The 70,012-nt window shown below is 42.5% G+C and overlaps 4 protein-coding genes, 2 long non-coding RNA genes and 1 pseudogene across 12 annotated transcripts; 1 reads left to right on the forward strand and 6 right to left on the reverse strand.

The window, feature by feature from the left end:
• Window positions 1-8,001: 8,001 nt before the first annotated feature.
• On the reverse strand, window positions 8,002-13,285 carry LOC106676364 (leukocyte elastase inhibitor). Of its 4 annotated transcripts, none has more exons than XM_023154974.3 (7): window positions 13,194-13,285; window positions 10,724-10,907; window positions 10,055-10,192; window positions 9,854-9,971; window positions 9,612-9,754; window positions 9,311-9,478; window positions 8,002-8,482 (listed from the first exon to the last, which is right to left on the reverse strand). In XM_023154974.3, exons 2-7 carry the CDS (start codon window positions 10,889-10,891, stop codon window positions 8,072-8,074), a joined length of 1,146 nt encoding a protein of 381 aa, XP_023010742.3. In that variant the 5' UTR covers window positions 10,892-10,907; window positions 13,194-13,285; the 3' UTR covers window positions 8,002-8,071. The 4 variants fall into 4 exon arrangements, with proteins under 4 accessions (XP_023010742.3, XP_076731630.1, XP_076731628.1 ...); XM_076875515.1 differs by having other exon boundaries at window positions 13,189-13,220; XM_076875513.1 differs by having other exon boundaries at window positions 13,178-13,200.
• Window positions 13,286-18,435: 5,150 nt separating this feature from the next.
• LOC101472627 (leukocyte elastase inhibitor-like) lies at window positions 18,436-21,488 on the reverse strand. 2 transcript variants are annotated; one of them, XM_024805667.2, is made up of 7 exons: window positions 21,380-21,488; window positions 20,934-21,117; window positions 20,050-20,187; window positions 19,849-19,966; window positions 19,607-19,749; window positions 19,306-19,473; window positions 18,436-19,172 (listed from the first exon to the last, which is right to left on the reverse strand). In XM_024805667.2, the coding sequence occupies exons 2-7, from the start codon at window positions 21,099-21,101 to the stop codon at window positions 18,762-18,764; spliced, it is 1,146 nt and encodes a 381-aa protein (XP_024661435.2). In that variant the 5' UTR covers window positions 21,102-21,117; window positions 21,380-21,488; the 3' UTR covers window positions 18,436-18,761. The 2 variants fall into 2 exon arrangements, with proteins under 2 accessions (XP_024661435.2, XP_023010744.3); XM_023154976.3 differs by having other exon boundaries at window positions 21,256-21,488.
• A 1,442-nt stretch (window positions 21,489-22,930) lies between these two features.
• LOC143412302 (leukocyte elastase inhibitor-like) lies at window positions 22,931-25,396 on the reverse strand. The gene is made up of 6 exons (XM_024805666.2): window positions 25,214-25,396; window positions 24,330-24,467; window positions 24,129-24,246; window positions 23,887-24,029; window positions 23,586-23,753; window positions 22,931-23,416 (listed from the first exon to the last, which is right to left on the reverse strand). Exons 1-6 carry the CDS (start codon window positions 25,379-25,381, stop codon window positions 23,006-23,008), a joined length of 1,146 nt encoding a protein of 381 aa, XP_024661434.2. The 5' UTR covers window positions 25,382-25,396; the 3' UTR covers window positions 22,931-23,005.
• LOC112429781 (leukocyte elastase inhibitor-like) lies at window positions 25,397-35,025 on the reverse strand (annotated as a pseudogene). Its single transcript, XR_013093741.1, has 7 exons — window positions 34,849-35,025; window positions 29,785-29,922; window positions 27,034-27,151; window positions 26,790-26,932; window positions 26,487-26,654; window positions 26,011-26,305; window positions 25,397-25,416 (listed from the first exon to the last, which is right to left on the reverse strand). The product of XR_013093741.1 is annotated as a leukocyte elastase inhibitor-like (transcript).
• LOC143413150 (uncharacterized) lies at window positions 35,021-38,558 on the forward strand. The gene is made up of 2 exons (XR_013093742.1): window positions 35,021-35,724; window positions 37,583-38,558. It is a non-coding gene; the product is annotated as an uncharacterized LOC143413150 (long non-coding RNA).
• Window positions 38,559-38,618: 60 nt separating this feature from the next.
• Window positions 38,619-44,008, reverse strand: LOC106676366 (leukocyte elastase inhibitor). Of its 2 annotated transcripts, none has more exons than XM_024805678.2 (7): window positions 43,825-44,008; window positions 43,344-43,532; window positions 40,008-40,145; window positions 39,807-39,924; window positions 39,563-39,705; window positions 39,289-39,456; window positions 38,619-39,137 (listed from the first exon to the last, which is right to left on the reverse strand). In XM_024805678.2, the coding sequence occupies exons 1-7, from the start codon at window positions 43,957-43,959 to the stop codon at window positions 38,730-38,732; spliced, it is 1,299 nt and encodes a 432-aa protein (XP_024661446.2). In that variant the 5' UTR covers window positions 43,960-44,008; the 3' UTR covers window positions 38,619-38,729. The 2 variants fall into 2 exon arrangements, with proteins under 2 accessions (XP_024661446.2, XP_024661447.2); XM_024805679.2 differs by having other exon boundaries at window positions 43,715-43,855.
• Window positions 44,009-54,799: 10,791 nt separating this feature from the next.
• Window positions 54,800-56,613, reverse strand: LOC143413363 (uncharacterized). The gene is made up of 3 exons (XR_013093995.1): window positions 56,494-56,613; window positions 55,793-55,902; window positions 54,800-55,474 (listed from the first exon to the last, which is right to left on the reverse strand). It is a non-coding gene; the product is annotated as an uncharacterized LOC143413363 (long non-coding RNA).
• Window positions 56,614-70,012: the final 13,399 nt, after the last annotated feature.

Below are 70,012 nucleotides of genomic sequence, written 5' to 3' on the forward strand. Positions count from 1 at the left end.
ATTGCTTCTTGGATGGTATGGAGTGGTTCTTATTTTGTGGATCCCAGCCATTTCACAAAGCTCTCGGATGATTCTGGATTCAAAGTCAGGGCCTTGGTCACTGTGCAACCGTTCTGGGATACCATAATGAACAACAAATTTCCATTGCTGCCAAAAGGGCTTGTGGGGACCAAAAGCACAGGACAAATTCAAATCAAGGGCAACCATTTCAACTGTCTTCTTGATACTGGCTCTCAGGTTACTACCATTCCTTATGCCTTCTATAATACTTATCTTTCAGACCACCCAATGAAACCACTAAATGATCTGTTGGAAGTAGAAGGAGCAAATGGACAAGCCGTACCTTACCTGGGATACATTGAGATTAACATGACGTTCCCAGCTGATTTTCTTGGTCCATCCATTGATGTAGATACACTTGTCCTTGTCGTGCCTGATGTCCAGCAATCATACCCAATGATACTTGTTGGCACCAACACTCTTGATGTTGCTTACAGCAAACACTGTGATACCCACCCTGAGCAGTCATTCCTGCCAACTGGTTCCGGTTACATTGCAGTTTATAAAATTCTCCGCCATGTCCAGAATTTAAATGACCAGTATGCTCCTGTAATCTTAAAGTCAGACCAACCACATACCATTACTCCCGGCCAAACCACTGTCCTTGAGGGATGCCTTGTCACAAGGCTATTCCAAGGTGAGATAGCAGTTATTCTGGAACACCCCACCTCCAGTTCTCTGCCTGGTGGACTCATGGTAAAAACCTGCCTTGTGGACTTACCTCAACGTTGGCCATGTTTTCTGACTGTTGTAGTGAGTAATGAGTCTGACCATGAAATCCACATTCCAGCTCAAGCTATCTTTGCAGAAATCAGTGCCTTCCAGGAAGTCACATCCATTATTCAGACCAGTCTACAGAGTCGTTACCTCCATCTCAACCACAATACAACTTTGGAGATTCCCCTTTAACTTCAGACTGGAGAAAACACATTGTTTAAAAGCTCAACAGTATTCCTGAAGTATTTGCCAAACACAATCTGGATTTTGGCAGGACCGACAAAGTTAAACACCAAATCAAATTGTCTGATCCAACCACTTTCAAGCAAAGACCACGACCAATTCATCCTCAAGATCTTGATGCTGTAAGGAAACACCTGCAAGAACTTCTTGACTCCGGAGTTATCAGAGAATCCGACTCACCATTTGCCTCTCCAATTGTGGTTGCGCACAAAAAGAACCGCAGTGTACGTCTTTGTATTGACTACCGCAAACTCAATCTGCAAACAATCAAAGATGCTTATGCTCTGCCTAAACTGGAAGACACCTTCTCCGCACTTGCAGGATCAAAGTGGTTCTCAGTGCTAGACCTCAAGTCAGGATACTACCAAATTGAAATGGAGGAGAAGGATAAAGCGAAGACTGCCTTTGTCTGCCCATTAGCATTCTGGGAGTTTAATTGGATGCCACAGAGGATTACCAATGCACCAAGCACATTCCAATGGCTGATGTAAATCATGGTTACACTTAGGTATGCATAAAAACCTTTCATTTAATTACAAAGCCCGGTCTTCAGTTAATTCAATACAAAATATTACATAGAGTACACTATACAGGTTATCGGATGTTCAAAATGGTCTCTTTGTCCTCCAACAACTGCTCACACTGTCAAGCCAATACACCGGACAATTACATCCACACTCTTTGATTCTGTCCACCAGCTCAGAATTGTTGGAGTGAGATATGTGAAGACTTATCAAAGTGTCTGAAATGTAACATTCCAACTTCCCCTTTAGTGTGTTTGTTGGGCAACTTAGATTAGAAAAGAATATAGCCCACATGGTTTTCACTGCACTATGCATTGCCAAAAAAAAAAAAGTCCTCATTAATTGGAAAAATTAAAATAATCTTAATTCTAAGCAATATAGAAATCAAGCCAACTCGGGGGCTCTTCAACTTAGGTCAGTGGCGAGAGGACACATCCCTGTGGTGCTCCTGTGTTGATGGTGATGCTGTTAGACGCATCCAGTTTGTCTTCCTCACAGCTGACGGTATGGAGGTACATAAATACCCACCGCTAGTATGTACGGAAGACTAGGTTGAGTTAGTTAGGTTTAATAGGCAGATAGAGGGGATATTGCTCCTGTTAATTGTGTGTGTCCAAGGTTTATTGAAGGGAATGTCATCAAGTTGATGTGTTGGAATGAGGCTGCGTGACATAGGTGCAGTTCAGCGTTTGGATTTTGTAATGTTTTGAAAAAAATGGAGACACACCAATTAATACAATGTGGTGATGTGGATGGAAAGAAAAGACAGCCAAAACCAACTGCTAATGCTTTGGAGAATCAGATTGAAAGGCTTCAAACAGAACATCACACTAAGATTAATAAAATTAAAAAGGTCATAAAGGTTATTAAAGAGTTAAAGCAATCTGAAGATAATGTTTCCACTGTTCAGGCTCAGTTAGAGAATTTGTCTGTGTTGCTTAATGAGGCAACTCATCTGCATGAAACCTTGCTTCCTTTGCTTCCTCAAGAAGAGCAAGAAAAAGTAAATTGCTTGGTTCATAAGTGTGCGAGCACATAATACCGAGTTTATGGAAGAGATAAAGAAATGGCTTCAAGATGCAAAGGGAAACCCTCAGAGCAAAAACCAGGTGTCTGAGCTTGATTTGCCACAGTTAAATCCACCTGGTGTTGATTCCTCTGATGTATTACCTGCTGGAAATGGTTCTGGTGCTTCTAGGCACGCAGGGAATGTTGGTAAAGGTACTGCGATAGATGATGTTAATCCAAGTGATAGCATCTCTAATGTTGCAAACAAAAGTTGTAGGAAAAGCAAATCATCACTCAGTGGCTCAATGGTTTCATCTGCCTTGTCAGCACGCATAATGGCAGAAGCTGACATGGCTGCCCTTCTTGTTCGACAGAGGTTGTTGAAAGAAAAGCATGCTTTTGAAGAACAAGAAATACAGCTTAAGAAAAGAAAAGAGCTGCTTGACTTAGAAACTGAAATAGCAGCCTCAGCAGCAAAGGTGAATGTTTTAAAAGCTTCTGAAATGTCCCGAGTCTCAAGTGCTGTTAATGGTGAATCTGATGGAATGAATTCGTATTTAGAACGAGAGCAGGGGCGTTTAGGTGTCTTAAATCCTAATGCTCCGACGTTCAAACCTGTGTTGCCAGAGCGACCATATCAGGGTGTTGATGCAAGTGATCATCAAGCGCATGTATTGGATGTAAGGCCCAAGGTTAAAAATATTTCTCAGCCTAAGGTCGTTTCATTGGAACAGTCAGAGACGAAGCCACTAGTATTTCCAGGTGCAGTTTCAACTACTCAGATGATGTCGCAGTCTCACGCACAATCAAAACCTCTTACACATACAGTGCAAGGTGGTGAGGGTCATGATCATCTAGTCACAGTTTTGAAGAAACAGAATGAAATTACAACTTTATTGGCTGAGCAGCAGTCTCTGCTTTTGTTACCAAGGCGTGACATTCAGTTCTTTGATGGTGATCCTTTACAATATCAAACATTTATGAGAGCTTTTGAGCACATGGTGGAGAGTCAAGCTCACAGTGCTAAGGATTGTTTATATTTTCTCGAGCAATACACTAGAGGCCATCCAAGAGAAATGGTCAGAAGCTGTCAGTATATGCCTGCTGAGTATGGATATGCTAAAGCTAAATCTTTGCTCCAGGAGAACTTTGGCAATTCGCTGAAAATTGCTGCTGCCTACATTGAAAGGGTCAGTAAATGGCCACCTATAAAATCTGATGATGTGAAGGCTTTGCAGGAATATGGGTTTTTATTAAGGCAATGTTGTAATGCAATGGGAGACGTTGAGTCCTTGCATGAGTTGGATGTCTCTGCTAATATGCAAGCAGTTATAAAAAAGTTGCCTTATAAGCTCAGGGATAAGTGGAGGAATGTTGTCTGCGATCTGCAGGAGAGGTTTCAACGTAAAGTGGTTTTTTGCGATGTTGTTGAGTTTGTCGAAAGGCAAGTTAAGATCGCAAGTGACCCATTGTTTGGAGATATACAGGATCCTCCGACAGCCATCAGAAAGGAGGCTAGGAATGGTAAGTCTCAGTTTTACCCTAAGGCTAAGCAGAGTAGTTTTGCTGCAGTGGCCAAGGTGGAAGGGAAGATTGGGCCAGTGTTGAGGCAAGAGAGTGGTTCAGTTGTGACCAAGGTTTTCTTGTTTTGTGGAGCAGGGCATATGTTGGATTTGTGTCCTTTGTTTGAAAGAAAGTTGCACTGTGAAAGATTATCTTTTTTGAAAGAGAATAAGATAAGATAACCTTTATTAGTCCCACACGTGGGAAATTTGTTTTGTCACAGCAGGAAGTGGACAGTGCAAAAGTTATGAGGCAAAAATTAGAATACAATAAGAATAAATACAGTACACAACTGTACAGAATAGAATAAAATAAAATACTATATACAGTAGAATAAAATAAAATAAATATACAATAAGATAAAAATAGAATACAAATACAAATACTATATACAACTGAGTAAAAATACAACGATGACAGAAAGGATTATTGCACTTAGTATTATTGCATATGTATGGATGTGTGTGCTTGATCAGTTAAAGTCTTTATTATGGAGTCTGACAGCAGTGGGGAGGAAAGACCTGCGAAATCTCTCAGTCCCACACCGTGGGTGCCGCAGTCTCCCACTGAAGGAGCTGCTCAGTGCTGTCACAGTCTGCTGCATGGGGTGGGAGATGCTGTCCATCAGGGATGACAGCTTAGCCGCCGTTCTCCTGTCACTCACCACCTCCACTGGGTCCAGAGGGCATCCTAGAACAGAGCTGGCCCTTTGGATCACCCTGTTCAGTCTCTTCCTGTCCCCAGCAGAGATGCTGCCGCCCCAGCAGACCACGCCATAAAAGATAGCAGAAGCCACAACAGAGTCATAGAAGGTCTTCAGGAGTGGGCCCTCCACTCCAAACGACCTGAGTCTCCGCAGCAGGTACAGCCTGCTCTGCCCTTTCCTGTAGAGGGCGTCGTGTCCATTCGTGTCCATTCAATAATGTCACCATATAAGATACACAGTATCTATAATATATGTGGCAAGGTCAAAGATCAACGAAACACATTCTCTATTAAAGTTCATTTCACACTTTATTTCAGATCAAAATCAGGAGGGGTCCAGCATAACAGACCCCTAGCACAGGCTGGTTAGGTATTAAGAAATTATGGCTCAGTCATCTCCATTTGGAGCTCAGGTGCACGGTCCGAGTGGCCGACTGGACCCTTATTCGCCTTATGATCTCCTAGTGTTACATATGTGCTTCTCCTCTGCTTTCCGTTGTATGTTAAGGCCTGGTAAACATCCCACATGATAGCATATAGAGAGGATGCAGACGTATAATCCCTGTTTTTATGCACTTATCAAGGGAAATGGCCACAAGTGCTCAGGTCAAAATAAAAGAATAAAAAATTATAACTCAACTAATCGCCAACGGGCGATCAGATCTTCCCGCACCTCCATAGGGGAAATCTCACCCCATTTTTTTTATTTTTTTTTTATTTTTTGATAACACTTTATTTGGTTTGTGTATGTAGTAAATGTGAGAGTCATGCAGCTGTTAGCAAACACAGCAAACACAATCAATTAGTTTTAAACTCTTTTATTTACACATCCATGTTAGTAAGTACTTGGAGGTCAAGGAAGATCTGCTGACCTGTCGGTGTCTCGTCAATCTCCCACTCCCTTATTCGGTTTGCCAATCCAGGGGTACTGCCCCTGATCTCCACACAGCATCGTAGAGGCGTGTCAACCAAGACAACCCTACAACATCCAGAGCCTTCAGGAACTCGGGGCAACCCTCATCCACCCCAGGGGGCCTGCCACCAAGGAGATGTTTATTAAAATGACCTCACCCCTGGTGATGGACGAGTCATCCTCCTCAACCCCAGACTCTGCTTCCTCTACAGAAGACGTGCCAATGGGATTAAGGAGGTCCTAGAAGTATTCCTTCCACTGCTCAACAATATCCTTAGCTGAAATGAGCAGCACTTCACCTGCACGATACACAAGGCAGGTAATACCCCCCGAGTTGCCTGACGATTTGACAGAATCTGTTCGAGGCAAACTGAAAGTCTTCTTCCATGGCCTTTCCGAACTGCTCCCACACTAGAGTTTTTGCTTCAGCCACTGTCCGAGCTGTGTTCCGCTTGGCCTGAAGGTACCCATCAGCTGCCGTCGAAGTACCACAGGCTGACTAAGCTCAATAGGACTTCTTCTAGAGCCCGATGGTTCCCTTCACCTCCGGTGTCCACCATCTGGTTCAGGGGTTGAAGCAGCTTCAGCAATGGAGATGCTGAACATGGTTCATTCAGACAGAATGACCCCAGTCTCCCTTGGAATGCTGTTAGAGCTCTGCCGGAGGTGGGAGCAGAAGATCTTGCAGATGGGGGTCTCTGCCAGGCACACCCTTACTTTACGTTTAGGCACTCCAGGTTTGTCCAGCATCCTCCCCCACCACCTGATTCAGCTCAAAGCCTGGTGGTGATCATTTGACAGCTCAACACCTGAGTTTGCCCAAGTGTCCAGAACATGTGGCCGCAGATCTGATGATACAATTACAAAACTGACCTGCAGCCTGGGGTGTCCTGGTGCCGCGTGCACTCATGGACACCCTTCTGTGCAAACCACAGTTTGTTCATAACTAACACCATGTTTGAACATCACTCCAGTTCAGATCTGGCAGGCCGTTCCTCCCAATCGCGCCTCTCCAGTTATCACTATCCGTGCCCACATGAGCTTTGAAGTCTCCCAGTAAGATGACCGAGTCCAAGAAGGCCCAGTACTCTGACCTATCATTTGGTATATAGCCGCAGACAACAGGGACTTCCCCACAGGTAGGCCCATGTCCCTTTTTTGGACTAAGGCCTGGCCTCGAGGTGCTTGCTCACGGACACCCCACCTGGACCTGGCTCCAGGGCAGGGCCCCAGTAACCCTATCCCAGGCAGGGTGAAATGTTCCCTGGATCCTCTACTGATAGGGGCTTTTGAACTGCTCTTTGTCTGGGCCGTCACCTAGGATCAATTTGCCATGGGCAAAAGCCCCCCACAACATAGCCCCTGGGGTCCTTGGGACACACAAACTCCATCAATATGGTAGCGATCCACAGAGGGGAATTATTATACATACATATTTCATACAATGACTCATAACATTCAATTTACAAAGTTTCAACATTGAACTTGTCAGTGGTAGCATTTCATTTTTGAAAACATTGTGTCATGTGAACTGTAAGATGTTTTAGAAGCATATGAAGCAAAAGAGATAAGTTGATGGCATTGGAAAATGCATCATTGCCTTTCAAAGCATGTCTTTAAGGACCGATCAGGTCCCATCACAGGTAACTGATGTCATTTATACCTGCGTCCATGCAGGCCTGAGTATCATTTGAGAAAAGTTGATACTGAAAAGCATAAGCAGTTCAGTTAATAAGATATCAGCGAAGTCTGTGGGGCTCTGTTGTGAAACAGATCAAGAGAAATGGTGTTAAAACCTGTGGTTAATTTAAAATGGCAAGTTCAAAAATAAATAAATCTTGAGCGACTATGTAAAGTGTAAACAACTGCAATGAGGTCACCATATTTTATTCTTAGTGAAACGAAAAACATACGAGATGTGTTAACTGAGAAAAATTGATTTAATTTTAAGCAAAAAGGGCCTTTTAAATATGATGGCAACATGTCTCAAAGCTGGCACAGAGTCGTGTTTGCCACTTTGTAGCATTCCCTCTTCTTTTAACAACAGTCTGTAAACATGTGATGAGAGCAGCTGTGAGATTTGTCTGATATTGGAATCTGGCTACTCATAATAGCTGCACAACACAGTATCCATGTTCTCAAAGCTGCTAGATCTCGTGCTTGTACAAATACCATCTATTTAAAACAAACAAAACCCCAACACCCCACCCCCATTTTTTTAAAATGAAAAATAAAGTTTTATAATTAGCAAAACATCACAACACTCCATTTACTTCATTTCAGAGATTTTTTTAATTTTCATTTATGTTGCAACATCATCTTCCTCTGCTGCTTCTGTCTACTCAGGAGATGAGAATCTGCCAAAGAACAGGATGGACTTGGTCTCATTATATCTGATGAAGAAGAGGAAGGGGTGATCTGCTGTGAAGTGTGTGTCCGGTATAAAACTCTCCAGCTTGATCACAGCACCTGTGGCTGCAGTGGCCTCTGTGCCCTCCTCGTTCACCTCCACAAAAGCCTTGTGGGCCATCGTAGACAGGAAGAGCCCAGGTTCACCGTTCATGCCAGACAGGTCAGCCCTTCCTGCACAGAACACGTTCTTCATACCCAGTTTAGCCAGAGGTTCATTCAGCTCGTAGTCTTCCTCCAGCTTGAACTTTGGCAGGTGAAGGAGAACTTCTGAATCAACTTCCATGTTTTTCCTGTCGGTCCATTCATTCAGCCTCTCCTGTGTTAGCTCCTTCTCCAGCTGGAACACAGTTAATACATTTTGTCATATTTCTTTTGCTCATATTTAAATTCATTTTATCCATGAAATCAGAAGCAGTCTGTTAAATGATCAAATTTAAGTAAACAGAAGCGAAGCATTTGTGTAAATGACCTAATTTGGCCAGACATAATTTGGTAATGTTGACATGTATATTTATATAGGCCAATTTCCTTCAGGATCAATAAAGTTTTACTGAATTGAATTGTTTTGGAACTACTTTGGTTTTATTTTGAAACAGGAAACTAGCGCAAAACACAAGATGAAGGTTTGTTAATAACGTGGGTTTTACAATATGGCCTTACGAAGACAGATCATCATTTTGTCTGTATTAATTAATACCCGGCTGACAGTGGCACGAGTTTTGATAATGTTACTTTTAATGTAATAGGTTATGTGCAATCAAGATGTTGTTTAGAGTTTTTGTAAGCTATTAAAGTAAGAGCAAAGCGGTTGAACTGAAGCAATGTCATAAGAGAATTTTAGTTTCTAGTGAAAGGACTTACCACCCTTTGATTATGTAGGATTGAGAGGTGAAAAATATGCATAAGATTGATGATATAAAGTGTAAATTTGAAGTTCATGTTATAGTTAGTGTGCAGGAGAAATGAGTGTTTCCTTAATATTTTAATTTTATGGTATTAATATGTTGGGTTTTTGACAGCATCTTTACCAAATGTTTCAGTGAACCACACCTCTAATAAAAATTCTGTGAAGCATCAGTATAAGAGACCATCATTCAATCAGGGATGGTACAAGAAGAGGTTTTCGTGGCTTTTCCTCACAGGAACTTGTTTCTAGGCTGTGTACCTTCAGCAGAGGGCCTGAGCCGTCTGAGGACTCCTTAGGCAGCAGAATGAACATGCTGAGCTCCTCACCCACATAGGGCAGCTCTAGGATCTGCAAATCATGGTCAGCAATGTAGTTGTAGGGAAGCTTCTTCCTCTGGTGCATCATCTGGACTGGTACGGTCTCATTCTGACACACAGGAAATCCAGGCGACCAGATCATGTTATCATAAAGCTTCTGATGGTGTTTACCTTAAACATTTTACAGTTTCCTGTATTCAGACTTTGTGTCCAGAATTTGTAACCTTCAGTTAAATTTCTACCTGTCTGATTTCAAAGGGCATCTCTTTGGTGTTTGCCTCTTTAAACGGGTTCCTCCAGTTGCCCTTGAAGTAGACAGCATTGACCAGAGCCAGTCTGGTATCTTTGTTGACTGTTCCTGGCTTCAGAAGGTCTTTTATCTTATCTGAAAGGAAATACAGAAACAACAATATTTCATTATAATCCACAGAGGATGCTAAAATGATTCCCTGCTGTTCAGGCTGTGGAAGATGCACATTCTCACTTTCTGTCTGCTGCTCGACCCAGCTGTTGATCGCTGCTCTGCACGCCTCTGGATCTCCGATGAAGTCAACAGTTATCGGGTCTGCCAGGTAGTTCCTATGTGTGACGTCAATGAAGTCCTGCAGAGAGCAGACATCAGTTTATTAATCCAGTCTTTGTAATGAAGAACTTTATGAAGAGAATCATTGATGTGGACACTCACTGGGAGGAAGTGGGCAATGTTTTCTCCATAAAGACGGTTGGCTAGTTTCAGGATGTAGGATGCAGATGGTGAGTTGATGTCAGCGTTCAGTTTCTGGAAGTTTGCATGGACGCCTTCACCTGAGCTGAATGAGAGGGCCTGTGTGGCATTGAAGACAAAGACTGAAAGGATGTGACACTGAGCCTGAGCGACCCTAATGTAACAATTTATGGTCCAAAGGCAGGAACTGGACAACTTTATTCTTTCAGCATCAGGTTTAATAATAACCCTTAACATACTGTCAGTCTCACTGAACATCATGCTCTCACTCACTACACTGTTTGTAGGTTTTATGGACTCTGATGCCATTTATAAACACAAATTGCTGATGTCAGACTGGGAACATCAGTGTTTTGGCCACATAAACAAACCTTTTCAAACACGTAACAAAACCCCAAAAGTTGAATTCTGTCCAATCATAAACCTACTGAAAAGAAAGTTTATAAGACAGCACTAGTCTCACAAGGTGTGAATTTTTTCTGAAAATATAAATATATATAAAAAGCAAAATAAAAAACAAAAATCAGAACAAAAAGCAGTCAGCCACATCTGACAAGACATTTAAAGTTTCACAGGCATGCTGGCTGATTAACTGATGGTGGTGCATGGAACAAGTGACAGTGAGCTGACCTGAGTAATCTGAGCTGCAGTGTCTCCTTTGGCTCCCTCGTAGACCGTGGCCAGGGCTGCGCCGATGCTCAGAGGAGAGACAAAGATGTTTCCAGCAGGGTTTGTCTGGCTCAGAGTGCGGAACAGCTCCAAGGCAAAGGCTGTGTTTGAGCTGCTGACGGCGGACATGGCTGATGTTGTTTTCCTGTAACATGCAAACAACAGTTTAAACTGCAACAACATTACATATCGGAAACAACAGAAGACTTTATATTAAAGCAATGAGGGGGAAAAAACAAAACACAACACACTTCAGGAAGTAACACCAGCACTGCTGGGAGAATATAGAAAATCACCCCAATCATCTGCCAGCTGTGCATTTATTTTAACAACCTGAGCTGTTTTCACAAAGCTGATTTCTGTGACCAAACTCAAAGATAAGAGAACGATAAGTGAAACTCGTAGACACATAAAACGAGGATGAGCACAGGAATGAGGAAAGCGTGTAAATAAGGTTGGTGGAATAAAGAAATGCGGTCCTACGGAAGACGATCAGGGCTTTAAAAACAAGAAGAAAAAAGTGGGGACTTTAATCTCAGAATTCTGTAAGAAAGCTCGTCCCCACTTCTTTCTGTTTCCAGTGGAATCCTCTTCTGGTGATGGCTTATTTTACAGAGAACAGCATGACTAGATCTCGTGTGTAAACCTGAACTCGATCGATCGCCTCTGACGGGAATGGCTGATGGGAATGTTTCAGAGAATGAAGTTCCTGTAATGCAGCTCATCGGTTATTCATTTAGTTCCTACGAGACATGGAGCCTGTTCTAAATAGCACATTTTACAGTCTGGCTCTAATCTCGGACTGTAAGTTGAACTCACAGAACAAAGTGCCTCCTCTCCGATCTGATTATTATTCTCCAAACCAACGGCCGCGGAAGGCTAAACATGGGGATACTGACGACATGCAACAACAACGCAGGAAATGCACTTCTGAGCTACTGTTCTCTTTATTCAACCATTATACTATTCAAACCACACATCAGTAGGGGAGACCGGGGATAGTTGTAACGTGGGTCAGTTGTAACACTTCCAGTTTCTCCAATCAGGGCTAAGTTTCAAATGATGTGACTCATCCTGTGCATGCCCAATTCAGTTCTGCTATCACATGTGAAAAATCAGCACATTTTGTCAAACACAGACAATTTAACATGAAAAAAAGTAATTTGTATGCCAAAAAGTAAGTTTTTCTACTTTATTTCAATGTTTAATAGCATTATCTGCTTTGCAGTTAAACTCATCAAACTTAAATTATGTTATTTGTATGTCTATGGGGATATATTCTGTGCAAGTCTTTAGAGCTAGTGTTTTAGCCGTTGGCTGTAATGTTAGCTAGTTCATGGCTATAGGAGTCTGGGTCAGTTGTAACAGCAACAGTCTGGGTCAGTTGTAACAGCAACAGTCTGGGTCAGTTGTAACAGCAACAGTCTGGGTCAGTTGTAACAATAATGCAGATGTTGCAACTTACCACACTATTACTTTAACTGATATTGAACAAGTTGGGGCAACGACATCAGCAGAGAGAGGTTCACTGGTCGCTTTTGTATATGCGGTTAATGCCATTGGCAACACAATTCCTCCACTGTTTGTGTTCCCACACATACATTATGCAGACCACTGTGTCAGAGATGGACCAGTAGGAAGTACTGGTAGTGGAAATAAATCAGGATGGATGCAAGAAACAGATTTCCTCATCTTTCTGAAGCACTCTGCAAACCACACCAAGGTAAGCCATGATAAAAAAAAAATAATGGGATTGCGATGCTGGTGAACAACTACATTTTTTCAGCTTCATTGTTATGTTTAAAATTGGTGCAAGAGTTGTAGGTTATAATGCCCACTGAGCCAATGAGGCCAAACTCAAGGAAGACCAACCAAAATTAATGAAATATTCAGTTGCAGGAAATTCCATAATTTGTCTTTTTTGGGGGGGTTGGAATATGTTCAAAAGCTAGATTTCTGCATTCTGACACACACACACACACACACACACTCTTTGTCAGTACCCTTATTTCATTGTGTTAGATTTCACCCCAGGATATGTTACAACTAACCCAGACTATGGGGTTAATTGTAACATTTCACTCTTTGTGTTTGAGGCCATACCTTGCAATGGGTAATTGTGCTGCAGAGAAAATAGCTGCACTATTTAATAGCCGACACATGTAAATACTTTGCATTACATTTTGAATCCACTACCTTAAACGAGCTCCAATTTACAGACAGAAATGTCAAAAATGTTACAACTATCCCCGGTCTCCCCTACATGGGACCCAATATAAAACAAATGCACAGACTCCACAAAGAAAGATGACTGGCACTCTCAAAGCTTTACACCAATTATTATGCCAAATTGCGATATCCACCCGCAGAATCAAACACACTGCGCATTCAGTTGCGGTCAACAGAAAGTTTTACCCCATGCTCACCATACCTCTCTGCTCATCAAACAGCAGGTGCGCTGAACAGGTGAGTGCAACAACATTTATTGCCCAATACACACCCATGAGTCACGCCCCACGACCGTGCACCAATGCAGTGTGTGCATTTTAAACCAACCCTCTTAACCCCAAAAAGGAAAAACTCACATAGGGGAGACCGGGGATAGTTGTAACATTTTTGACATTTCTGTCTGTAAATTGGAGCTCGTTTAAGGTGTGGTTTGCAAAGTGCTTCAGAAAGATGAGGAAATCTGTTTCTTGCATCCATCCTGATTTATTTCCACTACCAGTACTTCCTACTGGTCCATCTCTGACACAGTGGTCTGCATAATGTATGTGTGGGAACACAAACAGTGGAGGAATTGTGTTGCCAATGGCATTAACCACATATACAAAAGCGACCAGTGAACCTCTCTCTGCTGATGTCGTTTCCCCAACTTGTTCAATATCAGTTAAAGTAATAGTGTGGTAAGTTGCAACATCTGCATTATTGTTACAACTGACCCAGACTGTTGCTGTTACAACTGACCCAGACTCCTATAGCCATGAACTAGCTAACATTACAGCCAACGGCTAAAACACTAGCTCTAAAGACTTACACAGAATATATCCCCATAGACATACAAATAACATAATTTAAGTTTGATGAGTTTAACTGCAAAGCAGATAATGCTATTAGAAATTGAAATAAAGTAGAAAAACTTACTTTTTGGCATACAAATTACTTTTTTTCATGTTAAACTGTCTGTGTTTGACAAAATGTGCTGATTTTTCACATGTGATAGCAGAACTGAATTGGGCATGCACAGGATGAGTCACATCATTTGAAACTTAGCCCTGATTGGAGAAACTGGAAGTGTTACAACTGACCCACGTTACAACTATCCCCGGTCTCCCCTATTGCTCGTACAACATATGCACATACGTACATTCCTCTATAAAATACTCTTGTGTTCTGGCCGGAAATGTTTCCTCATTGCTAACTGCTGTTATTGTTTCTTCGTCTGTTACATCATCCAGGACCTGTATCTCATGATGCCCTCTTGTACCTCTGTTAGCCGGCTAACATCCTTCAAGGCTTTCCTGATTCTGGTATCCAGCTTTCTTCTTCTTCATGATGGGCATTCTTGATCTTCAGGGTGAGTTTGTTTTTCGAGCAATGAATATGTTAAATCTAAAAACAAAAAAACAAACACAAACAAAGAACAACACTAAAATAATTTTTTTTCTTCATTGCTGATAGGAAGCATATTGAAGTGATGGTTATTCTTAAAACTTTTAACTTTAACTGTTACAGATGAAAGTGTCATATATTAAAAAATAACTAAAATCATTCAATAACTGTAAAACAGCCAAAAGTTCTCCTTTCCATGAAAGAACAGCGGCACACACAGCTGCATACAGTGTGGGAGTGATGGAGGTTTTAGAGTGTCAGCAGATGGCGATAGAGAGCTTGTGAGAGGGCCCGGCCTCTCTGTGGAACCGTAATCTTTTTGGCCTCACAGTATTGTGTAGAAGTGAAACTTTTTGCAACCATAAGTAATGCTAACTGCTGCCCATTAAAAAGAATGCAGGTTTAAGGACATTGCAGTGCACTGGCTTTTCATTTCAGACCTCTGTATCCATGTCCATATTTTATCATGACTTAGTTCCAGCAAATACTTTATTGCCAGTTTGAGGTAATTAATGTGAGTCCGTTTCTTTCAACGGCAAAAACGACTTTACTTTTTTTTTTTTTTTTTTTTTTACATATTTGTGTCTCCCATGAGGAGTCAACTATTTAGTGCAGTGCCCATTGAAATTGATCATAAGACCAAAGTCATAATTTCCATTTTGTTGAGATGCCCTGCTCTCTCTATCAAAATTCCTCTCCTGATATTGCTGCACCTTTACCTCTCTCAGTGCACATGGATCTATTATCATATACAAACTGATTACCAGTTCTGTCTCTCCTTCATCTGCAGCTGATTCTTCTCATGTCAAGGCTGTATGTATAAAGCTTCTATCAGAATGTTAAAGTGGTGTGCTGTATGTTGCTGTCTACAGCCTGAGGAACATAAAAATAACAGCGGCTCCTTGTTGCTCATTTGGAATGCATAGTCCTTCCTGCTTGACTCATTGGAAAGTTTTCCAGTGTATTATCTAGACTGCACTGAGGATAATTACGGGGGAATAAACACAGAGGCGTTTGCCATTTTCTGGACTTGAACGCAGTCTGAGAGAGAGAAACTTTATTGACAGCCACTGATATATACACATGTACATCACTTGCCAAACACAATGCATGTTATAGGCTGTTTCCATTTTCCTTTATATACTCTGCATTCATTCAAACATTGAGCCTGTGTGTTGGCAATGCTATACAATTATGTGTTTTAATTGAGAGCATATTTGTTTTAAATGAATGTCAACACTGTCATCCCTAAGATGTGATTTTTTAGAGAAAAAAAAAGTTTGGAAATTCTCAGAGTTGTGTATTCTTGTGAACTTGCTTTATGTGGCCTTGGTGTTTCAGGTATTTTCATGCTCGGTTTACCCAAAGCAAATGCAATGGTCAGTCACTCTTTTAGCACCAATTAGTGATCAATTTAAATATGACTGCAATATTTTTCTAGCAAACCCGCACTCAACATAAGTCAGCTCAATACTGGCATCAATAGGCCAGTATGTTAACGAGCTCGCATTTTCAGCCTGGTCATTCCACAAGCTTCCCTTCATCCCACTCAGGTTGCGGCAGCTTCACGTTAATATAGAAGCATTTAGTGAAATGACTGCATTGTCTTACTGAGAGACTTCAACTCTCATGTGGGAAACTACAGTGAGACTTCCAGGGGCATGATTGGGAGGAACCGTCAGGGGCCGGCAGTCTTCCGTGGCCTACCTGCCCGTTGTGTCCATGTGCGCTGTTTTTGTTTGTGTCGTCGAAGCGACCTCTCAACCCAGAAGTGTTCCGGTGCTGGAGGTAGCTGCACCTGAGCTTCAGTCAATGCTGGATCATTGAGTTAACCCTCATCAGTATGGCCGTGATTGATAGTGTTTAGAACCTCGTGTCACGATGGGGTACGCTGGTGTGTTTATGGAGCGGACCTAAAATCAGACGAACAGTAACGAAAAGGGAATGGCTGCAATCACAGCATTGTAAGATGGTGAAAGATGTACCCTTAGGCCCCCTCCTCGATTCAGAGATGGTCTTTCCCTTTTCACCCAAATGGTCTCCTTGACTCCACGCTTAAACCAGCGTTCTTCCCTTTGCAGCCATTCCCCAACTGTCTGTGAATGGTACTCATGGCCATTGATCAGCGGTCCTTGATCAATGAGCTTTGATCAGTGGTTTTTGATCAATGTTCATGAGAATTTTCATACTAATGATCTAGAAACTGACCTCCCAGGCCATTGTTCATTCAGTGGTGCTAGTTTCAGTCATTATGCAAATGTACTGTTTATAAGATTGGGGAAACCTGCAGTCAGCTGAGACTGAGGAAGTCACTTGAAAGAGCGATGAAATGTTTCTCCCACTGAAAACGCTACGTTCAGATGAACAGAATCAACTTTTTGGGATTTACTTACCTGGATGATTGAGCGTGCATCAAGACGTTCCTTTTGATTTGGTTTAATAATATGCTGCAGCAGAGAGAGCACTCTGGTTAAACGCCAAAGGCAGCGCACAAGGCAGCGCCCGTCTGAAGATGGGCGCTGCCTTGTGCGCTGCCTTGTATGCAAAGTGACAAAACATACAGACAAAGACATTCCACAACACTTACACATTGCCACATCACATGGGCCTATACCTTTAGCTTATCCTCCCTGAGAGAGTTATGACCTTGTTTTTTACTTAACCGTCACCTAAAGATTAACTTCCTGAAGCCTCCTCCTTCCATGAGTAAAGGAGAAGGAGTTCCACTATCTGTCTAATCCCCACAACGCCTGGATGTCTCTAACTTACTCACAATGACCTAACTGTGTTTGTGTAATAAAGCATAAAACACATATGTGATGCTATCATATATGTATATAACTACATGACACAAAAAGTGATATTACTATTACTAAAGTGAAACATTTGATCATAATAAAATAAAGAAATTTGTATCACACCCACCTCCTCAGTCATGGTGGTTATCATGATTGCCACTGAAATAGTTTATCAGCATTCGGGTTTTTAGGTTTTTCATTTCAAAATTATGTCAATGTGTGTTGTGCAATTTCAGATTTCTGCTGAGGGGGCTCAGGGACTTATTTGCTGGACCTAGATGCCCGAGGCTCTTTCATAACCACGACACTGCTTCAGCGACAGGCAGGATTCATATGTTTGCATCATCCTTGCACACTACTGTGTCACTGTTTCCTGATAGGGAGGTACATTTAGCATTGCTTTCATATCCTCCTGAGAACCAGCTTATTCATTTATTTCCTGTGCAATGGACATTTGTTTTTAGTCTGTCTTTTGACTCATTTGAGATATCTTACTATGTCCTGATCTACTAAATAGAAGCCATCCTGGGCTTCCCATTGATATCTGATGTGTTTGGGTGGGTGACAAAAAAAAGTTCAATGGAAAGATTCTTTTGTACTCGGTTCTGAGGATGATATATCCACATGAGTCATTGTATGGAAGTTCATTCAATCCACCATATTGAGCCTTTTATATTAAAATCCATTGTGTAATCTCTCCTGCTGATTTTCTGCAAAGTGTAACTTCATAAGTCTATACAGGTTTTGCTTTGTGTAGCCACATGTGGAGTTTCTGTGCATGTTAATGATTAAATGCTGCACATCTTTCTTTGCTCACTGTCCATTAAATGTTGTCTGCGTCACCTGCTTGGCTGTCTGAATCCCACATGTCACATGTATTCAGTCTTGGCTGTCACTGTCACTTGTTACTGTCGTTACTGCAGTCCAATCATCTTCTTGCCTGCCTTCTCTGAACCATCAGCCTTTGTGCCGCATGGTTTAAATCTGTGCTCTCCATCATTTTCATGGATTGTATTTGCAGGGCTTCTCCTTCATCTACATAATCTGGACTGGACAGGTGACTAATGATGTCATGTATATCTGTAGTGTGTGCTACAGCCCTGCAGGCCTGAGCACCATTTGAGAAATGTTGATACTGAACAGCGTAAGCAGTGGAGTTAATCAGATATCAGTAAAGTCTGTGATGCTCTGTGTTTAATGTATAACCCCAATTTCAAAAAATGTTGACATACTATGTAAAATGTAAAAAAAAAAAGTCTGCAATGATTTTCCCACATTTTATTCTCCGCAAAACACAGAAAACACATCAGATGTGTAAACTGAGAAAAACTGATAATTTTGAGTAACGAGCATCATGACTGTCTCAAAAAAGTTGGTACAAAGCGTTTGCCACTGTGTAGCATTCCCTCGTCTTTTAACAATTCTGTAAACATGTGAAAAAAGCAGCTGCTAGATGCTTTTTGTGATATTGTTACTGCTCATTTTTCATTGTGGCTGTAATACCTGCAGTATGCAATTTAGCGTCATCATGGTGTAACATAAAAGGCCTTCTCTGACAAATATGCTGCTGTAATAACTGCTGCTTCTGTCTACTGAGGAGATGAGAATCTGCCAAAGAACAGGATGGACTTGGTCTTATTGTGTCTGATGAAGAAGAGGAAGGGGTGATCTGCTGTGAAGTGTGTGTCCGGTATATAACAACAAGCGCTGATCATAGCACCTGTGGCTGCAGCGGCCTCTGTGCCCTCCTCGTTCACCTCCACAAAGGCCTTGTGGGCCACCGTAGACAGGAAGAGCGCCCCTTCACCGTTCATGCCAGACAGGTCAGCCCTTCCTGCACAGAACACGTTCTTCATACCCAGTTTAGCCAGAGGATCATTCAGCTCGTAGTCTTCCTCCAGCTTGAACTTTGGCAGGTGAAGGACAACCTCTGAATGGGTGCTCATGTTTTTCCTGTCGGTCCATTCATTCAGCCTCTCCTGTGTTAGCTCCTTCTCCAGCTGGAATACAGTTAATACATTTTGTCATATTTCTTTTGCTCATATTTAAATTCATTTTATACACGAAATCAGAAGCGGTCTGTTAAATGATCAAATTTAATGAAGTAAGTAAGCATGTTTCTAGGCTGTGTACCTTCAGCAGAGGGCCTGAGCCGTCTGAGGACTCCTTAGGCAGCAGAATGAACATGCTGAGCTCCTCACCCACATAGGGCAGCTCCAGGATCTGCAAATCATGGTCAGCAATGTAGTTGTAGGGAAGCTTCTTCCTCTGGTGCATCATCTGGACTGGTACGGTCTCATTCTGACACACAGGAAATCCAGGCGACCAGATCATGTTATCATAAAGCTTCTGATGGTGTTTACCTTAAACATTTTACAGTTTCCTGTATTCAGACTTTGAGTCCAGATTTTGTAACCTTCAGTTAAATTTCTACCTGTTTGATTTTAAAGGGCATCTCTTTGGTGTTTGCCTCTTTAAACGGGTTCTTCCAGTTGCCCTTGAAGTAGACAGCATTGACCAGAGCCAGTCTGGTATCTTTGTTGACTGTTCCTGGCTTCAGAAGATCTTTTATCTTATCTGACAGGAAATACAGAAACAACAATATTTCATTATAATCCACAGAGGATGCTAAAATGATTCCCTGCTGTTCAGGCTGTGGAAGATGCACATTCTCACTTTCTGTCTGCTGCTCGACCCAGCTGTTGATCTCTGCTCTGCACGCCTCTGGAGCTCCGATGAAGTCCACAGTCTTCAGGTCTGCCTGGTAGTACTTCTGTGTGGCTTCAAGGAAGTCCTGCAGAGAGCAGACATCTGTTTATTAATCCAGTCTTTGTAATGAAGAACTTTATGAAGAGAATCATTGATGTGGACACTCACTGGGAGGAAGTGGGCAATGTTTTCTCCATAAAGACGGTTGGCTAGTTTCAGGATGTAGGATCCAGATGGTGAGTTGATGTCAGCGTTCAGTTTCTGGAAGTCTGCATGGACGCCTTCACCTGAGCTGAATGAGAGGGCCTGTGTGGCATTGAAGACAAAGACTGAAAGGATGTGACACTGAGCCTGAGCGACCCTAATGTAACAATTTATGGTCCAAAGGTAGAAACTGGACAACTTTATTCTTTCAGCATCAGGTTTAATAATGGTAAATGGCCTGTATTTATATAGCGCTTTACTAGTCCCTAAGGACCCCAAAGCGCTTTACATATCCAGTCATCCACCCATTCACGCACACATTCACACACTGGTGATGGCAAGCTACATTGTAGCCACAGCCACCCTGGGGCGCACTGACAGACACTGGCGCCACCGGGCCCTCTGACCACCACCAGTAGGCAACGGGTGAAGTGTCTTGCCCAAGGACACAACAACCAAGACTGTCCAAGCCGGGGCTCGAACCGGCAACCTTCCGATTACAAGGCGAACTCCCAACTCTTGAGCCACGATCGCCCCGTAATAACCTTTAACATACTGTCAGTCTCACTGAACATCATGCTCTCAGTAACTATACTGCTTGTGCGTTTTATGGACTTTCATGCCATTTATATAACATTCTAGCTTCATATGTTATTTACATGATGGTATATTGTTAGAACAATGAATTTTTGACGTTATAACGTGATATAGTTCGATTTTTCTTTTGCCTGGGTGGCAGCTCAACGCTTCCGTAACTGCTTTTAAAATACAACGAGGGCTTGAAGTTGCAATCATGCTGGCTGATCAACTGACAGCGCGGTGCAACTAACAAGTGACAGTGAGCTGACCTGAGCCATCTGAGCTGCAGTGTCTCCTTTAGCTCCCAGGTAGACCATGGCCAGGGCTGAGCTGATGCTCAGAGGAGAGACAAAGATGTTTCCAGCAGGGTTTGTCTGGCTCAGAGTGCGGAACAGCTCCAAGGCAAAGGCTGTGTTTGAGCTGCTGACGGCGGACATGGCTGATGGTGTTTTCCTGTAACATGCAAACAACCGTTTAAGCTGCTACAGCATTACCTACTGGAAACACAACAGAAGACTTTATATTAAAGCAACGAGAAAAAGTGACTTTTTCAGGAGAGCGCATACAGACAGAAACCACCGCCCAACTCACGGAAGCTAAGACACCGGACACGGCGCAGCCCGTTTCAGAAACTTGTCAACAGCGACTCGTTTATCTGAACTACAAGCTACTTTATTCCCACACACATAAAACGAAGACAAATCCAGCAGAATACCCGATTTACAGGGTGAGATATTAGTCTAACTGCAGTTCTTTGCTGGGTGTAAATAAAGTTGGAGGATTGAAGAAGGACGATCCTACGGAAGAGGAAAGGGCTTCGGAGCGTGATGTCACGAGAGGGGGCGTGGCCAAGTTTTGGTTTGCAGGTAAACAGAAACAAATGATCCCTGTTGTCTTTGCTTAATGATTGGATTTGGTCCTGACAATCCACATTGCTGGAATCGTATCTTTCAACATGTGTGTGGGTCGATTTGAATGATCCAGATGTAAGTGCAGCCACTCAGCCTCTACTGCAGATGTGTCACAAATTAATCTTGTAGTAAACTATGGCACTTGGCCACAGGTGGCAGTAGTGGACTGACCTCCATTTGAGACTGCTCCAGCTGCTATGTGATAGTCAGTAGATCTGCTACAAATTGCAGATCATATGGAAGTTTTGGAAATAAATCATGAATATTCCTTGCTTAGCATTAAAAGTAAACATTTCTAGCTCTCCCCCACACTCAAAAACAGATGCCAAACCTACTGACACACCTGAGTCACTCACTTTCTTAAATCCACTCACTCTCACTGGCTCTGTTTATTACTAAACTTGTGTCTCCCATGAGGAGTCAACTATTTAGTGCAGTGCCCATTGAAATTGATCATAAGATCAAAGTCATAATTTCCATTTTGTTGAGATGCCCTGCTCTCTGTATCAAAATTCCTCTCCTGATATTGCTGCACCTTTACCTCTCTCAGTGCACATGGATCTATTGTTATATACAAACTGATTACCAGTTCTGTCTCTCCTTTATCTGCAGCTGATTCTTCTCATGTCAAGGCTGTATGTATAAAGCTTCTATCAGAATGTTAAAGTGGTGTGCTGTATGTTGCTGTCTACAGCCTGAGGAACATAAAAATAACAGTGGCTCCACGCTGCTCTCCAACTGTCATTGGCATTATATGCATCTGATCTCAGACTCTATGTTATGGTTCTGGGTCATTTTGAACCAGCGTTCTCAGTTTTCTTGCATTTTTGTATTATATTAAGTTTATTATTTTAAGGATTTATTCTATGGTTCCTAGATTGTTCTGTTTAGTTTATTAGACTCCCCCTTGTGTCTTTGCCCTCTGTATGTCTTCCTTTATTTAATTGTGAGTTCTTGTGCTTTGTTTCCTCTCCCTGTTTTGTTCCATCATGTTTCCCCTGCCTGGCATGTCTGTGCTCTCCCTCATGTTCTCTCTCCCCCTCCAGTCTCTGTCTCGGTGTACTTCCTGTTTTACTTTGATAGTCTCCCGTCAGTGTACATCACGGTGTTTACTCCTGCCCTGTCCCGTTATGGTTATTCGTTGTTAGCTGCCCATTCCATAGATACTAATGCACCATCATACCATCAGAGCTGCAGACTCTTGATAATAAGTTGGAGTTTCCTCTTCAGTCTGAAGGACACAGTATCTATGTTCTCTAAATCTGCTAGAACTTGTGCTTTTATACAAGTACCATCTATTTTATTTAAAAAACAATGTAATGAAAAGAGTTCGTAATTAGCAAAACGTCACAATACAAAATTCCATTTACTTTATTTCAAAGATTTATTTTAATTTGAATTGCAACATCATTTTCCTCTGCTGCTTCTGTCTACTCAGGAGATGAGAATCTGCCAAAGAACAGGATGGACTTGGTCTTGTTGTGTCTGATGAAGAAGAGGAAGGGGTGATCTGCTCTGAAGTGTGTGTCCGGTATATAACAAAGTAGCATGATCATAGCACCTGTGGCTGCAGCGGCCTCTGTGCCCTCCTCGTTCACCTCCACAAAGGCCTTGTGGGCCATCGTAGACAGGAAGAGCGCCCCTTCACCGTTCATGCCAGACAGGTCAGCGCTTCCTGCACAGAACACGTTCTTCATACCCAGTTTAGCCAGAGGATCATTCAGCTCGTAGTCTTCCTCCAGCTTGAACTTTGGCAGGTGAAGGACAACTTCTGAATCAACATCCATGTTTTTCCTGTCGGTCCATTCATTCAGCCTCTCCTGTGTTAGCTCCTTCTCCAGCTGGAACACAGTTAATACATTTTGTCATATTTCTTTTGCTCATATTTAAATTCATTTTATCCACGAAATCAGAAGCGGTCTGTTAAATGATCAAATTTAAGTAAACTGAAGTGAAGCAGAAGAGTTTTTGTGTCTTTTCTTTACAGGAAGTTGTTTCTAGGCTGTGTACCTTCAGCAGAGGGCCTGAGCCGTCTGAGGACTCCTTAGGCAGCAGAATGAACATGCTGAGCTCCTCACCCACATAGGGCAGCTCCAGGATCTGCAAATCATGGTCAGCAATGTAGTTGTAGGGAAGCTTCTTCCTCTGGTGCATCATCTGGACTGGTACGGTCTCATTCTGACACACAGGAAATCCAGGCGACCAGATCATGTTATCATAAAGCTTCTGATGGTGTTTACCTTAAACATTTTACAGTTTCCTGTATTCAGACTTTGAGTCCAGATTTTGTAACCTTCAGTTAAATTTCTACCTGTTTGATTTTAAAGGGCATCTCTTTGGTGTTTGCCTCTTTAAACGGGTTCTTCCAGTTGCCCTTGAAGTAGACAGCATTGACCAGAGCCAGTCTGGTATCTGCGTCGACTGTTCCTGGCTTCAGAAGGTCTTTTATCTTATCTGAAAGGAAATACAGAAACAACAATATTTCATTATAATCCACAGAGGATGCTAAAATGATTCCCTGCTGTTCAGGCTGTGGAAGATGCACATTCTCACTTTCTGTCTGCTGCTCGACCCAGCTGTTGATCTCTGCTCTGCACGCCTCTGGAGCTCCGATGAAGTCGACAGTCTTCAGGTCTGCCTGGTAGTACTTCTGTGTGGCTTCAAGGAAGTCCTGCAGAGAGCAGACATCTGTTTATTAATCCAGTCTTTGTAATGAAGAACTTTATGAAGAGAATCATTGATGTGGACACTCACTGAGAGGAAGTGGGCAGTGTTTTCTCCATAAAGACGGTTGGCTAGTTTCAGGATGTAGGATCCAGATGGTGAGTTGATGTCAGCGTTCAGTTTCTGGAAGTCTGCATGGACGCCTTCACCTGAGCTGAATGAGAGGGCCTGTGTGGCATTGAAGACAAAGACTGAAAGGATGTGACACTGAGCCTGAGCGACCCTAATGTAACAATTTATGGTCCAAAGGTAGAAACTGGACAACTTTATTCTTTCAGCATCAGGTTTAATAATGGTAAATGGTCTGTATTTATATAGCGCTTTACTAGTCCCTAAGGACCCCAAAGCGCTTTACATATCCAGTCATCCACCCATTCACGCACACATTCACACACTGGTGATGGCAAGCTACATTGTAGCCACAGCCACCCTGGGGCGCACTGACAGACACTGGCGCCACCGGGCCCTCTGACCACCACCAGTAGGCAACGGGTGAAGTGTCTTGCCCAAGGACACAACAACCAAGACTGTCCAAGCCGGGGCTCGAACCGGCAACCTTCCGATTACAAGGCGAACTCCCAACTCTTGAGCCACGATCGCCCCGTAATAACCTTTAACATACTGTCAGTCTCACTGAACATCATGCTCTCAGTAACTATACTGCTTGTGCGTTTTATGGACTTTCATGCCATTTATATAACATTCTAGCTTCATATGTTATTTACATGATGGTATATTGTTAGAACAATGAATTTTTGACGTTATAACGTGATATAGTTCGATTTTTCTTTTGCCTGGGTGGCAGCTCAACGCTTCCGTAACTGCTTTTAAAATACAACGAGGGCTTGAAGTTGCAATCATGCTGGCTGATCAACTGACAGCGCGGTGCAACTAACAAGTGACAGTGAGCTGACCTGAGCCATCTGAGCTGCAGTGTCTCCTTTAGCTCCCAGGTAGACCATGGCCAGGGCTGAGCTGATGCTCAGAGGAGAGACAAAGATGTTCCCGACAGAGTTTGCCTGGCTCAGAGTGCGGAACAGCTCCAAGGCAAAGGCTGTGTTTGAGCTGCTGACGGCGGACATGGCTGATGTTGTTTTCCTGCAAACAACCGTTTAAACTGCTACAGCATTACATACTGAAAACATAACAAGAGACTTAAAGCAATGAGAAAAAACCTTACCGGAAGTAACACCAGCACTGCTGGAGAATAAAGAAAATCAAAGGATTCCTATCAGAGTTATCTGTACACCAGTCAGCTTTGCATTTTTTAACAGCCTGAGCTGTTATCACATTAGCTGGTGTCTATGACTCAACCATACTTGACTCGCTGTGTGCGAAAAAAGTCAAAGCAAAATGACAAGACAAAGAAAAGTAAAAATACACTCACACATAAAACAAGGAAAAATCCAGAGGACTACCTGATTTACAAGAGCACAGAACTGTGGTGAGACAGGAGACTGACTGTAGTCCTTCTCTCTGTATAAATAAGGTTGGTGGAAGGAACAAGGGCGGTCCAGTCTTACTGGTTATGGCTCATTTTCCAGAGAACATCATTACTAAATCTCATGGGAAAATCTGAACTGAGAATGCTCAACTCTGATGGGAAATAAAATCCCAGACTGTAAGTTGATGAATCAGAGTGTTCTCTATAATGTGAATCATTATTTCTGACATATGTATGTGTCATCTGGGGAAGAAGGACTTTTCTTACCTAGCTGTTGCATGCCCAGTGCTGCAGCGGCCTCTGTGCCCTCCTCGTTCACCTCCACAAAGGCCTTGTGGGCCATCGTAGACAGGAAGAGCCCCCCTTCACCGTTCATGCCAGACACGTCAGTGCTTCCTGCACAGAACACGTCCTTCATACCCAGTTTAGCCAGAGGATCATTCAGCTCATAGTCTTCCTCCAGCTTGAGCTTTGGCAGGTGAACAAGAACTTCTGAATGAACTTCCATGTTTTTCCTGTCGGTCCATTCATTCAGCCTCTCCTGTGTTAGCTCCTTCTCCAGCTGGAACACAGTTAATACATTTTGTCATATTACTTTCGCTCATATTTAAATTCATTTTATACATGAAATCAGGAGCGGTCTGTTAAATTCTTAAGTGATCAAATTCAATAAAGTAAACTGAAGTGAAGCAGAAGAGTTTTTGTGTCTTTTCTTTACAGGAAGTTGTTTCTAGGCTGTGTACCTTCAGCAGAGGGTCTGAGCCGTCTGAGGACTCCTTAGGCAGCAGAATGAACATGCTGAGCTCCTCACCCACATAGGGCAGCTCCAGGATCTGCAAATCATGGTCAGCAATGTAGTTGTAGGGAAGCTTCTTCCTCTGGTGCATCATCTGGACTGGTACGGTCTCATTCTGACACACAGGAAATCCAGGCGACCAGATCATGTTATCATAAAGCTTCTGATGGTGTTTACCTTAAACATTTGACACAGTTTCCTGTATTCAGACTTTGTGTCCAGATCTTGTATCCTTCAGTTAAATTTCTACCTGTTTGATTTTAAAGGGCATCTCTTTGGTGTTTGCCCCTTTAAACGGGTTTTTCCAGTTGCCCTTGAAGTAGACAGCATTGACCAGAGCCAGTCTAGTATCTGCGTTGACTGTTCCTGGCTTCAGAAGGTCTTTTATCTTATCTGACAGGAAATACAGAAACACAACAATATTTCATTATAATCCACAGAGGATGCTAAAATGATTCCCTGCTGTTCAGGCTGTGGAAGATGCACAGTCTCACTTTCTGTCTGCTGCTCGACCCAGCTGTTGATCTCTGCTCTGCAAGCCTCTGGAGCTCCGATGAAGTCCACAGTCTTCAGGTCTGCCTGGTAGTACTTCTGTGTGGCTTCAAGGAAGTCCTGCAGCCCTGCTGCGTGCAGCGGGGCTAGGGGAGGGTCTGTGCTGATGGACGTGGGTTACTGACCTGGTAGCCTGTCTGCCCCTGGGTGGGTCCGGGATGGGCGTGGGGGTCTGGGGGCGCTCCGTCTCTGGGCCGGGGCCCTGGCCGGGCCTCGGGGCCTTGGGTCCTGGTTTGTGTTGCCGGGGTTGTGGGCGGGTGGGTGCATGGGGGCCCATCCCTGGCGCAGGGTGCCGCCGGTGTGTCGAGCCGCCTGTGGGGCTCTTTAACCGGTGGGGGAGATTGTCAAACCTTGCAGGAGCTTTCCTCCCCTCAGGAACTCTCTGCAGGAGGGGGAGATACAGGAGAGGTGGAGGAAGATCTCAGCCTGCGCGTCTATTGTCTCATGTAGTCTGGAAGACGAGTGGATGGTGGGGTGGGTGCAGTTTTCTCTGTGGTGGGGTTGGGTGGACTGTCCCGGGCTCTGTGGGGCCGGGGGGCGCTGCTGCGCTGGGCCCCGGTCTGGATGGGCCTGGGCCCCCTTTCCCTGGCGGGTCGCGGAGTATGGGAGTGCCTACTGGGGTCAGTGGGGGAGCTGACCCCAGGGAGGGGTCACCTGCCCCTCCCTTCCTTTCCTCCCCATCTCCAGCTGCCTCCCTCTTCCCGCTCCACCACAACCACCCACACATGCAGGGCCTTGGAGTAGGGGTATGTCACCAGGGTGCAGAGGAGGCTACCCCCCCCCCCCCCCCCCCTCCCCTCTGTCCCCTTCTGGCTGCCTCTGCCTCAATTTTATTCCACAACTTAGACATTCACATTACTCACACTCTCATTACGCATACATATAGGATCTTGGGGGTGGGCACGATACACGGAATCCAAGTTACCATCAGGGTGTACACCCCACCCCTGGCATCGTTGCCCACCTCTCAATTTTAAATACACGTAGACATTGAGGGCTAGCAGGAGGGACTATGCGCTTACCTGCTGCTCTCTGGCAGGTAGCTCCATGCCCTCCTGGGTTTTAATTGCACCTTAGAACACACATGCATCAACACTACAATGAGCGGGTGGAGGGAGGTTTGGAGTCTTTTCTCACCCCCGTTCTCTGCGGCCTGCTGGGGGGCTAGGAGGAGTTGGCCGTCCGGCTGCGGTCTGGGGTGTGGGGCCTCCCTGCTGCTGCGGAGTCGGGGCGGTCTGCCTCTCCCCACCGCCGGGAAAAGGGTAACACCACCTGGGTCTGGGTGCGGTTCCCCCCTCCAGGGGCAAGAGTACCTAGACCCGGTTTGTAGAGTACGCTTGGGGAGTGTGATTGTGTGTACAGCGTCTCTTTATGTCTGTCTCCACGTCGGTTGAGTGTGAAGTGCACATGAGAGCATGAGGGTGGGAATGGATGTTTGTGTCTGTGTGTGCCTGTATGTCTGTGTCTATATGTCAGGTTGGGTATCAGACGCCACCTCTCTGGGGACATCTCGGGCCCTCCAAGGTTTGGAGGCCTATCTCCACCCACCACCACTTCCCCTGCCGGTGGCGGACTCTCTCAGGTGTTGGTGCGTTGGTGGTTCTTTGTATCTGGGGGCGTCCGGGTACACACCGGCTCACTCCTTGGCGGCCACTTATTGGGGCTCGCTCGGGCCACTTCGGAGGTGGGGTGCCCCCGGCCTCTCGGCCTGGGGCTCGGTCACTCAGGCACAGCTGGCTGCCGGCGGAGTTCACGGGCGCGTCACTGCAACTCCCCCTGGCTTCTGCTCCGCGCCTGCTGAGTGAGCCCTCATCTGGGACTCTCCTCAGCTCTTACTGGGACAGTGGCACGGCTGCCCCTCTGTTGGTCTTCCTTGGTCTCTTGTGTTCTGGGGGCCTCTGGATGTCTGGAGTTTTGATCTCCTCCATACCTGCTTCATACCATAGAGGACAGGGCTGTGGCTCCCCTCACTCCCTAGCAGATCATTACATGGAGAAACCTTTGGAATACAAGCATGCTGATCCACACAGGTATGCACACAGGTGTACACACGGGTATTCACAGACGCGGACTACAGCTTTCTTGGCTGCTGCCTCAAAGCACAATGTGCGCTGTCTATCTTGCGTGCTGCACAATATCGTTTATTATTTAGTAACTAAATAATATCTACGGCTAGCTAGTTTATTGTGATGGTGCTTTTTTTTTTCTTATTATGTTGCTCTTTGTTGTTTGCTGTCTCCTCTGTTTTTTTCTCCATACAGGTGACCCAGGAGTTTTTTTTTTGTTTGTTTGGTTTTTTTTTTTCTCTCTCTTCCCCCCCTTCTCACCGTCTCTTCTCCCCTTTGGTTTTCTTTCTTTCTCTCCCTCTCTTTCTTTCATTCTTTCTCCCTGTCCTATCCCCCAGTCATGTCTGTCCCGTTTGTAACTGAAAATAAAATAAATTCATAATTATAATAAAGGTCAATCAAATGGACCAATATGGCAAGGCCATGATGATCCACTTGGTAAAATAAATCCGCTTGGCATCTTTCTTGGCCTCAAGACAACAATTCTGATGGCTATAGATCCAAACGGGACACAAAAAAAAAAAAAAAAAAAAAAAAGGAAGTCCTGCAGAGAGCAGACATCTGTTTATTAATCCAGTCTTTGTAATGAAGAACTTTATGAAGAGAATCATTGATGTGGACACTCACTGGGAGGAAGTGGGCAGTGTTTTCTCCATAAAGACGGTTGGCTAGTTTCAGGATGTAGGATGCAGATGGTGAGTTGATGTCAGCGTTCAGTTTCTGGCAGTCTGCATGGACGCCTTCACCTGAGCTGAATGAGAGGGCCTGTGTGGCATTGAAGACAAAGACTGAAAGGATGTGACACTGAGCCTGAGCGACCCTAATGTAACAATTTATGGTCCAAAGGTAGAAACTGGACAACTTTAATTTTTCAGAAAAAAAGAAAAGTAAGAACCCCCCCCCCCCCAAAAAAAACCCCCCAAAAGACCTTGTCCTGTAAGTTATATTCCCTTTGGAAGGTTTACTGTATGATAAGGGTATGATGGTTTTGTACATGTTAAGGTTATGCCTCAGTACTTAGTACCAAATAATCCTACCAACATGGAAAAAATTGTTCATGCATTTGTGTCATCACGTTTAGATTATTGTAATTCCCTGTTTACCAGCTTGGACAAATCATCTCTTTCTCACCTCCAAACTATACAAAATGCAGCGGCCAGGCTACTAACATCTTCTAGCAAGCGTGCTCACATTACTCCTATTTTATATTCCTTACATTGGCTCCCAATTGATTTTAGAATACACTTTAAAATTCTTGTTTTAACACTAAATGCACTAAACGGCCAGGACCCAGATCATTTATCCAAGCTTCTCATAAAATATACTGCTGCTGCTTGTCTCTGCTCACAGACTCAGAGTTTGTTGGTTGTTACCCGTACACGACTGAAGACCAAAGGGGACAGATGCTTTCAGTCTGTGGCACCAAGGCTGTGGAACAGTTTACCACCACAACTACGTTTGGTTGACTCTGTGGAATCCTTTAAAAAGCAGTTAAAAACTTTTCTTTTTAAACAAGCCTTCTGTTGATCAACACTTTTTAAATTTTCATTTACTATTAATCTTTTATATTGTGTATATTGTCTATTTTGTTACTTAACTTTCTGTTTATTTTAATCTTTGTGTACAGCGCTTTGTCTATGAAAATAATAATAATAATAATAATCACACGGCATACCACCAAACAAAAATGACAAAAAAAGGATACTGACAATTTTTCCCCGCGCACCAGGTATAGAAGAATTAGCTCAGTTTGTCCCCAGTATAACTTTTTTGTTGTTTTTTTCTGACCACTACTCATGCTAGGGCCTTCATCCAGGTGAGAAATTTCTCCAGGGCCCAGGTCAGATTGACTACTTTTTCTTTTCTGTTGCTATTGCACACGCTGTATCGTCTAACAGCATGACCATTATGTCATTTCTTCTTCGTTTTCTTAGGCAGTTGGCAACTAATTTAATTAGAGCAGGTAGTTGTACTGCCTGCTAGTGGAAGACAACGTAATTGTTCTGCAAGTTACTCACGCCGGTCGCAGGAACCAGATAATCTTCAACGTAACACTTGATCATCTCTCACGGCACTATGCGCCGGCACAGTGGTTGGGAAACACTGGTCTACAGTGACCCCTTGTGGACACTGAGATATTGCGGTGATGAGTAGATGTGATTGTGACTCTACTAATTATGATATTGCCTGTTTCTGTTTTCAGAAAATCATGCTCATAAGTCACACCTACTGTATATTCCATAACAATAAGTTCAAGTATGGCTGCACCAAATTTGGATTGAGCCCGGAAAGATCTCTGATGTAAACAATTCTTCTGTGGAACTTAGTTAAAGACAGTTAACCCAACTCCTGCGGTCTTTTCTGAAAGAAGACTTAGTCCAGACTTGTATACCCAGACTTCATGTATTTCTGTATGTATTAATGCATATAGTCTATAGTGTGGATGGGTCCTTATTCTGGTTACAATCTTAAATAATGGTTTGTTTTCAACACACTAACAATACACTAACATGGGATGAACATGTGGAAGATCTACTTCTTTTGCTACTAAAGCCAGTTTGATATATGTTATTTGCACATCCATAGAGTTAAGGTTCAGAACCACTGCATGTTTTGCAGTGGTTCTTACAGAAAAGCTGCAAGTGTAAAGCATTTGCTTGGCACTGGCAATATATCAGGGTTTAGCACCAAAACATCTTAGTTAACCAAAATAAAAATAGAAACGAGACTTTTGAAATAAAATCTTAAATTAACTGAAATGACATTAGTAATGGGAAACTAACTACATTTTTTTAAAGGAAATATCCTTTAAAAACTGTTACTACAACTTGCCTATTGAGGCTTTGATGGAAGTGTTTATTGAGTGTACAAATAAAATAATATTAGAAGAAGGGAACAAACTTTATCTTAATTCTAAGAAATGTCCTCAGCTTGAATCAGTTAAGTAGAAGATGAATAAAATAAAATATGGGAAAAAAATACCTTTGTTTTTATGCTGCCTACATTGTAGAGTGTGACTTTGTCCCATTCCCTACTCAGAGACAAAGTGGGATGCAGAAAGATGAGGGAACCCTAAAATCGGTCACAGTGGCTCAATGTGGGGAAAAGAATCACAACTCATAACAATTTCTATTGTGAGTTTTAGATTTTCTTAACGTACAGGCTGTGATCAGCTGATCTGAGCTACTACTGCTCTGAGGTTTACTGCTCTTTGTGAATTTACACAATTCAACAAGATGTTAGCAGAAGTTGTCCTGATGGATTCCACCCTCTGCACTGGCAGTACACTGTTTATGTTGTCTTTATACTAGACCAGAGGTGGGGACCTCCGGGCTTCAAGGGCAGGTCTCCTGCAGGTTTTAGATGTCACCCGGGGTCAGCACACCTGAATCAAATGATTAGTTCATTACCTCTGGAGAACTTCAAGACATGTTGAGGAGAGGGCTGGGTTTCAATTATCGATTTATCGATTAAAATCAATTTTAGCTTGAATAATGGATATTAATTCATTAAATATGAATCGATTTTTAAATATAAATATATTTTGCCAGAAATGCCAGAATCTCAGGTTAAATCTTTCATTTCAACAACCACCAAACAGCTGAAACAGCAAATGAGAGCAAATAAACGGATTCCACACAAAGACGTAAACACCAAGCACAGACCCGACGCATCAGAAACTGAGATGTCGGCTTTCTCACCCAACAACACGTACACGGACACGCCGTCAGGGCTGAAAGCCGATGGCTCACAGATTCTGAAGCTGCAGGTTTTGTCACTCTGACCAAAATTCACTGAACCAGCAGCAAAATAAGATCAAAACTGCGCTTCACATTTGATAAACATCGTCATTAATTCCCTCTTACTTTTGCTGTTTTTCTTCCACCACGATAAACTTCACACTTCCTGCACAGCTCTGTCTCTCAGTACTTCAAGAACAGTTTCCCATCTCAAATGTCTGTTTTCCGATTATTTGTTTGCTTGTTACGCTGTCCCCCCCCCACAAATGACCTCCGACAAGTAAGCCTCATTTCCGCTGTTCAATACCGCAGAAATGTGTTTTATCCTCGGTTACTTTGACACAAAGGCATCTGCTGTGATGCTCACACCTCTGATGAAGTCTCGCAAGTCTCAGTACTGATAAATTTCTCTGAATCGGGGATTAAATCAGGACCTTGTGAATCGGAGAGATTTTAAATCAGCTGTCAGACTGTACAATCAGAACTGCTCCCAACAAACATAGATGTTTACATCAGTGCAGTAACTTGTACTATTTTATCAACCGATTCACACTATAACCAGGGTTTGCCTCTTATCTGTATTTAATTTTATTGAATTTAATAACGGTACAGTACTCTGTTTTTGGTAACCATTGTCCTTGATATAAATATGTAAAAATTGTGTATGTTTCTGTTCTGTGGCTTGTGTGCTGTTTGTTTGTATATGTGTCTTTCTTGCTGCTGTTACACCCAAATTTTCCCTTGTTGGACAATTAAAGGATTCTTCTTCAGTTACTAAATTCAAGCATCATCAGCTGAGCTTCAAATTCAGGCGATCGTGGCTCAAGAGTTGGGAGTTTGCCTTGTAATCGGAAGGTTGCCGGTTCGAGCCCCGGCTTGGACAGTCTCAGTTGTTGTGTCCTTGGGCAAGACACTTCACTGGCGCCTACTGGTGGCGCCAGTGTCCGGCAGCCTCGCCTCTGTCAGTGTGCCCCAGGATGGCTGTGGCTACAATGTAGCTTGCCATCACCAATGGGTGGATGACTGGATATGTAAAGCGCTTTGGGGTCCTTAGGGACTAGTAAAGTGCTATACATTCATCTCTGTTATACTCTGCTCCACAGCCACTGTGCACTAGTCAGACATGTTTATCCTGCACTAAACTGCAGAGCATTGTAATGTAATGCAGTCTTTAAATAACACAGTTCGTCTACCTCATTTTGATTAGCAGCATGTTTCACAATGTCATCAAAACAAAACAAAACAGCTAGCTGTTTCTTTTCTCCCTCTGTGAAATTCAGCAGCTTGACCTTTAGCTGCAACACACTGTGAGACTTATGCTTGCTCCTTTCCAGTATTGCTAGTGTCAAGGGATTTTTGTTTTTATATAATTTGACCAGCTTCATGAAATGTGCTTTTTCTGTTTACTAAGCAATCTACATGTCTATGTGACTTTTCACCTAAATACTTTTGTGATGAACTTATTCAGCTACTAAACCACTTCCTGTTTTTAAAGATTTTTAGAAATCCCCTGTCAGCTAGCTAGATGGTGAACCACAACTTATGGAGATCTGCATTCATGCCACAGTTGTAGCCAATTAAATAAATAAAAACATAAATAAACAAAAAACACTGACCCATTGACCTCTGGCAAATAGCTTGTTTCCCACAAGCTTTTGAAACACGTTTAACTAAATACCAAAAGGTGAATTTTATTCATTCATAAACTTACTGAGGGTGAGAGATTATGCAGTTTATCTATAGACAGCAGCAATGTGTGTTTTTTATAGAGACAAAAAAACAGAAATGTTTTTTTTTTCTATATGGAAAAACACAGACGGCCACATCTGACAAGACGTTTTGTGAAAACAGGTCAGACTGGCTGCTTTTAAAATGCAACGAGGTCTTGAAGTTGCACAGGCATCATGCTAGGAGATCAACTGATGGCGTGGTGCCTGTGCAGTGAGCTGACCTGAGCCATCTGAGCTGCAGTGTCTCCTTTAGCTCCCAGGTAGCCCTGGCCATGGTCCATCCTTGCTCAGAGGGGAAACAAGGATGTTTCCAGCAGGGTCTGTCTGGTTCAGAGTGCCGAACAGCTCCAAGACAAAGGCTGTGTTTGAGCTGCTGACGGCGGACATGGCTGATGGTGTTTTCCTGTAACATGCAAACAACCGTTTAAACTGCTACATCATTACATACCGGAAACACAACAAGAGACTTTAGATTAAAGCATAGAGAAAAAGTGACTTTTTTAGGAGAGCGCATACAGACAGAAACAACCGGAGCTGCCCCACCCACTGAACCTAAGACACCGGACACGGTGCAGCCCGTTTCAGAAACTTGTCAGCAACGACTCTCTGCTCACTTATATGAGACTACAAGCTACTAAAACGAAGACAAATCCAGCGGACTACCTCATTTAAATGTTGAGACACGAGTCTAACTGCAGTCCCTTGTTAGATAGCCAAATCAGCCCAGTACCACTCTGAAGAGCTGCATGATGAAGGTGTGCGACGTCTTGTGTCCAGACAAAACGCAGATTTTGGCAAATGTGAGCCTGATTTAAGAACACAGTTGTGTGAAAGAAGCAAAAACTTCATTGCATACTCTCTTGCTGTGGATGAAAGTACAGACATGATGGACATTGCACAGCTGACCATCTTCATCCGTGGAGTGTAAATATTAGAAACTAAATCGATGCACGGGACAACGACAGGAAAATACTTTTTTTTTTTTTTGAAACGTATGTCAAAGTGTAACCGACATGAAACTGCCCTGGGACAACAGATCGAGCTGGTGTTGTGCAGGATGTAGGATCTAGTAAAGATGCAGGAGGAGAACTGTACCGGTGAGTTAACAGCATATCACTGCATCACACACCAGGAAACGCTGTGTGGTACAGTCCTAAAAATGATGGAGCATGTAATGATCACCGTAACGCAAACCGTAAATTTTATCTGGGCTAAAAGTTTAAATCACCTTCAATTTCAGTCTTTTATGTGGGAAATAGATTCAGAGTTTGCCGACATTCCTTATCATACTGAGGTCTGTTGGCTGAGTTGGGGAAAAGCTCTCAATAGAGTTTTTGAGCTCAGCAAGGAAATCTGTCAGTTCATGGACATGGCATGTATGATGCGGTGAAGGCATTTCAAGTGAAACTGTCACAAATGCACCAGTGCAAGCTGCCTCACTTTCCCTGTTGCCAAGTAATGTTGAACCAAGTCAGCGGACTTTGCTCCGTCTACATGCGGCTCCAACCTTGTGTATGCTTTCATTTATTTTTTCTGTGGTTTTTGGCAGCATGTTCATATTTCTAATTTGCATAATTGTGACAGGATATATTTTTATGGAGAGCAAAATATTTAAAGTTAAAGTTTATTTTTTTAAGTTTATTTATTCTGGAATAATATTCCTGTTTGTTTTTATTCATATTTATGTTAAAAAACAACAACATTGTTTTAGTGTGTTTAAAAAATGTTTATCTTGTTTGGCCTGCAACATAAAGTGTGCCTTGAGTTTTGGCCCCCTATGCAATTGAGTTTGACACCCCTGTTTTAAACCTGGGTGTCTGTCTGCTGAATCCAAGTTAGAAGCTGGAGAGGAGGAGCCTGGAAGCAGGAGGCTCTGCCCCCGATTCTACTTTTAAATATCCTAGGAACCCAGTGGCGGTCCTAGCCTGTTTGGTGCCCTGGGCGAACTCTCCCTCTGGCGCCCCCCCCCCCCCCCGCCACACACACACACAGACAAAACATATTAAGGATTGTACATTAACATAAAGCTGTTGTACACACACACACACATATGAAGAGAGAGAGAGTATGCCTAGTATGCAAACGGCTACCAAACAGCCATCATAATTCGTCATACAATGAGAACAGGACAAATCAACAATTGACAATTGACTAATTAATATTAAAATCTGTAACATAATGTATTGTTTGGAGTTTAGTCTGTTACTGTTACTATTTTTATCATTTCTTCTTGCAGCAAATGTAACACACATAATTTCCTTAGGGATTAATAAAGTATTCTGATTGTTTCAGGATGACCTGCCATTATCCAATGACACATCTGCTTACCTGTATCTTTTGCTCGTTTCTCTTCCTCTTCTTTTCTCTTTTTTCTAAACTGAGCACCTGATGGCTTTGAACTTTTCTTGTCCATCTTCCATTGGTTTTAATTTTGTACTCCAGTATGAACACCCATCCCTCAATCCATGGATCACCACAACATGTCCTAACACACCTAAACCTTAGTTCACAGATTCACTTTGTCTAGGGTGCATTTCTGAAATTTCACACAACCCAGGATTCAAATCATGGGCTTGGATTTACAACATTATAAATGAAATACGCTCTATTTGGAAGCAGCAGGGCCCCCTCCCCTTTTGACGGGTTGTGTGTGAGACTTTAAATCATCAAACTGTAAATTTTAAATTGTTATTGATCCCTTTACCCCGAGTCCTAAAGTGTATATTTATTTTCTTACTCTTATTATATATATTGTTTGTTTACTTGCACTGCTGTAACTGGAGCCTCGTCGTCTCGTCTCTCTATATATTGCTCTGTATGTAGCGGAGATGACAATAAAGTTTACTTTGACCGAGGGCTCTCGCGCTCACTTTCTAAGTCTGTATCATAATGTCTGCTGTTTTCGTGTTTGTTGGTTTGTTTTTATTTTGTTTTATTTTGCGAGTTGGTTTTTAGATGCTGCTCCAGCCGGTCAGAGAATCCCCCGCCGCCCCGCCCTCTCCTCTCTGCGCCGCAAGCAGCAGGCGCACCTCGCAGACGAAGGGCTCCCTTACTCCCAGGAAATGGGCGATAGAAAACCGATCGGTGGCTATGCCATTCCCAGTATGCGCTGGCTGACGTCGGGGCAGCATGAGTACGAGCATTCTTTTTTTTTTTTTTTGCCGATGCCCGTGATGCCGCCCCCACCACGATGCCGCCCCGAGCAACCGCCCGTGTCGCCCGTATCAAAAACCGCTACTCTAGGAACCACAAGTAAGCCTGCAGTCTGGAAGTGAAGTGCTCTACTGTGAGGTCTTGAGATAAGATTGCCACTACCAGCCTCAGAAACCAATAAACCTTATATGTCACTGCAACATTATCCCATTAGTCTTTAGCCCTGGAGATACTTTGCTATAAGATTCAGAATACAAAGCGCAATGACTGCTTTATATGTGATGGAAGGTTTGAAACCAAGATCCAAAAGGCCAGAGGGAGTTGGCTTGTTGGCAGCTTGTTATTAAGAGTAGCAAAAACAAATGGGCTTTTAGGGACAAAAATGGGTGACTAGAAAGTCATAAGGTTTATGATTTTCAGCAGAAATGCTGTGAGCAACAAAAATATGAAAAAGGTTTTCTGGTCTAAGGGACAACACAGACAATTCTGTTCACTTTACAAGTAGTTTTAATCCCATACTGATCTTTAGTGTATTATATAGTATTCTTGTAGTAAAAAAAGTAAAACAAGAGCCAGACTTGTGACTTGTTTGAGAAGCAGAGTGCATCAGTGTTTTTATAAATAAAGAACTGTGTGCAACTGAGAAGCTGTGTCGATGCAATCTGTGCCACAATACCATTCTGTTCAAAATAAACTAATAAAAGACTGGACCGATTAAAAGCCTTAATTTCTACATTCATTTCTACAGCCACTGTTTCCAATATTAACCCCCCCCCCCCCCCCCCCACAAAAACCCAACGTAATTAAGAATGACTTAATGTAAAATAATCAAACTTTATTCACGAATAAAGCAAAATACAATTTCTTAATTAAGTCAACATCACAAAATAAAGGCTTCATTTATACTGTTTTTAAGATGTTTTATTTTAATTTGAACCATCCTTTTCCTCTACTGAGGAGATGAGAATCTGCCAAAGAACAGGATGGACTTGGTCTTATTGTGTCTGATAAAGAAGAGGAAGGGGTGATCTGCTCTGAAGTGTTCCTCCCTCAACATGCAGAATGCTACCATTCCAGCTGTGGCTGCAGCGGCCTCTGTGCCCTCCTCGTTCACCTCCACAAAGGCCTTGTGGGCCACCGTAGACAGGAAGAGCCCCCCTTCACCGTTCATGACAGACAGGTCAGCGCTTCCTGCACAGAACACGTTCTTCATACCCAGTTTAGCCAGAGGATCATTCAGCTCGTAGTCTTCCTCCAGCTTGAACTTTGGCAGGTGAACGACAACTTCTGAATCAACATCCATGTTTTTCCTGTCGGTCCATTCATTCAGCCTCTCCTGTGTTAGCTCCTTCTCCAGCTGGAACACAGTTAATACATTTTATGGCATCTTTGTTGTTTAATTTTAACATTGTAAACATCACCTGAGAGCTACTCTATAGTCATAAAACTTTGATAATAAAGCAAAACGCTGACTTTTCTTTATAGGTATTTATTACTAAGTTCTTTACCTTCAGCAGAGGGTCTGAGCCGTCTGAGGACTCTGCAGGCAGAAGAACAAACATGCTGAGCTCCTCATTCACGTAGGGCAACTCCAGGATCTGCAGACCATGGTCATGAATGTAGTTGTAGGGAAGCTTCTTCATCTGGTACATCATCTGGACTGGTACGGTCTCATTCTGACAAACAGCAAACACAAGAAATCCATCTTACTTGAGTTAAATTGCTTTCTCTGTTTAAACTGTATGTCCCCATACTTAAAACAGGATTACATTTAATTTTTACCTGTTTGACTTTAAAGGGCATCTCTTTGGTGTTTGCCTCATCAAATGGGTTCCTCCAGTTGCCCTTGAAGTAGATAGCATTGACCAGAGCCAGTCTGGTATTTGAGCGTACTGTTCCTGGCTTCAGAAGGTCTTTTATCTTATCTGAAAGGAAATACAGAAACACAACAATATTTCATTATAATCCACAGAGGATGCTAAAATGATTCCCTGCTGTTCAGGCTGTGGAAGATGCACATTCTCACTTTCTGTCTGCTGCTCGACCCAGCTGTTGATCTCTGCTCTGCACGCCTCTGGAGCTCCGATGAAGTCCACAGTCTTCAGGTCTGCCTGGTAGTACTTCTGTGTGGCTTCAAGGAAGTCCTGCAGAGAGCAGACATCTGTTTATTAATCCAGTCTTTGTAATGAAGAACTTTATGAAGAGAATCATTGATGTGGACACTCACTGGGAGGAAGTGGGCAGTGTTTTCTCCATAAAGACGGTTGGCTAGTTTCAGGATGTAGGATGCAGACGGTGAGTTGATGTCAGCGTTCAGTTTCTGGAAGTCTGCATGGACGCCTTCACCTGAGCTGAATGAGAGGGCCTGTGTGGCATTGAAGACAAAGACTGAAAGGATGTGACACTGAGCCTGAGCGACCCTAATGTAACAATTTATGGTCCAAAGGTAGAAACTGGACAACTTTATTCTTTCAGCATCAGGTTTAATAATAAGCCTTATTGTGAAACTGTTATATGCTGTTAATATATTTAATATTTATTTTTCATGTCTATAGGAGGCTATTATGATGTGTTATGCTAGACTTTATTATTCATGTGCTTGACCACTGTCCCAGTTTCCAAAAATTCTTATTGCAGCTAAATTTTTGTGGTTTAGCTGCAGGGGAGGGGTGGAGCAGTGGGTTCAGGATGTGGTGTCAGGAGAGGCTGACTCACACACCTGACCATCATCAAATCATGTCTCTCCTTTTAAGGATGTTGCTGGGACCGGAGTAGGAAGCCATGTGGAGTGCTGAAAGGAGAAGGCATCTGAAAAGCTGCGTGAACGAAGTAGGTAAAAAAAAAACCCATGTCAAAAAAACACCTATAAACGTTCAACACCTTTGCCGGGGCAGGCCCGGGAAATGGCCTAGCTTGCAGCTATGCAGCGGGAGAATGCTTCAGTGTTTCACCGCCAGTTGGAACAGCTGTAGGACCAGTCGAGCATCTGAATATAGTCGAGCATCAGGTCGCTCGGGCTGGCTATTTGCCGACACATCTGCCGCTCCCAGCTGTGTCCCACTACCATACGGGAAAGGGAGATGGCCCCCATGCCTTCCTGGAGGTCTTTTGGGCCACAGCGGAAGCGTCCCATTGGCTGGAGGAGTTCTTCACCACCATGGCCCACCGCCACGGAGCTGCGAGAGGCATTAACCTGCTTGCCTCTGCTTTTTCTCCACAGGTCCTGGTGGCTACACACCCTCTCCTTGATCTGAGAGGGGTATACAGCGTACCAGTAAGGTGTCAAGGGGGTATACACCAGGCCTTGGTGGACATGGGCTGCACGCAGACCCTGGTTCACCAAACACTGATTCGAACCAGGGAATTGTTGGAGGCAGAGTGGGTGGAGCTTAGCTGTGTGCATGGGGACATACATGAACATCCCATAGTGCAGCTGCAAATTAAATACAAGGGCAAAACACATAGAGTAAAGGCTGGAGTTAACCCACAGCTGACACATCCCTTAATTCTGGGGACAGATTGGCCGGGGTATAATAACCTGCAGCGTCTGTGCTGCGCTAAGTGGTGATGCGGGGTCGTGTGGCGCTGCCGGCTTGAGTTATTCACTCCTGGAAGAGTTTCTGCCGGAGCAGTCTTGGAAGGACACCCTGCGCTCAGCCTTCAACCAAGTGATAAAAATTAACGTTCACATGGTGCACCTTGAAAAAACATTTTATTTAACCAAAATAAAAACAGAAACAAGACTTTTGAAAGAAGAATGAGAAAACTGGGATACAGAAAGATGAGGGAACCCTAAAATCGGTCACATTAGCTCAGCGTGGGGGAAAGAATCTCAACTCGCAATAATTTCTATTGTGAGTTTTAGATTTTCTTAATGTACGAGCTGTGATCAGCTGATCTGGGCTCCTGTTGCTCTGAGGTTTACTGCTCGTTGTGGATTTACACAACCAAATTCAACAACATGTCAGCAGAAGTTGTGCTGGCTGACTTCCATCCTCTACACTGGCAGTACACTGTTTATGTTGTCTTTATACTAGACAGTAAAAAACTGGAATGAAGGAGGAATTCAGTTAATGCTGTACTGCAATCTAACCTGTTTATCCTGCACTAAACTGCAGAGCATTGTAATGTAGTCTTTAAATAACACAGGTCGTCTACCTCAGTTTGATTAGCAGCACAATATCATCAAAACAAAACAGCTAGCTCTCTTTCTGTTCTCCCTCTGTGAAATTCAGCAGCTGGACCTTTAGGTAACAACACACTGTGAGACAAACTCCACACAAACAGTTTGTGTGCTTGCTGATATTTATTGAGCTGATAGAAACCTTGCCTTTAAGACTACCTGCCACTCAAAAAACATCACTCCCTTTATGCTTGCTCCTTTCCAGTATTGCTAGCTAGATGGTGAAGTACCACAACCACAACTTATGCAGATCTGCTCTCATTCCACAGTTATGGCCAAATAAATAAATAAAAACATAGATAAACAAAAAACACTGACCCATTTTACCCTCTCAGGCTCAAATTAAGTTTTTGTTGCTAATGCACAAAAGAATACCTGCAGTGGTATTTCTGAGTAAAAAAAACCCTCATAAAATATGTATGTGGGGTAATCAGATTGTTAGCTTTTAACTGTTGCAAATCTGCAACGCCTGCCTTGAGAGGGTTAACCACTGAGTAAGGCACTTTTGAAGCTTCTATCTATTTTAATGCGACATCAGAATCAGAATACTTTATTAATCCCAAAGGAAATTATGGGTTACAGCAGGCAGCACGCTAATGGCCCTTGGTGATTGACGTACACAAATATGTACATCAATCTTTCAAGATTTGTATCCATGTACTCCATTCTATTCGGGGAGTACTTCAATGCAGAAAGAGTCTCTAAAAATAACCCATGATTTGTTTGTGCTGTTGTTACACACATTAGTCTTATCTGGAAGTTAATCATCTTCTTTGCAGTTTTTTTTTTAAATTGAGGTTTCTAATCCAAATTGTGAAACTGATACTAATATCATTCATTCATTAGCCTGCTGCCTGTCACACTGGAGATTAAACTGTATTAGATGAAACTCTCCCAGTATAAAAGTCATTATTCTATGTAAAGGACAAGCGAGGATTTATAACTATGGATTAAAGCTGTCAAAACCAAACTGTTTTTTTAAACTGAAATTAATGTTCACCTGCTAGTTTTTCTTTTACAGTGTTCTGTTTTTTAAGCAAACAATAGATATCTTGTTGAGAGGCGTTTATTGAGGTCAAAGTCCAGATGCTGTTTCAGTGCCTCTCCCAGGACACACCTTTCAGTTTATGGTTAGGCGGGTATTTGGGCCAATACTGATAGACTAAGTGCAAAAGTCACAAGATATATATATATATATATATATATATATATATATATATATATATATATATATATATATATATATATATATATATATATATATATATATATATTTATTTATTTATTTTTTTTAACTCTCATAATGTATCACTACTTTATTTAGGACTACTAAAAGTTGTGCAAAAATGCAGTGCAGGGAACAAGTGACAGTGAGCTGACCTGAGCCATCTGAGCTGCAGTGTCTCCTTTAGCTCCCAGGTAGACCATGGCCAGGGCTGAGCTGATGCTCAGAGGAGAGATAAAGATGTTCCCGGCAGAGTTTGCCTGGCTCAGAGTGCGGAACAGCTCCAAGGCAAAGACTGTGTTTGAGCTGCTGATGGCGGACATGGCTGACGACGTACGGTTTTCCTGTAAAGTGCAACAAAACTAAAAATAAATAATGCACTATACGCATTTTGTCATGTAACACAATCCGCAATGCATATGAACCTTTACATTTTAAACACCCTAAACCGTCACTACAGAAACATAGAGCAAATTCAAAAAGCAGCTGAATGTAAAACGCGGGATAAAAGTATAAGGCAAGTTACCGGGATTTAAACCGTCACACGTCAACTTTAGCAGGCGTAAATACGCATCTCAAATACAGCTCGTCGCTCGATGTGCGTTGTTACGAAAGCAGAAGTTGTTTTTACATTACCGGATGTTCCTGCGGCTGAAGTACGGTTTGCTCGCACAAAAACAGGGAAAGTGAAAGCAAAACGTAAAGGAAGGCAAAATGTCCCCAAAATATCCTAGAAACGGTGAGGGGATCCGCAGGCTGACCGCTGCTCATTTATACAGAGCGCACAGCGTGGTGTGACAGGACAGGCTTCAGTGTGGGTGGGTGGAACGCGTGAATGGGCGATAAGTCACTGACGGTGACAAAACACGGTATTATACTGAGGAAGAAACAAAAATGCAGTTGGACAGAGCTGTGGACGTGTTTGTACAACCTGTAGAACACCACACTGTGCTGTCGGCACCACACAAAACTCCCATCCAGTTTTTTCACGTGTGTTTATTTAATATATGGGTTTTTTTTTATACTGTTCAAAGATTACGTGGTGAGCTTACCAAGACAAAACCCCACCGATCTACCTGAGTGGCAACTAGCGTAACACTTGCTGACAAAGCAGAGTTCACTTTTTTTAATGTAAATCTGTGTAATGTCTTCAAACTATAGTCTAAACCAGAATCAGGCAAACAAACACTCCAATCAGGCCCATTGGACGAAGTTTCTGTTTTTCTTTCTATTATAGAAATTACTGCGTGATTATTGCAACTATAGGTAAAAGAAGAAAAAACTCACAGGGCAGTCTGGACAATGAGCTACCAGAACTTTTTCTGCAGTTTTACACATTTATTTCTTACAATTTAAAACCAACGAATCATGCAGATTTCTTTCATTTAGTGCTGCAGCATTTCTCTGTCAAGTACAAAACAACATACAGATTTAATTGCACCTTTTTCTTATATTAGGATATCGCCAGGATTAAATGTGGAAATAAACTTCTGTACAGTAACAGAAAGGACACTTTTACTGGTCTGGCCCACTAAGATCAAAGTGGGCTGTATATGGCCAACGATGTAAAAAGAGTCTGACACCCCTGGTTTAGTCTTATATACACTGCGAGGTAGATTTTCAGCTTGGTGGAGAATACAATGTTATTTCACAATATTTTAGTATCAGAATTATCCTTGAAAATCTCCATCTGCATCATAGAAACACTGGGAATCAGACAGGACGCAATAACCAGTCTTTTGTCCCGATTGGGGAAAAACATTCATGCTTAATGAAGCTTAATTTCAACTAGCTAATATGGGAAGAATGTGAGTAGGACCCATGGCTCTTACCACTATCCAGGATATTTCACAATATCTTTTCCTTATCTTTTTTCACTTGTACGCTTACATCATTCAGGCTAAGCAATCACGAGCTGGTGGTCATAAAGTCAGGCTTACCCATTCCAGTTATGAGCACATTCATGTGAGAGGGAAGGTGTTACTAATCACAAATATGGACTAGGTGAACTGGCAGCACAAGAGAGTATTTTATAAAATAAGGGCAAACTATAATGCTACAGCCAAAACAAGTCATTTACTAATCTGGAGGTTGATGCTCCAATCTGTGGCTGTTCCAGTCTGTGTACCAAAGTATCCTTGGGAAAGATATTGAACCTTGAGTTACTCTTGATGTGTTAATCAGTGTGTAAATGTGTGGGAATGTAAGATAGAAAGCACATTAAAATGAAATACAAGTATAAATTTGTAGCTTAAACCAGTAAGTGTGGGTACTTGTAAATTATATTCAATGACAACAAGTAAAAGGTTAAGTTTCCCTGTTTTACTGTTATATTACTATCAAGACATGTAGAATGATGAAATAGCTTTAAATTGCTTGTGGCCAGAAGAAGAAGGAGAAATCTAAATATATTTCTTAATTATGCTCATTTCATTGAGAATGAAAAAGAGTTTAAACAACCTCCACGAACTTTAAACCTTTATCCTGTTCACACCCTGATGTCAGAGGGGCTTTCTGGGAATGGTGACAATATTTCCCAGAGAAGTGATGAATCAGTAGTACTTTTGTGGGATTGCCATTATCTTTATCGTAGGTATAAAAAATAAATAAAGACATGTTAAAGAAAACGTTCATGGTACAGCTAGCTGCGGATTAAGTAGACCTTTAAATGAGTATTTTAATTGGTATCTATCCAGAATGGGTGTGGTTGGTCTGCTGGAAAGTGAATCATGTTTTAACGTGTCTTAACTTTGAGTTTGCACAATTTGGTAGTGTGGTCAATTCTGTATTGTACTGTGAATACACAGGAACAATAACTCCTATGGATGGAAGAATCTTCAGCTTTCAGGCCCCTCTTCTATGGAACCAGCTCCCAGTTTGAATTCAGAAGACAGACACCTCTCTCTTTAAGATTTGCCTTAAAACTTGCCATTTTGACAAAGCTCATTCACCTCTTTTCACTCCCTATCATTAGGCATTTTGAATCGCTGGCTCTCCTACACATTGTGTCCAATGTCCTATCTTCCTCCCCTCGCTCCCAACTGGTCAGACCAGATGGCTGCACCCTCTGAGCCTGGTCCTGCCGCAGGTTTCTTCCTGTTAAATGGGAGTTTTTCCCTCCCACTGTTGCAAGTACTTGATCAAAGGGGCTTGTGTGATTGTTGGGGATTTCTCTGTATTATTGTAGGGTCGTTACCTTGCAATATAAAGTGCTTTGAGGCAACTACCAATGTAATTGACCTTTAGTAACCTTTGCTGATGATGTGGTTATTTTACTTTCTCTGGTGTGCAGATTCAGTAGTGGACGGTACATTCAGTACATTAACTGCATTTACTATATTTAAATAACGTCCTGTAATCACTAATTACAGTCCAAATATGTGGTATACAGCATATAAGTAAAGATTCATTAAGTACATAGTACTACTTACTCAGATGTGAAAACTACCACTCTTTTTTAGTGTAAATATTTATTTAAGTTTGGTTTTCAGGATTCCAGATAGAGGGGGTTTGAAGTTGCAAAGCGTTAAATGTGAAGTTTACCTCACAAAAAACGTGCCTTTCTGAAAGCTGTCTGTGTGTACTGTATTGACTCCAGTGAAACTAAATGAAGCTCTTACTTTTGTCTTTATGTCACAGTACAACTTTTTGTATCACCTGCAATGGCTAATTATTATTATTTTTAATAAACAGTATGCGTAGGCAGGTAGGATGGAGCAGAGGTCACACAGGTGTGGCTGTGTGATTCACTGTGTAGAGTGACTTACACAAAGGCTCACTGTATGCTAAAGCTTTGTTAGCCACAGACACATGATAAACCAGAGGTGTGGACTCGAGTCACATGACTTGGACTCGAGTCAGACTCGAGTCATTAATTTTATGACTTTAGACTTGACTTGAAAAAATGTTGTAAGACTTGTGACTTGACTTGGACTTTTACACCAATGACCTGGGACTTGAATTGGACTTGAACCGGTTTACTTGAAAAGACTTGATATTTCACCCCAAATATAAAATGTAACATGCATATTATATAGAGATTGAAAATGTGATGTCATTCTGGGGTAGAACCACAAAGGATTCTGGGAACTCGTGGCAAGAGGTACTAGCGCACGCAGGCTTTTAATTGAAATCAGTTATACAGCGATAAAAAGAAACACAAAAAATGGCAAGAAGCTGTTGTATTATTAACTGCAATAGCCGGTCACATGACAGCCACGGGAAGCCGACAGGTAGAGAAATCGGTTGTTATCGGATTACGTCGTTGAAGAGAAATTGTTCGAGCCATGTTTCCGAAGTAACAAAGAGGCGACGGATGGCCTGGATCGCAGCCATTCAAAGACCAAATATAACGTCCCAGAACACTCCAGCTCACAGGTTAGTCTGCTCCAAGCATTTACACAAAGGTCAGTCTGCTGTAGTAGTTAATGCGTCATTTTCATAACATAATTGGTGATATAGGTTACAAGCAAGTCTGGCGCTGAACAGAAATTGTCGCGCTATGCTCCTTTATTTATTGTGCATAAATAGTGAATTGTCCTGACACAATATTGTGTTTCGCTTCTGTTATTATGGTGCATTGACAAAAACATACTTTTATTCACAGGATAAAACAGTTGTTTTGTATCACTAATTGCCCAGTACGATTACAGCATACAGTATTATTGTCACTGCTACATTTCTGTAACGCGTACCAGAAATTATTTCCACTACTAATTAATTACCGTTGAGCTCAAAGGTTATATTAATAAACGGTTAATGAATGTGTGTTTATGATGACGATTTGTGAGACTGGTAAACTTATGATATGTACGATGGTCTTTCGTTCTACACGGTGCATTTCAAGGTCCTGCACCCATCCGTCGGTAAACTGTACCTGGGCTTGTTGCAGTGACCTGAAGTTACTAAACTTCATGAGTGTGTGCACTCACTCCAAGAACCGTATGATTATAAATATGCATATAAATATGCTACGATGAGATAGCTGACTTCATCTAACTAGCAAATGTTGTCCAGGCTACGTTGGTGATGCAGTTTTTTTTAATGTGTATGATATTTTTGTCATGCGATTTTAAAGCTGGTCCTACAACCGCATCCAAGAATAACATGCAGCTTATCTCAGAACTGTCGGTGAAAATTATTCTTGGAGCTAGGTTTAATTGAGCTGCATTTTAAAGAGGTGCAATTTCACAATTTGTGTATATTTTCTAAGTTCACTATTTTGTCATGTGTTGAGAAAAACACAGATTTAAAAATTACATGGTCTAATATTTACATTTAGCATATAACTGCAACATTCTTTTTTCGTTTTTTTTTAAAGACTCGAAAGGACTTGAAATTCAAAATTTCAGACTTGTGACTTTACTTGGACTTTTACACCAGTGACTTGAGACTCGACTGTGACTTGCCTGACATTACTTGAGACTTGACTTGAGACTTGAGGATAAAGACTTGAGACTTACTTGAGACTTGCAAAACAATGACTTGGTCCCACCTCTGTGATAAACCTCCCTGATTAATGACAGCTGTTAGACTCCAAGTCTCTCTGTTATGTTACCATTTCTCTTGTAACTCTCCTTCCACTGCATTGTTTAACTATCAATTCAAAAGCTGGTCTTTAACAGAAATTCTAATGGGTTTTTTTTTTTGCTTTTTTTTAAATCAGTTTTTTTCTTTTCGTTTACGAAAAAATACAGATTTTGGCTGAAACAGTTCTTGAGCTATTGCAGGTAAATAGGGGAGGCAGGGATAGCTCAGTAGGTAGAGTGGTGGCCCCATGGTCGGGAATTCGAACGGTTCAATGAAATGCCACCCTGAGCAAGGTACCATCCATACACATTGCTGGGCGCTAGATTGGTGGCTGCCCACTGCTTCACTGAGTGAATGGATTAAATGCAGGGAGGAATTTCCCCACAGGGATCAATAAAGTATTCATCATTATCAAATCAAGGATAAAGTAAAGACATCTACAAAATATCCCCAACATTTGATCTCAATTTGCTGTTCTTTAAATAAAACTTGATGTAATACACCCCCATACAATGTTTTAAAAGGACAATAAAGTACACAGAGATAGGAGATGAATGCATTACCAAAGTGTGGGATTTTGAGCAAGGTCTTGGCCCGTAACGTCATATGCAGAGGGTTTGCATGTCAAGTGAAGGCTGTGTGCAGGCAGGAATGGTGGATCTAAAGTGCAGACTCACGGCAGGCAAAGATGCACTCAAAAACAGCTTTATTGCTAGACACAAAAACGAACTAAACTGAAACTACAAATAAACTAAACAGGCTTGGCAGACAGAGCACACAGTACAGAACAAGGGAGATCACAACACAGACCACGAAAAACACAGGGTTTAAATACACAGAAGGAGCAATCAGGGAATGGGAGACAGGAGAGAAATAAAGCTGGGACAAATCAGGGCTAACGAGACAAGGGAAGCAAAACCCGACACATTAACATAGGACACAGACTACCAAAATAAAACAGGACGACAGGCACAGACGTACAGACTTGATACTAAACAGAGGGATGAACCATGGGACAGGAGAAACAGCACAGAGTAGTAACACGGATACTGGTAAGGCACATTGACTGAAACTAGAAAAACAAAAATAACCTCAAAAGAACTAAAACCATGAATAACAATGATTTAAAATTATAATTAAACACAAAGCACTGGGTCAGCAACCCAGGGCCCCCAATATTGCAGCCCATTCTGTTTTAGGCACAGGTGTCGAATCCAGGCCTCCAGGGCCGGTGTCCTGCCGGTTTTAGATGTGTCCTTGATCCAAGAAAGCTGATTTAAATGGCTAAATTACCTCCTCAACGGCTGTGTCCCAATTCAGGGTCTGCACGCTTGAAGTACGCGCACTACGCGTACTACGTACGGTGCGTACTATAAGTACGAGAAGTGCGGAAGTGAGAGGCTTGTGAAATGGGACGGTCTAGTCTTTGTCGCGCTGTTCAGGTTGCCTAGCAACCACGATACTAACCACGAGAAACGTTTCATACAGCTTTGTTTGACATAAATGAAGGAGAAAAAAATGGTTTTTTTGGTCATTAATTTTTGTCATGACATCACTTTGATTAGTTGAGTATCTGAGGCTGAGACCACGGGACTGTAAAACATGATTGTTGGGCTTTATTTCTGTGCTGAACAGTCATTTAAGATTCGTTAGTAAATAACAATTAGCTAATGTTGTTCATGAGACTAAAATCATCTCAATGTGGTAATGTAAATATAATATGGCCAATATTATAGTATTGTCAGATTATTATGAGATATATCTATCTATCCATATCTCTCTCTCTCTCTCTCTCTCTCTCTCTATATATATATATATATATATATATATATATATATATATATATATATATATGTATATATATATATATACATATATATATATATTCTTCTCGCTTCTTTCCCTGCGGGCGGTTTATCCTTCAAGCTCGGGTCCTCTACCAGAGGCCTGGGAGCTTGAGGGTCCTGCGCAGTATCTTAGCTGTTCCCAGGACTGCGCTCTTCTGGACAGAGATCTCCGATGTTGTTCCCGGGATCTGCTGGAGCCACTCGCCTAGCTTGGGAGTCACCGCACCTAGTGCTCCGATTACCACGGGGACCACCGTTACCTTCACCCTCCACATCCTCTCGAGCTCTTCTCTGAGCCCTTGGTATTTCTCCAGCTTCTCGTGTTCCTTCTTCCTGATATTGCTGTCATTCGGAACCGCTACATCGATCACTACGGCCATCTTCTTCTGTTTGTCTACCACCACTATGTCCGGTTGGTTAGCCACCACCATTTTGTCCGTCTGTATCTGGAAGTCCCACAGGATCTTAGCTCGGTCATTCTCCACCACCCTTGGGGGCATCTCCCATTTTGACCTCGGGACTTCCAGGTTGTACTCAGCACAGATGTTCCTGTACACTATGCCGGCCACTTGGTTATGGCGTTCCATGTATGCCTTGCCTGCTAGCATCTTGCACCCTGCTGTTATGTGCTGGATTGTCTCTGGGGCATCTTTACACAGCCTGCACCTGGGGTCTTGCCTGGTGTGATAGACCCCAGCCTCTATGGATCTTGTGCTCAGAGCTTGTTCTTATGCTGCCATGATTAGTGCCTCTGTGCTGTCTTTCAGTCCAGCTTTGTCCAGCCACTGGTAGGATTTCTGGATATCAGCCACCTCCTCTATCTGCCGGTGGTACATACCATGCAGGGGCCTGTCCTTCCATGATGGTTCCTCGTCTCCCTCCTCTTTCTTGGGTTTCTGCTGCCTGAGGTATTCACTGAGCACTCGGTCAGTTGGGGCCATCTTCCCAATGTATTCTTGGATGTTCCTTGTCTCATCCTGGACTGTGGTGCTGACACTCACCAGTCCCCGGCCCCCTTCCTTCCGCTTAGCGTACAGCCTCAGGGTGCTGGACTTGGGGTGAAACCCTCCATGCATGGTAAGGAGCTTTCTTGTCTTGATGTCAGTGGCTTCTATCTCCTCCTTTGGCCAGCCTATTACCCCAGCAGGGTACCTGATCACGGGCAGGGCGTACGTGTTGATGGCCCGGATCTTGTTCTTACCATTCAGCTGACTCCTCAGGACTTGCCTGACCCTCTGCAGGTACTTGGTGGTTGCAGCTTTTCTAGCGGCCTCTTCATGGTTCCCATTCGCCTGTGGGATCCCCAGTACTTGTAACTGTCCTCTATGTCTGCAATGTTGCCTTCTGGTAGTTCAATCCCCTCAGTTCTGACTACCTTCCCTCTCTTTGTTACCATCCGGCTACACTTCTCCAGTCCGAACGACATTCCAATGTCATTGCTGTATAGCCTGGTAGTGTGGATCAGTGAATCGATGTCTCGTTCACTCTTGGCATACAGCTTGATGTCATCCATGTACAGGAGGTGGCTGACAACTGCTCCGTTCCTTAGTCGGTATCCGTAGCCAGCCTTGTTAATGATCTCACTGAGGGGGTTCAGGCCTATGCAGAACAGCAGTGGGGACAGAGCATCTCCTTGGTAGATCCCGCACTTGATGGTGACTTGTGCTATGGGCTTGGAGTTGGCCTCTAGTGTTGTACGCCACATCCCCATTGAGTTCCTGATGAAGGCTCTTAGGGTCCCATTGATCTTGTACAATTCTAGGCATTCCAGTATCCAGCTGTGGGGCATTGAGTCATAGGCCTTCTTGTAATCAATCCAGGCAGTGCACAGGTTGGTCAGTCTGGTCTTGCAGTCTCGGCTGATTGTTCTGTCTACCAGTAGCTGGTGTTTTGCGCCTCTGGTATTCTTGCCAATTCCTTTCTGTGTCCCGCTCATGTATTGACCCATGTGCCTGTTCATCTTAGCCGATATGATGCCTGACAGGAGTTTCCATGTAGTACTGAGGCAGGTTATTGGTCGGTAGTTGGAGGGGACCGGTCCCTTCTTGGGGTCCTTGGGGATCAGGACCGTCCGGCCTTCAGTTAGCCATTCCGGGTGTCTCTCGTTAACTAGCAGCTGGTTCATTTGTGCTGCCAGACGCTCGTGGAGTGCAGTCAGCTTCTTCAGCCAGTAGGCGTGAACCATGTCGGGCCCTGGTGCTGTCCAACTCTTCATACTGGAGACCCTTTCTTGGATATCTGCCACTGTGATGGTTACTGGACCCTGTTCAGGGAGGTCGCTGTGGTCTGCCCTCAGATCCTCTAGCCACTGAGCATTGCCGTTATGGGTTGCATCCTTCTCCCATATGCTCTTCCAGTATTGCTCCGTCTCCAGCCTTGGTGGTGCTGTTCTCTTATTGTTCCCTTGCCACTGAGAGTACACCTTTGCTGGTTCTGTGGAGAACAGCTGGTTTATTCTCCTGCCTTCTATCTCTCTGGTGTACCTCCTCAAGCGGCTGGCCAAGGCTGTGAGTCTTTGCTTGGCAGTTTCCAAGGCCTCAGATATGGACAGCTTGCTGTATTTCTTAGGCACCTTATTTGTCGCACCTTTCTGCAACTCCGTTAGTTGGCTAACCTCCCTCCGTGCTACTTTGATCTTGCCCTCTAGCCTCCTTCTCCATGGAGGGTACTGCCCCTTGTGGCTGTTCAACTTGTAGCCAAGCATCTCACTGATCACTGCTGCCGTATTGTAGATCAGCTTGTTAGTGTCGGTAATCGTGGTTGTAGGTATTGCCCGTAGTGCTGCATTAACATCATCTAGCAGACCTTCTGAGGGTACTTCACGTAATCTTGGTAACCGGCTACGGGGGATCCAGGTTTCAAGCTTGGCCATGATCCTATTTTTCAGGTCAGTTCCTCTCGCACTCAACGATCCTTCTCCTATCGCACTTGGGGCTATGTACCCAATCTCGGGTGGGGATGATGATATCGCCCCCCTGACCTGGCGTCCTGACTCCTCCTTGCCGTAGCATTTGTGTTGTACCTCGTCAATCTCTAGCTGTGAGAGCAGTCCTTTCTTTCGAATGTTGGAACACTGAGCTACTAGTTGTTTCGCCGTCATTGTGGATGTTGGGTATCGAAGAATCCATAGGTCCCTCATCCTATTCATGTAGCCCCTTCCGCCGGGGTTTACTTGCGTAGTAGCATTCCAACAACGCCCTGTTTTCGTCTCTTGCCCACCGATGCCTTCTTGTTCCAGTAGCCCACTTTTCGTCAGGGTGCCCTGGTTCCTCAACACCTGACGCGGACCTTGTTGATCCGGGCGACGTCCGAGCCGGCATGCCTTCATATTTATCTGTCTCGCTCATGTCTGCGGTAGGCTTGCTTAGCATATATATATATATATATATATATATATATATATATATATATATATATATATATATATGTATATATATATATATATATATATATATATATATATATATATATATATACATATATGCTTTAAAACCAAGTTAACGCTGAAAGTACAAACATCGCTAATGTCACACAACTTTGCCGACATGTGGCCAACAGTAATGTTTTAATGTTCGTCATTATTAAACATTCGCACATAAATAAGTGACGTCATATTCAGTACTTACTTTTGACACTTCACTCTTCGGCCGCTCCCTTCTGCCGTGTTTTGCGGCAAAATTATCCATACCCACCGCCGCACTATGAATTGTGGGATATATGGGACCACGAAGCGTGCACCGGACCACGCTTGATATTTGGGGAAATCGACGGCGCATTTGGAGTATGCATTTGAAGTACACTTCGAATTGGGACAGCCGTCGTCGCGTGGCGGTGACGTAATCGCACTTAAAATGCGTATTTCAAGCGTGCAGACCCTGAATTGGGACGCAGACCCTGAATTGGGACACAGCCAAAATGTGTTAAAGTTCTCCAGAAGCCTGTTAATGAACTAATCATTTGATTCAGGTGTGTTGACCCTGGGTGAGATCTAAAACCTGCACAACACCAGCCCTCGAGGCCTGGAGTTTGACACCCCTGGTTTTAGGCATCTCAAGGCCCAGTAAGCAGCAGAAGTATCCTGCAGGTGGCAGTGGATCTGCAGAGGACAGCAGATTACCTGGATACCCAACTGGGTCACCTGCTTGAGGGTGTCTGATGTATCTGATGTCCAAATGTGAAAAAAAAAATTGTTTCTTTAATAATCACTTAAACAAAATGATTTATTTAATCTCTTTAATATATGAATGTTTTATCTGATGTTTACATTTTATGTTCAAAGGATTCAAGGATTCAAAGTGTGTATTGTCATGTGTACAAAGAAAAGCATTTCTCTGTACAATGAAATTTTTTCCACACACAGATGCTGGTTAATATATACAAATAGAACTAGAACAGATAAATACAAATAGTATGAATAAATAAATGGAGACAACAAAATTGAAGTAGACAGATGTGTGTGCAAAAGAGCTGTGAGCTTAATATGCTGGTTTGATAAGTAAGATGACCTGATGTGCAAAAAATTATTATTACTGTTAAAATAGGTCAGCTGTTCAAGAGTCTGATAGCAGTGGGGAAGAAGGAGTTGATGAGTCGAGATGTTCTGGATTTCACCTTCTAAACCTTCGTCGTGAGGGGAGAAGTGTGAACAGTCTGTGTTGGGGGTGTGTGTGGGCTTTGAAGATGGAGGCAGCCTCTAGACTCTGCGATGGTAGATGCTCTGCAGAGAGGGTAGCGGGGTCCTGGTGCTCTCCAGAGTGCAGCTGTAGAACCTGCTGAGGATCTTGGCCGACATACCAAATTTCTTCAGCCTCCTCAGGAAATACAGCCTGGCCAGTGTCCAGGTGAGGACCTTGGTGACGTAGACGCCTAAAGTTGCTTTTTGTCAGGTCACGTCTGTTTCTATTTTTTCTCTTTTTATTGTTTTTTGTTTTCACAATGAGAGGTGGAATAAAAATAACTAGCCTTAGTCAGTTAATTAAAAAAAAAGATCTGATGCAGAAATCCTGAAACTTAAGTCTGAATAAACATGTATTCACCACAAGAGGAAGCCAGAGTCACATACTACTGCTTTTGAGGGGGGCTCTTTTGTTTTGTGTTTTTTCTCCATGTTCATTACTGCAGAAACCTGATTAGAGTCTGTGTGTATGATGTAAAGACTGATAAAAACAAACATTTATTCAAAGAGGTAGACTATCCAGAGATTGTTTCAGAAAACACAAAAACTCTACCTCTCCTAACATCCATCTCTGAAGTGTTGTTTTCCTGCACTGGCATTTCTGTTAACAGCAGAATAATCTTTGTGTCCTGTCAGCATGCTCCAGTATCAAAAGGCAGTGCACTATAAAAAAATATTCAACAAAAAAATTCCTTGTAATTTTCTACAATGACATTTTCTGTTTTTCATGTAAGTTCATGGACTTTTCTGTACATGGTAAAATGGAAAATTCTGTAGATTTACAGTATGTCCTTCTTTACTATTTACAGACATTTCCTTTAACTATAAAATGGAAAATTCTATTTACATTACAGGCACTTTCTTTCACTGCAACTCAATAAATATCCTTGTATTCTCTTCAACTCAAAAACTTGACTAAAATATAATGACAGCATGTCATTGACAGCATGTCATTATATTTCATCTAACACATGAACAAAATATATGGGCAGAAATCTGTGCCATCGGAAACTGAATTTGAATAAGTTCAATTCGAATTTGAATTGCTCGGATTGAATCTGAATTGTAACTTGAATAAATGCTTTTACAAACTGAATATGAATTACCCCAATTTGAAATTAAATTTATTGGTTTGAAAATGATCATCACTAAATTGAATTGAATTTTATATTTTGAAAATGAATTCATTTGCTTTGAAACGGTATTTTATCATTTAAAATTTAGCTCTCGAATAATTTCAGATTCACTTCTCACCATTCAGTTTAAGTTCTACAATTCAGTTTTTTTGGGACTTAAATCCGGTTCCGGTTCAAGAGTAGTCGAGCGCAGATTAATAGAACTACATTTTACTAGCGGACCGAAAGTGTTACTGACGGGAATCTACAGCGTCTTGAGCTGAATTAAGACTTCAGAAGTCATTCGTCATGTCGAATGACCAGCGGATGAACTCTCAGGTTGGTAATAAATGTATTACATAAGAACAAGCGTCATGTTAACAAATGATAGCCGTACAGTAACTTTTATCCTTATTGCAGCTGTTAGCTGAAAATGCTAATTTAGCGTAGTTTGCTCTGGATTTAGCTTTGACATGAATTAGACTAACTATTCACTTTAGCTAAAGTTAAGTTAGCTAAAGAGTTGGGATGCTGTATAAGACATAAATAAAGCTAAAATACAAAGGTTTGGATACCGTTTTGCATGTTTCCCTACTGTAGGGGTCTCTACAAGCATACAGAGGGGGTACTCTCAGAGGGTACAAGATGACAACTCTGGAATTCTACTAGAAACAGTCGATCATATTTGTTTGTCAAAGCTGAATCTAGGGCAAACTATGCTAAATTAGCGTTTTTAGCTAACAGCTACAATAAGGATAAAAGTTACTGTACGGCTATCATTTGTTAACATGACACTTCTTCTTATACATGTAATACATTTATTACCAACCTGAGAGTTTATCCGCTGGTCATTCGACATGACGAATGACTTCTGAAGTCTTAATTCAGCTCAAGACGCTGTAGATTACCTTCAGTAACACTTTCGGTCCGCTAGTAAAACATAGTTCTATTAATCTGCGCTCGACTACTCTTGAACCGGAACCGGATGTAAGTCCCAAAAACTGAATTGTAGGACTGAAACTGAATGGTGAGAAGTGAATCTGAAATTATTCGAGAGCTAACTTTTAAACGATAAAATACAGTTTCAAAGCAAATGAATTCATTTTCAAAATATAAAATTCAATTCAATTTAGTGATGATCATTTTCAAACCAATAAATTTAATTTCAAATTGGGGTAATTCATATTCAGTTTGTAAAAGCATTTATTCAAGTTACAATTCAGATTCAATCCGAGCAATTCAAATTCGAATTGAACTTATTCAAATTCAGTTTCTGATTGCACAGATTTCTGCCCGTAAAAATAACTCACAATCTTTAAAATTTGAGCATTTTTATTTTCCTTCAAATCAGTTTGGTCCTCTTGTGAATTTGTTTGTATACATCCAAGTGGCTCCAAAGTGTTTTCTTTAAACAGAACACCTGACAAACGCAAACATGACATTTAACAACCTGCAGAGTACCTTTAAGCTAGAATCACTGCCCCCTCTGCAGGTGGGGGAGGGATATACAGTGGGGCAAAAAAGTATTTAGTCAGCCACCGATTGTGCAAGTTCCCCCACCTAAAATGATGACAGAGGTCAGTAATTTGCACCAGAGGTACACTTCAACTGTGAGAGACAGAATGTGAAAAAAAAATCCATGAATCCACATGGTAGGATTTGTAAAGAATTTATTCGTAAATCAGGGTGGAAAATAAGTATTTGGTCAATAACAAAAATACAACTCAATACTTTGTAACATAACCTTTGTTGGCAATAACAGAGGTCAAACGTTTACTATAGGTCTTTACCAGGTTTGCACACACAGTAGCTGGTATTTTGGCCCATTCCTCCATGCAGATCTTCTCGAGAGCAGTGATGTTTTGGGGCTGTCGCCGAGCAACACGGACTTTCAACTCCCGCCACAGATTTTCTATGGGGTTGAGGTCTGGAGACTGGCTAGGCCACTCCAGGACTTTCAAATGCTTCTTACGGAGCCACTCCTTTGTTGCCCGGGCGGTGTGTTTTGGATCATTGTCATGTTGGAAGACCCAGCCTCGTTTCATCTTCAAAGTTCTCACTGATGGAAGGAGGTTTTGGCTCAAACTTTCACGATACATGGCCCCATTCATTCTGTCCTTAACACGGATCAGTCGTCCTGTCCCCTTGGCAGAAAAACAGCCCCATAGCATGATGTTTCCACCCCCATGCTTCACAGTAAGTATGGTGTTCTTGGGATGCAACTCAGTATTCTTCTTCCTCCAAACACGACGAGTTGAGTTTATACCAAGAAGTTCTACTTTGGTTTCATCTGACCACATGACATTCTCCCAATCCTCTGCTGTATCATCCATGTGCTCTCTGGCAAACTTCAGACGGGCCTGGACATGCACTGGCTTCAGCAGCGGAACACGTCTGGTACTGCGGGATTTTATTCCCTGCCGTTGTAGTGTGTTACTGATGGTGACCTTTGTTACTTTGGTCCCAGCTCTCTGCAGGTCATTCACCAGGTCCCCCCGTGTGGTTCTGGGATCTTTGCTCACTGTTCTCATGATCATTTTGACCCCACGGGATGAGATCTTGCGTGGAGCCCCAGATCGAGGGAGATTATCAGTGGTCTTGTATGTCTTTCATTTTCTGATGATTGCTCCCACAGTTGATTTTTTCACACCAAGCTGCTTGCCTTTTGTAGATTCACTCTTCCCAGTCTGGTGCAGGTCTACAATACTTTTCCTGGTGTCCTTCGAAAGCTCTTTGGTCTTGGCCATGGCGGAGTTTGGAGTCTGACTGTTTGAGGCTGTGGACAGGTGTCTTTTATACAGATGATGAGTTCAAACAGGTGCCATTCATACAGGTAACGAGTGGGGGACAGAAAAGCTTCTTACAGAAGACGTTACAGGTCTGTGAGAGCCAGAGATTTTCCTTGTTTGAGGTGACCAAATACTTATTTTCCACCCTAATTTACGAATAAATTCTTTACAAATCCTACCATGTGGATTCATGGATTTTTTTTTTTTTCACATTCTGTCTCTCACAGTTGAAGTGTACCTCTGGTGCAAATTACTGACCTCTGTCATCATTTTAAGTGGGGGAACTTGCACAATCGGTGGCTGGTTAAATACTTTTTTGCCCCACTGTAGCAGAAGTGGAGGATGAACTCAACTTGGGTGTCTATTGTCTTATGTAGTTTGGGAGTCCATTGAATGCTGGTGTGGGTGTACTTTTCCTCTGCGGTGGGGTCGTGTGGGCTGCCCCAGGCTCTGTGGGGCTTCGAGGTGCTGCTGCACCTGTGGCCCCAGGTCCGTATGATCCCTGTCCCCCTGCCATTGGTGGATTCCAGGGAACGGGGGTACCTACAAGGGTCAGCGGGAGAGCTGGCTCATTCTTTAAATGAACTGCTCAGCATTACATAAATAACATTTTGAACAAATGTTAGAAAGACAGAGTTACAGGGAAAATGTCTGCAAATGTTAACTGAACATTTTTTGTTACAACGTAGACATAATGATAAAGGTACTGGGGTGAAACGAAACTTTTAATAATAATAAGATACACAGTTTATTTGTGTATTGATAACAAACTATATTATCCAGCTATAAATGAATAATCTTAATTTTGTGCCTTTGTCATACAGTCTTAAAATCCCTGCAAGGCTCAAAGTGGCTGAGATATAACTCTACACATTTACTCCCTCTGGGTGGATCTATAAACATAGACACTGATTTCTATTTCGGTCTCCTCCTTTATCTGCAGCCGACTCTGCTCAAACACTGTAAAACTGCTGCAGTCTGTACTGCAACATCTATGTGAATGTCTTCCTAGTGTTACAGAAACGTTTTTACCTGATTGGAAGTTCTGACAGGTTAGCCACATCAAAGTGACAGGGTTGGTTCCTCAGGTTTGCTACATAACCCCAGTTTTCTGAGTCCACTGAGTCAATTCCAAATTAAAATGCCTAAATTTGATACTGGTAGCTTGTTCTTTTCATGATATTCTTCTAGCATGAAAAAAGAGAGAGTGGGTGGCTTTAAGATACTGAACCCCAAGTTGCTCTCCGATCCTTTCGTCGGGTGTGAATTTTAGATAGATAAAGTGCTTGTGTGAATGAGGCTCTATGTAATAGACAGTTCATTTAGCATATGGATATGTACACAGGATTAAAAAGCTGATTTTCATTGGAGACAGTCGTGTAGTTCCTTTGGTATTTTGAACTGTATGTTCTGTGCCTTTCCCTGACCCAGTATTTGATGGTGTTACACTTCTCTCTTCAATATGTTGCACTTGTCAGCAACAGGGGGGCCATGTTGGAAGAGTGCCTGACCTTTCATAAATCTCATCATTGTTATTTTGACTTATTTACGAGAGTGAGATGAAAGCAGACCAGCTTTACACCACCAGCAGGAGGCAAAGGCAGGGGAAGGAGTGTGTGTATGTGAGGGGTGTTTAACTTACTACCTTTGTCCTTCAGCCTGCACATTTAGGGCACACTAATATCCCAGAAGCACAGTTAAACAGTTCTTAACTCTCAGACAGTATGGCTTAAATGATCAGGTTCTCCTGAGGCACATATTACAACACAAATTGAGGCTAGTGTCACCTAAGCCAGCCTACTAGACCACAGCAGGAAAAACCCCATTGTAGAATATAAAAAGACATAATGATGATGTTCCACAGCAATGTCTGATGTCAGCCAAGGACTTTCAGCTACAACTACAACTACATGAAGTTATGGAACTATTGTATATACATGTATATAAATATAACCATATAACAAGTTAAATGCTGAACTATTCTCTTTGGAGTTTGGAGTTCTTAGTCAGCTACAGGTTTGACTCTGGCCATGCTTTGTGAGGTGAAATCAAAGAAGTAGAAATGGAACATGCTGATCATGAAATGCGTTATCATGTTAATGTGTGCTTTTCTTTTACCCTAACCCTAGTCATAACCATGTGTATTTCCTCCATCCTCCAGAATCCCTGTTAAGCTAAGAGAAACGCCCACTGCCACCGGGTCCATCCTCAAAGCACAGAACATTAGCATTCATTTAACATTGGTTTGAATATTCATCATTCTCTTGGTTCTAATTTAGTTGGCATATAGAACTGAAGATTACATGTGACTTTTACATTTGTCAACTGCTACGTTTTGTTGTCTGTCTTTCGACACACAGAAATGTCCTTTGATTCTTGTGAATGTTTGATGTGATTTTTAGTGTTTAGTTAGTAAAAGGTCAACAGACTCACAGCTATGCTGATTTAAAAAAAAAAAGAGTGTTCCTAAGCTATTAACAAGGTTAATAGCTAGATGTCCTGTTAATAGCTAAAGCTATTCACTGCTCTTAGTTAGAAAAACACTGCATTTCACGTAAAATTAAATAAGTTACTTCAATACATTCTGTATGGTTCATGAGTGTTGTAAAATACACAACACTCGAGTTTTACAGTTTATACAAACTGGCATGACTTTACCCCCCAAGTTGGCATATTTATGATATGTTTGATGTTTGATTCTTTTTAACATAAAGACACTTAGCTTCTGAAAATCCAAACACAAGTGCCAAAAGGAGCTAAAATGCCCGGTGGAGATGCAGAGCTGGGTGCTAATTCTCTGCTACTTGATCACCCACCACTCCACTGGTCCATTAATGACTCAGGGTACAAGTTCATGCATGGCAGGTTAGTGGGTTTAAGTTGTCAGTGAAGTTTGTGCGAGTGTGTGTATATCAGCCTGAGCACATGCTGAACAGACCCTGGCAAATGAGAGATCACCGATACCCCAGATAGCTGCATGTTTACAATACTGACCTTATAACCATAGCATTAATGTTCCCTAGATGCAATTAAATAAGGTGTTACATATTTGATACAGATTCTGCAGCTGCCATGTATGAAACTACCAACAGAGCATGAACACTGTGTCCCATCTCTTTCTGTGTTACCCTGATTTTCCAAGCTATTTAGCTTCACTGAAAATGTTTTTTCCCCATAGAATTTGTACCTGTTTGTTTTATATACTCTTATTTTTTTCCTTTTTATGTTGCCAGTCCAAAATACTGACAGCTTGTTCCATTAGGAATTGATGTCAACAGCTGTAATATTTGTGGAACATGCATTGAGGGTCTTAACATAACATAAAAAAATCCCTGCGCAGACAGCCTCATGTCTATGCCTATTTATTTTCCATTTAAAAATGGCAACTAGGCAGCAGGATCAAAAAACATGCTGCAAATTTGTAGATATGAGATCATGCCATGTACTCCACTGACCAACCCCATCCTCCTCAAATGCATTTCGGAGCAAAGCCAACCCATGTGCCCTTAATTCTGTCATTCAGGGGATGCAACCTCTGCAGCCGACCACTGTGGTCAGCTGCTATGCCAGGCTCATTGTGTGCCCACACAACTGTGACCTTCTCAGGGATCACTAAGGAATCCACACTTCTGATTGAGATTCCACGTAAGATTAAGCAAGGCCCCTGGAAATCTATGTCAAGTGTTCTGTGTGTCAACCATCAGCCTTTAAAGTATGCGTTGTGTATTTTGCAGCTCACGTGCAGTCAGTGGCTGAAAGATTTGCACTTTCTGTGATGTCAGTGCCCTTGTCGAAAACATGTGTCTCAAAAACTTTACTATGCTATGTGTAATTGTAAAAATTGTTCTGTTCTTTTTAGGGCTTTTAATAAACTCCTGTCATTGCTAGTACTGGGTAGGACCTCCTTGTGTTTTGATTTTTCGTGGCATAGATTTAAAAAGCTGGAAACATTCATCAGAGATTTTGGTCCACACTGACATGATTGCATCATACAGTTGCTGCACGTCCTCCACATCCCAAAGGTAATTTATTGGATTGTGATTTGGTGACTGTGGAAGCCATTTCAGTACAGTGAACTTTTTCAGATTTCTAGAAGGCAGCTTGAGATGATTTAAACTTTGTGACATTGTGAGTTTTCCTGCTGGAAGCAGCCATCAAAAGATGTCTGTCATAATAAAAAGGATGGATATTGTCAGCAATGCTGAAATTGGTACTAAAGGGCTTTCAAGGGTCCTGCGCAGTATCTTAGCTGTTCCTAGGACTGCACTCTTTTGGACAGAGATCTCAGATGTTGTTCCTGGGATCTGCTGGAGCAACTCACCCAGCTTGGGGGCCACTTCACCGAGCGCTCCGATTAATACTGGGACCACTGTTCCCTTCCTCCTCCACATCATCTCGAGCTCTTCTCTGAGCCCTTGGTACTTCTTCAGCTTCTCATGTTCCTTCTTCCTGATGTTGCTGTCATTCAGTATCGCTACGGCTATCATTGCAGCCATCTTCCTTTACTTGTCTACCGCTACTATGTTCAGTTGGTTAGCCATCTGTATCTGGATCTTAGCTCAGTCATTCTCCACCACCCTTGGGGGCGTCTCCCATTTTGACCTTGGGACTTCCAGGCCATACTCAGCACAGATGTTCCTATGTACTATCCCGGCAACTTGGTAATGGTGTTCCATGCATGCCCTGCCAGCTAGCATCTTGCACCCTACTGTTATGTGCTGGATTGTCTCGGGGGCTTATTTACAAAGCCTGCACCTGGGGTCTTGCGTGGTGTGATAGACCCCAGCCTCTATGGCTCTTGTGCTCAGAGCTTGTTCCTGTGCTGCCATGATTAGTGCCTCTGTGCCACTGTCCTGTCTTTCAGACCAGCTTTGTGGACCTTCCTCTGTCCTCTACACACCGTGCAGGGGCTTGTCCTTCCATGATGGTTCCTCCTCTTTCTTGGGTTTCTGCTGCCTGAGGCATTCACATTGTCAGTCATCGCAGTATTTCTGATGTACTTGTGGATGTTCACTCACTAGTCCTTGGTCCTTCCGCTTAGTCTACAATCTGAGGGTGAAACCCTCCTTTGGCCATCTTATTATCCCAGCAGGGTACCTGATCACAGCAGGGCGTAGGTGTTGATTGCCCAGATCTTGTTCTTACCATTCAGCTCACTCCTCAGGACTTTCCTTACTCTCTGCAGGTACTTGGTGGTTGCAGCTTTCCCAGCACCCTCTTTGTGGTTCCCATTTGCCTGTGGGATTCCCAGGTATGGCTCCCATACCATACCATACATTTCGCCAATCTGCATGACATTCCAATGTCCTTGTTGTACATGAAGCACGAACTTCATGTCACAAGAGATAAATAACAAGTATGATTCATTCATGTGAATATTTAATTTTTCAAATTATGTGTTATGGAAAGGTATGAATTACATTTATGAAAATCCGTACAGAACTGACGAAACAGAAGAACAAATAGTATCTTAACACAATCAATCCCATTCCTGTTGTTGACACTTTTACTGTTTATTTATAAAATCACTATCTGTCATGTCAACTGAAAATTTAAATTGAAGGAAAACTGGCAAGAGTTTTTCATGGAACAGCTTTACTGTATGTACAAATGAAAAACAGGTGTTTTGTGGCTATGCTGTGAAAGCTAACATGTTGGCTCTTGAAAGGCCTTTTAAAAAAGAATGCAGGAGCAGAGATGACAGCTAGCAGCTGACCGTTTGTCCTTTGTAAAAAGCATCTTTAAATTTAGATTTAACTTGTCTTGTTGACATTTTCCAGTACAAGACAGGTTCACAACCGTTCTTGTACTGGATTACTATGATTTACAAAGAGTGTGGCAATACTCTGTCCTATTTCCTGTGGCATACACTACTATTGTCCCAAGATAATTTAATTGAGTGTGTGCTATATATATCATAAGTGGAATGCAAACATTTGGCCCTGGGTGACACTGTTGGACAGATGAAAAGTACTACTAAACCCTACAGCAACAAGCACCAGTGTGCCCACTTATCACAGAGGAAGAAGGTGGAGGGAAAGGAGGACATGAGGAAGGACTCAGAGCTGGAAGTCTAAATATCATGTTTATAGTTTGAGCCCACTGATTAGGAGGTCAAGAGAACAATAGATGATGATAATCAGCAGAACAGATGACAATGAGAAAATCCAGTGTAAGCCTGGTGCACATTTCAGATGTGCTGAAGCACATTAAGAAGCTGAAATGGCTGCTTAAAAAAGTTGTTTTTGTGTGTGGTAGGTGTGTTTCTTTTTTTCCTTAAAATGAGATCGTACAATTTTTAATAAAACTGAGTTTGTATTTTAGGCAAACAAAGTGTCCTTTAACTATTAATTATTTATATGTGTCCAACAACTCCTTTAAATGAAGCAACTAAATCTAAATCTGAATCAACTAAATAAATCTTTCGGCTTTGTGCTTAAGATTATGCGAAAAAGTGTAATATAATGCATACAAACAAACATGTTATTTACAGCTCACTCAGACTTCTTTACATTGTTGGTCACAAACTTTAGATGAAAGGTATCAAAGGGAGCTGTCGCTAAGGTTAAAATTGGAACGTTTTAAATCATTCAAAATTACTTGGTTGGGTTTAAGCATGAAAAACAACCAGGTTAAAAAAAGATAACTGTTTTGGTTGTAACTGTTTCAAATGTCTGGTTTTCTTGTAATTTTTTTCTTGCAATGGTGATGAATCCCAGTTGAAGTGTGGGCATATCAACATGTCCTTCAGACACAAAATGTTCTTCCGTTGAAGTATATTGTAGATTCAGTGTCATTCGGACAGTCATGTTTGTGACTTCATGCAAAAATAAATAGATTACTTTTCAGTAATCTATTTGCAACGAGACCAGCCTGTCAAATAATATTTGCAGCCGCCTGAAGCTTGGTACGAAAATGAACCCATATTGAAAAGAACATAGTTAAATATAATGGATGGAGCAGGAAAGTACACTATAAATATTATTAGGCATTAGAAAATCTGTAAGGCTTGTAAAATTCAGAGCTTTCTGTATCTTCTCAGTTTCTCAGTTAAGCCTTTTAGCAATAATCGTGTTTGCTAGTTAGTCCACCTGTTAACACTTTTGAATCACTGACTGGAACTGAGAGAGTTTGCCAGCAAGCACAACTTCAATTCAGCTGCTGTTGTCTTGGTCTCTTGACAAGATAAGCATGTACGTCACCACCTGAGCAATGTGCTAAGCAGGCCACATTTATCACTGAGCTAAATTTACTAGTTGACCATCCTCTTATTTATCCATCTGACTGCATGCTAACTTAATTAAAGTTATATGTTACTAATCAATTATTTCAGATTTCTAAAAGAAATAAGCTGCCAGCCATAACTAAGTAATGCTGGTTAAAAAAATGCTGAGCCAACCTACTATAAGCCCAAGGTTTGATTTGTAAAGTGGAACTAAACTAGGTCCTAACTTTGAGCACTGCTCTGGTTCTTGGGCTGGTTTTAGGCCTTGGAGTCACTGGGTGGGGTGCTGTAGAGTGCTCCATCTGGGGACTCCATCATTCTGCTGGGGGACTTCATTGCTCACATGGGCAACAACAATGTGAACTGAAAGGGTGTGATTGGGAGAGATGGCCTACCCAATCTGAAACAGAGGGGTGTTCTGCAAATTGGACTCATGCTAACCAAAGTTTGTCCATAGCAAACACCATGTTTGAACATGTGGTGTGTAGATAATGTAGTTCTGTTGGGTGCATCAGGTGATGACCTCAAGCTTGCATTGGAGCAGTTTTTGGATGAGTGTGAAGGAGGAGGAGTTCAAGTATCTGAGAGTCTTGTTCAGGACTGAGGAAGGAGTGAAGCATGAGAATGACAATCAGACTGTAACGACCTGTTGTGGTGAAGAGAGAGCTAAGCATAAAAGTGAAGCCCACAACTGGCCCTCAAACCCATGATCACAAGCTATAGGGTAGGGTGCTCGGTCTTTTGAAAGGGGCTCGGATTAGAGCCAAGTGAGGCGTTTGGGTTTGGGCATCTGACTAGCCCGGATAGATTTGAAAAAGGCGTTTTCGTCTGAAAATGCTCCGCGTTCACACTAGTGTTGCGCGTCCACACTAAAATGGCCGAAAACACTGACGTTGCAGTTCCGCACATGCGTGAAACGCAAGACGGCTCGACTACCAAACTTGTGAGCAAACAAAATAACTGCTGTCCGATGCCGTCTGCCATCTTGGTTTAAGTGGTCACATGACTGCATTATATGACCAACATGCGTCATCGTTTTTGAAAGTCTGCGTTTTCGCTGTCCACACTGCGACGGGACAGCTCCATTTTGAAATGTATGCGTTTTCAAGAGCGTTTTCAAAACGCAGCGTTTTTCCTTGGGGAAAACGCTGTCTCAGTGTGGCCGGGAGGCCAAAACTGAGAGAAAACGATGTGTTTTCAAACGAAAACGCATTAGTGTGGACGTAGCCTAGGATACCTCCTCGACACCTCATAGGTGAGGTGTTTTGAACATCACCAAGAGGAGGCCTCGGTGCGTTTGGCTTTCCGTCCACACTGAGACGGTTTTAGGTCAAGGAAAACACGGAGCGTTTTAAAACACTCTCCAAAGCAGATACATTTGAAAACGCCGTTTTCGTGTCACAGTGTGGACAGCAAAAACGGAACCTTTTCGAAAACGATGACACATTTTAGTCATGTGATGCAGTCATGTGACCAATTAAACTAAGATAGGAGGGCATTACACAGCAGTTGTTTTGTTTGCTCTCAATTTTGACAGCCCTATTAAAGATTAATATCAGTCTGTACATGCTCCAGATAGCTTTTCTTCAAATTCTTTAATTCTCACTCGCTTTTGCAACTTTGTACTTTTGTGTTACTCGCAGCAACAACTCTACCTCATTGTTAGTCCATTTAAAAAACTCGGTGCTTCTCCTCAACATTTTGCTGCGATGTCTCAAAAAGCTGGAAAGTAAATAAATGGCAGACGGAAATGAGGCAGGTCGAATCGTCTTGCGTTTCATGCATACGCAGTACTGGAACGTAGGCATTTTTGGCCGTTTCAATGTGAATGAACAACTCTGTGAAAACGACTGAAAATGATATAGTGTGGATGCGGAGCGTTTTCAGACATTTACGCCGTTTTCAAATTTATCCAGGCTACTGTAGACATGGCCTATGTCTTAGCTGGCTTGGGAATGTCTTGGTGTCCCACTGGATGACCTGAAAGAGAAGATGCAAATGTCAGGTGTGAAATGTTTTCCCATTGATGGGAATGCAAGAAAAGTTGCGGGCCCTAATTAAACAGAAGGAGGGGTACTTGGAGACTCTGCCAACCAATACAAAAATGTTTTTACTTCAGTTTATCTCTGCAACTGCTCCTGCATCAAGTAAACTATTATTATCCCAGTCCAAAAACAGGTGCTAATCACCACCTTTAATGACTACACTGACAAATATGATTTCTATGCAATTATTTTAGGAATGTCTCAGAAATAACATTTTAAAAGCCTTTTTTTGTACAGTGTGTTTATTAAAGGTGGCTCATAATTCAAATGTTCATCAGTTATAAATGCTGCTGACAAACAAGTAGAAGAAAAGAATGAAGACATGTGGGAGCAATGTGGAATGGTAAACAGTTCAAGTGATGGAGATGAATCTAACCCAGCCATCTGACAGCAGTATAAGTTGATCCTGATACTGTCAGGAAGTTCCTGTTTCTGCTGGAGAAAGGCAAGAACTCTTGCCCCAAAGCGTTTGGCTTTATTTGCACCCTTCCCCTTCAGCAGCTTCAGCACTGGTGACTTCAGCTGAAATGGATAAAAGTCCAGTACAAAGTTGTTTTCTCAGTCATGCGAAAATCTGTACAATGTGGAAACTGCAGGAAGTGCAGGTGTGAATGCATGCGTGTGTTAATCAGAGGGAACACGGGTGAGGTGATGACTGGTGGAACAGGTGGCAGCTTCTTCAACCGGCTTCTGATAGTCCACAACATAAGGCGCCTAACGGCAGGGCCACGGCAGAAGGGGAATCACTTGTCTCCTTCCTCTCCCAACCAGCGTCTCTTGTAACAAGTACCGTATTTCCCGGACTACAAAGCGCACCTAAATATTAGCCGCACAAGCTAAAATCAGGGGAAAATCCTGTTTTGTACATACATTAGCCGCACCTGACCAAAAGCCGCAGGTGTTTCAATGTTGACTTATCATATGTAAGAGAATATGCACAAAGGGAATTGTCAGGAAAGAGATGGCTGTTTGGAGACACACCCCTTTTATTAATATTTTGAAAAACAAGTTATGGGTACATATTTGCACATGTGCTGTGCTTCATAAATGAGTAACAAATGTAGTACATAACAGTAACCTACAGCACACCAGAAAAATAGATTCGGACTACCTTTTAGGCTCAGGTGCAGTGACACAGCTTTAACAAGAAGAAAAGTCAGTCATTCACCATCTTTCTCTTCTTCCTGCGCACTAAAACCACCAAAGTCCTCTTCTCCAGTGTCGGATACAAACAGGCTCAGGATGGCTTCGTCATCCATTCTTCTTCTCTCCTTCGTTGTCACTTTCAAAACCAAAGAAATCCTCATTGTCAGTGTCAGAGTCGAACACCCTCAGAAGGGCCGTGGCGGTGTCCTCCTCTCCATCATGCAGCAGTCCAGCCCTTCAAAATCCGTTGGTGATCGTGGATGTTTTCACACTTTTCCACGCTGTCAGAATCCACCGGTGGAGTTGGGCATAACTTGCTATTTGGGCATAACTTGCAAGTTTATCGCCGCTCATCATCCACGCCTCCCGCTGAATGCGTAGCGCTACTTTGAAGTTTGTTTTTCGCGCTACTTTGTACGGCACTACGTTGCCTGGCGGACGGACATGTGACTA

The sequence above is a fragment of the Maylandia zebra genome, linkage group LG17 (genome assembly GCF_041146795.1).
Source record: "Maylandia zebra isolate NMK-2024a linkage group LG17, Mzebra_GT3a, whole genome shotgun sequence".
Classification (NCBI taxonomy): domain Eukaryota; kingdom Metazoa; phylum Chordata; class Actinopteri; order Cichliformes; family Cichlidae; genus Maylandia; species Maylandia zebra.

Excerpts from the sequence above, each read along its gene's own strand:
- LOC106676364 (XM_076875514.1), bottom strand. The coding sequence starts at position 11,649 with ATGTTTAGCCTTCCGCGGCCGTTGGTTTGGAGAATAATAATCAGATCG. Across the intron at positions 10,193-10,723 it reads CTGCAGCTCAGATTACTCAG|GCCCTCTCATTCAGCTCAGG; the intron begins GTCAGCTCACTG and ends AATGCCACACAG. Across the intron at positions 9,972-10,054 it reads ACATTGCCCACTTCCTCCCA|GACTTCATTGACGTCACACA; the intron begins GTGAGTGTCCAC and ends TGCTCTCTGCAG.
- LOC101472627 (XM_024805667.2), bottom strand. The coding sequence starts at position 21,101 with ATGTCCGCCGTCAGCAGCTCAAACACAGCCTTTGCCTTGGAGCTGTTC. Across the intron at positions 20,188-20,933 it reads CTGCAGCTCAGATGGCTCAG|GCCCTCTCATTCAGCTCAGG; the intron begins GTCAGCTCACTG and ends AATGCCACACAG. Across the intron at positions 19,474-19,606 it reads TGCCCTTTAAAATCAAACAG|AATGAGACCGTACCAGTCCA; the intron begins GTAGAAATTTAA and ends CCTGTGTGTCAG.
- LOC143412302 (XM_024805666.2), bottom strand. The coding sequence starts at position 25,381 with ATGTCCGCCGTCAGCAGCTCAAACACAGCCTTTGCCTTGGAGCTGTTC. Across the intron at positions 24,247-24,329 it reads ACACTGCCCACTTCCTCTCA|GACTTCCTTGAAGCCACACA; the intron begins GTGAGTGTCCAC and ends TGCTCTCTGCAG. Across the intron at positions 23,417-23,585 it reads GCTCAGGCCCTCTGCTGAAG|CTGGAGAAGGAGCTAACACA; the intron begins GTACACAGCCTA and ends ACTGTGTTCCAG.
- LOC106676366 (XM_024805678.2), bottom strand. The coding sequence starts at position 43,959 with ATGAGCAGCGGTCAGCCTGCGGATCCCCTCACCGTTTCTAGGATATTT. Across the intron at positions 43,533-43,824 it reads TTCAGCCGCAGGAACATCCG|GAAAACCGTACGTCGTCAGC; the intron begins GTAATGTAAAAA and ends TGCACTTTACAG. Across the intron at positions 39,706-39,806 it reads GGTCGAGCAGCAGACAGAAA|ATAAGATAAAAGACCTTCTG; the intron begins GTGAGAATGTGC and ends ATTTCCTTTCAG.